Source organism: Staurois parvus, unplaced genomic scaffold (assembly GCF_062004578.1).
Source record: "Staurois parvus isolate SC_StPar_1 unplaced genomic scaffold, SC_StPar_1.0 ptg000657l, whole genome shotgun sequence".
NCBI lineage: Eukaryota > Metazoa > Chordata > Amphibia > Anura > Ranidae > Staurois > Staurois parvus.
In genome coordinates this window covers 46,119-107,066 of record NW_028318453.1, presented here as the reverse complement: position 1 = coordinate 107,066, position 60,948 = coordinate 46,119, and the positions used below count along the sequence as shown (strand labels likewise).

The 60,948-nt window shown below is 53.7% G+C and overlaps 1 long non-coding RNA gene across 7 annotated transcripts; it reads right to left on the bottom strand.

Moving 5' to 3' along the window:
- Nucleotides 1–857: 857 nt before the first annotated feature.
- On the bottom strand, nt 858–10,557 carry LOC149448760 (uncharacterized). 7 transcript variants are annotated; one of them, XR_016315505.1, is made up of 4 exons: nt 10,535–10,557; nt 8,375–8,571; nt 5,899–5,962; nt 858–4,576 (listed from the first exon to the last, which is right to left on the bottom strand). It is a non-coding gene; the product is annotated as an uncharacterized LOC149448760 (long non-coding RNA). The 7 variants fall into 7 exon arrangements; XR_016315501.1 differs by lacking the exon at nt 10,535–10,557 and adding an exon at nt 10,111–10,251; XR_016315506.1 differs by lacking the exon at nt 10,535–10,557 and adding an exon at nt 10,106–10,234 and having other exon boundaries at nt 858–4,640.
- Nucleotides 10,558–60,948: the final 50,391 nt, after the last annotated feature.

The window sequence follows — 60,948 nt, the reverse complement described above, 5'->3', positions numbered from 1 at the left end:
AATGGTGACAGTAAGATGGAAAGCAAGGCAGCCATCAGAAATTTTGGGGCCCCTTACACCAATTTAGTGTCATCCCATATATTGATAGCAGCCAGTGTGGCCCCCAGACAATGCATAGAAGAGCTGCACAGTGTTGGGCCCCAAAACACAATACAGTAGAGCAGCAAAATGTGCCCCCTGGGTGCCTCAGAATACAATGTAGGAAAGCAGCAGGGGCACAAAACACAGAATATAAGTGAAGCACAGTGTGATCCCTGGTTCCCCAGCATACTCAAGAAGTGAGGCAGCAGAATGTGGCCCCCTGCACAATATAGAATAGCAGAACGGTGTGGCTCCCAGGAGGCCCATAGGCTGCCTAAACCATAACATAATACATTCAGCCCGTCCCTGTGAGGCCTCCAGGTCCCCTCCTCACCTATTCCAGCACAGCCCCATGTCAGTCTCACCTGGATGAATTGTATGGTGAGAGCGGACTTTCCGACCCCGCCTCCTCCCATCACCACCACCCGGTACTTCTCCTGCTTGGCGCCCTCCCTCCAGTCAGACATCCCGCAGTCCACATTGTGAGATGCTCAAAGTTTGAGATATTATTTTATAACCCAACCCTGCTTTAAACTTCTCCACAATTTCATCCCTGCCCTGTCTGGTGTGGTCCTTGGCCTTCATAATGCTGTTTGTTCACTAATGTTCTCTAACAAACCTCTGAGGGCTTCACAGAACATTTGTATTTATACTGAGAATAAATCCCATACAGTTGGACTCCATTTTTTTATTAGGTGGCTTCTGAAGGCGCTTGGTTCCATTAGATTTTAGTTAGGGGTATCAGACTACAGGGGGATGAATACAAATACACACCACACTTTTCAGATATTTATTTGTAAAAAAAAATTTAAAACCATTTATAATTTTCCTTCCACTTCACAATTATGTGCCACTTTGTGTTGGTCCATCACATAAAATTCCAATAAAATACATTTACATTTTTGCTTGTAACAAGACAAAATGTGGAAAATTTCAAGGGGTATGAATACTGTTTCAAAGCACTGTACTTGTCAGAACATCCAATTGTAAATCCAAATTGCATATGCAGCTCTATTCCCGAAGGGGCTGCTGTGAATTTTGCAGGTTCGTTCTCCAACAGTGCAGAGGCAGCCAGGCACACAGCAACAGTCCCTACACACCCGACTACAGAAAAAGCCAAAAACTAAATGTACCTAGCAGCCTAACTAAGAGAGTGCTACATATAAATCAGACTGTAATGTGTGAGCTTCTGAGCTTAAAGCAGTTGTAAAGCCTTAAGGTGTCCCTTAGCCTCCCTTATACTTACCTAAGCCCCATCACGATCCAGCGCTGTGCATGAGAGCCACTGCTCTCCCAGCTCTGTCCCTCCTCACAGGGCAGATCAATAGCAGTGGGAGCTATCGACTCCAGCTGCTGTCAGTCAAACTCTGTGATGAGGGTGCGGGGCCGTCTATGGATACAGACAGCAGGGCCCGGGTGTGAACCTACACAAATGCCCCCAGAGGAAGCAGCTTCTTTTGAGGGTACTGAATGAAGAGAAGCCAGGAGTGCTGGCAGGGCATCCCAGGAGAGGAGGATCGGGGCTGCTCTGTGCAAAACCATTGCACAGAGCAGGTGAGTATGACAGGTTTATAATTTTAATTAAAAAAAAAAAATACGATGCATTACAATCACTTTAAAACTCAGAATTGAATGTAATTCCCACAAAATGATCCCACATTTATCTATTTACAGTAGGCCTGGATATGTTGTAGGGGATTGGACCTGCCTAATTTCTCATGCTTTCCAGCATTTTCTCAAAAGACTGAAGCTTTTTCTTTTTTTAAAATTTTTTTTTTAATAAATCGTTATTTTTACAAGTATGACGGCAGCTTTTCATCTCCCGTCATAAGGCGTCTCATAGTCCAGCTTCTAACCCCTTCGGAGGTCTCTAGAGGGGAATTTCCCATTGAAAATACAAACAGATTCCTCCACCCATGCTATACAGTGTGGATGGGCAAATCTTCAGTCCTGGCTTTTGAATTCTGGCAACGGAAGGCATCAACTGTCAGAATACCCAAACAGCGGATACATGTGATTGGATGCAACGTCTGTTCAGCTGACAATTCTCCGTCTGGCTCATTTGATTTTTCAGTCAAAGGATGTTGGGTGGGAGAGTGCCAACTAGGCCACCCATGAAACAAATTTCATCTGGTTCATCAGGAATTGAATGAAATTTGCTTAGTGTGTGGCCAGCCTAAAGCATAACGAAAGGCAAATTTTTTTATTTTTTTTAGGGACTAGACCCCGTCAGGTTTTTTTTTTAAATGCTGTCTGTGCCCCCATTAGGGAGATCCAACCTCTCTATTTGTCTGTTAAATTATATCACCGGGACTGAAAATGAAAGAAAATCCCAAATTTTGTGTTGACACCAAAATAGTAACAGGGGAAATCTTCCAATGGGGACATTGGTTCTAATGACAATCAGGAATTCCTTCACTTTGGAGGATCTACCCATGGGTATTACGATAACTAATAAAAAAACCCTCAACTGACAGGAGTTAAAGCCCTCGCTTACTCTACCTAAAATGGTAAAAACAAAAAGTTTGGCTGTTAAGTTTCACTTTAATCATTCTTCTGATTGCTTTCCATTGTTCATCTCTGCTCTATGTCCATGTCATTCCTGACTCAGCTGATTCAGGGAAGGATTTAGAACAGTCAGCAACAGCAATTAGATGTTCTATAGCACAGGTGTCAAACACAAGGCCCGTGGGCCGAATCTGGTCCTCCTGGCCATTTAATGTGGCCCTTGCACCTCTCCTGCAGGTACCCCTTTGTCTCCACCCCCACCATGTCTGGGCAGTCAGCAGCAGAGGGTTAATAGGACTCCTCTGCCAAATCCTGCACCTCTCAGTGCAGCTGCAGCACCCCCTCATCTCTGCCTCCCCTGGTCTAAGCATTCAGCAGACTCTGGTAACTGACTCCACTCTTCCTCTGGTCCTCCTCCAGATCCTGCACCTTCTGCTTTCCAGCTCTGCCCCCAAAGGGGGTGCACGGTGATGTTAAGGAGGGTGCGGGATTCTTGACATCTGACGTAATGGGGGGAGGGGTGCTCTGGACATAGTCTTACAGATACAACTGGCCCTTTGAGGGAAACCATAATGCTGATACGGCCCGCGATGAAATAGAGTTTGACACCCCTGATCTATATCATAACTGGGTTCCTGTATACTTTGTCTTTAACATGCAAATGTTATATAACAGACGTTACCAGGAAATACTCCATAGGAAGTGCCTAATGTGTACAAGAGGAAACTTTGTTATTATAATTGTTCTTTTAAAATTCTCAGTAAAGATCACTGGAAACAAGAACAGAAGTCCCATGCTGGAGAGGAGGAGGTCTTATGGAGGACACATTATAAAAATATCACCGCCCGCCAAAAAATAAAGCAACGGGCACAAAGGATGTATGTGTCCAAGTCAAGAAATCTCATTATCACGGGTCCACACAGTGGACAGGAAAAGCAGCAAACATTAAAGTAGATGTATACCCCAGCTAAAGGATTTAATTTAGTAAAGCACTTGTATCAAACAATTGCTACGGTTTGCTTTAGTTTTTTTTTTTATTTTTTATTATAAAATGTGTTTCTCATAATTTTTTGATTGCATATCTGCACATATTGCCTGCAGCCAGGGGTGTCCCTAGGATTGGTGTCACCCCTCCGACGATCCCCGCAGAATGGATCGGATCTGCGGATTGAGCATAACGGATCAGAGTCCGATCCATTATGCTCCCCAATCCGCAGATCCCATCCTTCCTGTGAGGCTCGTCGGCTTGCAACCTATACGGGGTTAACTGATCTCTCCACGAGCTCCACGAAAAGGAAAGTTTTAAAGCAAGCCGACGATCCCCGCAAGATGGATCGGATCTGCGGATTGGGGAGCATAATGGATCGGACTCCGATCCATTATGCTCAATCTGCAGATCCGGGTATGGCCACCAATCCGGGTATGCTGCGAGTGGCGCATGTGCACACAGGTACTTAGCGGAGGAAACACATGACGTCTGTCTGCTCGTCTGGCCAGGGCCAGGCTCACCTCCGAAGAGGGAGCTGAATAGACACCAGGGACAATGCAGTAAAAAAAAAAAAAAAAACTGAAAACAAAGGTGAAAATAAAATGGCCAAAAATTGGAAAACAGAAAAAAGAACCACAAAGGAAAACGAGCAACAACATATATTAGTACCACAACTGCTGCGCTTGGCATAAGCTCATTTTTGGCACATGGAGGTTTATACACACAGCACTGAGACTCTTTAGAATCATATTTTGGCGGGATCAGATGATGGGGATGGTGATATGTTCTTGGTTTTGATTGGTGGTTTATGTATATATATTCTGTTTAGTCACTGTTGCACCCTTATCACATGCCTGATGAAGGGGTCCTGCGCGGTTCCAAAACGTTGCACTTTCTTTTGTGACGTGATCTTTTTGCAATAAAAATCTTTGTGGAACACTGGAGATCCATGGTGTGCTGGTGAATATGTACGTTTTCGTGGGACTGAGTGTCGTCACCCTACAACAGCAAGAGCCAGATCAAAGATCGTCACTGGCAAGATGACCATGTATTTTCTAAAAAGCTGCAGATTTAAAAAAAAACAAAAAACACATTAACATGTTCAAATGTATTTGAGATTTGATGGATTGGGTTTACATACCTGTCATCAGAAGCAGAACCCATCCTCCACTGCTCTCTGCGCCTCTGGGTGATAGATTGTGTGCATGTATATATATATATATATATACACACACACACACACGAATATATACATTTATGTGTATGTATGTATATATATATACACATATACACACATACATATATATCTATATCTGTACACACACACATATCTATACACACACACACACACACACATCTATATACACACACACACACAATCTATTCATATACACACACACACACAATCTATTCATATACACACACACACACACAGGCTGTACCGAAAGCAATACGAAAGTGGGCATAACCTTTTCATCAACCCCTTCCCACCGCTCCTCAGCCCTTTAAGAGGATTTAAATGCCAGAAGGCAGAGGCAGGTATTCCAATCATGTGACCACTGTGATTGGCAGTCACAGCGGTCACATGATCAGAAAGCTCATAATCACAGGGAGCGTGCTCTCAACACAGTAAAGTGTTTAATGTGAAGAGAAAAAAAAGCAGAACCAGTGCTCAAGTCTGTGAGCATCCCAGGAACACAGTAACAGTTACTCGCTGAGGTGCAGCCCTCTAAAGATCGGGGAATCTTGATATTAGTGGAAGAAAGCAAAAAAAAAAAAAGGGGCACACTCTGCGCGTGCATTACCGAGATAAAAAGGAATTTATTAAAAATGACAAAAGAATATACTCACAAACCAAGAGTCAAGTGAACAAACAGAGCTCTGAAGAAGGGAGTGCGTCTCCTGAAACGCGTCATGCATACCCTGTCGCAAGACTACCACATTGGTTCCTTGTTTGTTCACTTGACTCTTGGTTTGTGAGTATATACTTTTGTCATTTTTTAATAAATTCCTTTTTATCACGGTAATGCACGAGGAGAGTGCACCCTCTTTTTTTGCTTTCTTACAGTAAAGTGTTTACCTAGGGCCACATATATGCAGCCACTTGGCGCTAAAGCTCAACCACACATGCGCCAGGTTGGCGGGAAGTGGTTAATCTACACGGGTTGTTCAAAGTTCACATGTTGGTAGAGTAACTCTTCCTCTGTAGTAATCCTTCTTCTTCTTCCTCTTCTTCCCTGCAGGTAAATAATGGATTCTTTCTTGACTTGATACCTACATTATTCAATCTGCCTCACCAAACCTTTGTCTGTATCACCCACCTCTGTGCTGTACTGGAAGGTGACTGGAGCTTTCCGTAGAATTTCTATTGCTTCTGTGTAAATTCTGCAAAATAAAAGAACAATAAACCTTGTTTAAGAGGAATTGACACTCTTTTTCATATATTTATTTAATGCTGAGCTTCTCCCCACACTACTAGCAAGTGATTTCCTGTATAGAAGCTGATTACTTCCAATTCCAAACACGCATCCACAATATAACCCTTTGAAACTGCAGCCCACCTTCATGCCCTGTCTGAATGACTTCGATCACCATCAATCCACTCTCCTGACTTTTATAGTCACGGTCCCTCACAGCTATTAGCTTTCTCTCCTATTATTTTGTTCCCATGCATTACATGAAGAACACATTCCCGGCATCCCTTTAGACGTGCATGCTCCCAGGGTGGTGCAGACCCTTGGTTGTGCAAGTTGCTGAAGGCCTACTTGATTATAAATCAAGCAACTGATGAGCAGATCAGTCTCTCACAGCTATTAGCTTCTCTCCTATTATTTTGTTTCCATGCATTATATGAAAGTACAAATTTCCGGCATCCCTTTAGACGTGCATGCTCCCAGGGTGGTGCAGACCCTTAGATGTGCAAGTTGCTGAAGGCCTACTGGATTACAAATCAAGCAACTGATGAGCAGATCAGTCTCTCAAGGGTATTAGCTTTCTCTCCTATTATTTTGTTTCCATGCATTACATGAAAGAACACATTCCCGGCATCCCTTTACATGCACATGCTTTCTGGTTGGTACAGACTTTAGCTGTGCAAGTTTCTGATCATCTGCTCAATTACAAATCAAGCAACTGTTCAGCAGATCATACAGCTAAAGTCTGCAGCACTCACTGGCAAGCAGGGAGCAGCATGTGCATTTAAAGTGATGCCAGGAATGTTTTCTTTCATATATGAAAAAAATCAGAGACAGGTTGCTGTGATGTTTTCAGGAGACTGCTGGCGCAGAAATTGCATCCTGGCGTCTGGGTTCACAGATATGTATACACATATACTGAAATCGCCATGTCATCCCGGTTTCTGAGAGATTTCAGCACAGGTGTGATTTTGTCCCTCTCTATCCATGACTGCCTCCCATTGACATCAATGCAAAATTGCATCCCATTGACTTCAATACAATAACACCTCCCACTGACTTCAATGCAAAATCGCCTACCATTGACTTCAATGTAAAAACACCACCCATTGACTCCAATGCAAAAACTCCTGTCAATAGCAATCTTATGTGAACACTTATCTTTGCATGTCACTTTAGGCTCCGTTCACACTTATGCGACTTGTCATGCAACTCTGGGGTACAAGTAGCCCCCCCATGTTTCCCAGTGGGTACCATTCAAACTGCGTGACTTCAAGGTAGTTCCTGCATTACTTTGGTCTGATTTTCATGCGACTTGAGGGCCATAGACTTCATGTAAACCCTCCAAAGTCGCACCTGAATGTTATACATGCAACTTGTGTGCGACTTTGTACAGCAGAAACAATTATCCTTGGCCAAAGCCAAAGTCGCACCAAAGTTGAACTCATCCAAAGTCGCACTGTAAAGTCGTAATGAAAATCGCACAAGTTTGAAGACGCACAAGTGTGAATGGAGCCTATCACTTGTGAATCTGGAACGCACCGCTAGAAACTCGCTAAGGATTGCATCTGTGTGAACCACCTCAATAGGAACACATAATATCTAGCCTGGCATACGAATCTGTTTGAAAACGCATCCAGAATGGCATATGTGTGAACCAGGGCGGCTCCATTCACACGTGGGCGATTGGGATCATGGCAGAATCAGTGTGATCACAAAACACAGGTTCAGGTGCCATTATTGTCAATGCCACCTAAAACGTGGTGCAGTTTTGCTGTGATTGTCGTGTGGCAAATCCCATCACGGGAAGCTTGTCATCCAAATGTTGCCTTGCCCCGGGAGCTGACAACTCATGCTACACTACAAAAAAAAATTGGCTCCCAACTTTTTTAGCTGGCTCCTAGATTCAAAGCAAATTTGTCAAGCCCTGCCCTAGGTAAGGCCCATGTAACATCATGAGCCTCCATGATTAAAAGGAATGAAATCCAATGAATGAAAAAGGCGGGACAGGGACAGTCAGGCTGGGGAGGAAAGTGCTGGATGACGCTGGACATCCCCAAGCTAGGAGGACTCTTTCGGACTTGCTGCAGCTTCTAATGCACAAGGTGGGAAGCTCACAGTGTGCAGTGAAATCAGAGCGATTTCAGTCAAGGAAAGGAGCCGGTACAAGTGTGCAAGCCCAAGTCAAGGTGACAGCTTCTAAGACCGGAAGCTGCTGAGCTCTATTCCACGGTGCTGGTGTGAAAGAGAGGGACGTGGTGGTCATGTGACTGCGATGAAACCTCATAGGACGGTAGAGAAATGTGAGGAAAGATCTTTGTCTTTGCCATGTTGACCTTCAGCTCTTTAGGAGTGGATCCATTAGTACAGAGTTCTCACCTACCTGGATTTTCACTTTCTTTGTGTTTCCACCATGACCGGTGAGTGCGTCGCGCACACTTAACCTGCTCCCGCTTCGGTGACAACGGTGCCAAGGACAGTGTGACACCTGCCTGGTGACAACCTTCCCTGCTGCGAACATGGTTCCTGCAGATCACCACTGATGATGATGAAGCACAGCGAGTGTAAGAGACCCAACTCCTGAAATGCAGAATGACATCGGTAAAACATCTTTGTGATCCAGGCACACGTCTGTTTCCTCTCCATAATAGTGCCAGGATAGATAACTGCTGATCTGCCTGAAATCCAGAGAATGCTTTTCTTTCTGTCTTGGCTGACAACTCTGCTTCGCTAAAATCCCAACCATCCGCCCTGCCTGCTGAGCTACAGGACGACTCCTCACCCAGCTCCCCTCTCTGTCCCTCTTCATATACACACATTCATTTCTTTCCAGGAAAAACAATTCTGCTGCTGTGAATCACAAGAGCCTGCCCATACTCTTGGGAGATGTAGATCTGTGGGTGTGCTGGGAGGGGCTATTGGGACTTGTAGTTCTGGGGTTGGGTAAGCAAAGGGTACTTGAGGGATGTAGATCAGGGGTGCGTAGGGAAAGGGCTCTTGGGAGACATAGATCTGAGGGTATGTAGGGAAAGGGCTCTTGGGAGATGGTAGATCCGAGGGTGTGTAGGGAAAGAGCTCTTGGGAGACGTAGATCCGAGGGTGAGCAGGGAAAAGGCTCTTGGGAGACGTAGATCCGAGGGTGTGTAGGCAAAGGGCTCTTGGGAGACGTAGATCCGAGGGTTTGTAGGCAAAGGGCTCTTGGGAGACGTAGATCCGAGGGTGTGTAGGGAAAGGGCTCTTGGCAGACGTAGATCCGAGGGTGTGTAGGCAAAGGGCTCTTGGGAGACGTAGATCCGAGGGGGTGTAGGCAAAGGGCTCTTGGGAGACGTAGATCTGAGGGTGTGTAGGGAAAGGGCTCTTGGGAAACGTAGGTCTGAGGGTGTGTAGGGAAAGGGCTTTTGGGAGACGAAGATCCGAGGGTGTGTAGGGAAAGGGCTCTTGGGAGATGGTAGATCTGAGGTTGTGTAGGGAAAGGGCTCTTGGGAGACGTAGATCTGAGGTTGAGTAAGGAAAGGGCTCTTGGGAGATGGTAGATCCGAGGGTGTGGAGGGAAAGGGCTCTTGGGAGACGTAGATCAGAGGGTGTGGAGGGAAAGGGCTCTTGGGAGACGTAGATCCGAGGGTGTGGAGGGAAAGGGCTCTTGGGAGACGTAGATCAGAGGGTGTGGAGGGAAAGGGCTCTTGGGAGACGTAGATCCGAGGGTGTGTAAGGAAAGGGCTCTTATAAGATGCAGTTCTGGGGGGGATGTATAGAAAGTACTCTTGGGATGTAGATCTGTGGATGCGCAGGGAAGAGCTCTTGGGAAATGTGTATCTGGGGGTGTCTGAACAATCCAGTTAATATCCAATCAGGCAGGATCTTGCACTACATACTTTTATATCTATAGAAGATCATACAACCAGACTGTATCCTGTATGGGGAGCTGTAATCTGACTGTATGATCTCCGTAGAGCTCAGTGTACAGGTGATGAGATCATACAACCAGATTGCATTGTGTATGGTCAGATCTGCAGTTTTACAGACCTGTGACTGACCTTTGTCTTGGTATGAGGCACAGTGTGTGAGCAGACACATGACTGGCCTCTGACACCAGCCCCGTGTATCCCCTTCTCACCTCACCTGCCTCTCCGGGGTCACCCCCTCCACATCTCACCGGCACTCCCTGCTGACAGCCCTCGGCAGGATTTCACATCACCTCGGTGTCCGCACTGCCTTATCCATTAAGCCCTGCAGCGGCCATATTTAAGAAGCCACGCTTCATTGCAATGCAACAATTGGACTATGACAAAATGGCCGTCGCAAGAGAGACACCGCCATAGACAGAAGGGCGGAAGTGCCGCTGAAGCATGCTGGGAAATGTAGTTCGTTAAATTAATAGCCATGCTTTCCTTACTAAAGGGGAAATGCGGCTTCAGAATTCAAAATATTTGTATTTATTTCCTGTGATAGTTTACATGTGCTGAAATAAAGCAGCCACTGTGTGATACTGAAACTATAAAGAGGCCCTGTCACTCCAGTACATCATTAAGCCCCGCCTGCTTACCTCCGTACACGCCCCTCAGAAAAGCGCTCAGGTCACACCCCCTTTCAGTATCGCATGTATTACGATCCTTCCCGTAAACAGCGATGAACATGCTCCGCCTGCACTGAACGGGAACACGTTGGGAGGAAATAGAGCGGAGAGATCACAGTTGCTGCAGGCATTGACTTAGACACCTAAAAACTGTCCCAAGCAGGCAATGCTAAAGACAACTAAGCAGCGTCTCCGTGACGGCGTCTTGCGTATGACGTCACGCAGTCCCGGAAGTTCAGTCGGCGCCAGAGAACTGAAGAGGTTGGACGTGTCGGTGGGAGCTCCGCATTCTGCGCGTGTACCGAGACATAGATTCTCCGATTGTGCGGTATCGTTATTATTATTATGTGTAACTAGAAATTCTACAATTTCTGGGGAATTTGTGTGAAGTGTTTTTGCCTCCACCATTAGTCTATAGTTGCAGTGGGCGGAGTCGTTTTTGTCACTCAGCTGCGTGCTCACGCACCTGGGTTCCTATGGCAACTCACTCTACAGCAAGGGGCGTGGCCTGGTTGTAAACAAACTGCTCAAAGTTGCTGACTTCACTGGCGGTTGCCATCTTCAAACGGTTGTAGTTTTAAAACTATACATCCTACAGTGAAGAGCTTTATATTGTGAGAATCACACGACCCAGACCTACATGTTGATGCATAGTATGTCTCTGAAATATTTACAATGAAGGCACAGTCGCAGTTTAAAAATTGCCCTTTAAATTTCAGGTGTCTAGAGTGGATTTTCAATGAAAGTCAATGGGCGGCGTGAGTTGCAAACAAATGGTCCTATTGTGAAAACTATCAGGACTATGGCTTAGCCGTGGACATTGTTAGTGGCAGCGGGGATAGCTGAACGTGTTGATATCAGATTTGTGTAGGTGGGCTTTACAATGAGGGAGTGATGGCAGTTTACAGATCATGTCCTGATTTTTCATCTCACACTCTAGTTTTGAACATTCCGCCATTCATTCCTATGGGAAAAGTTCACCACAAAAACGGCGATATTTCGTGAATTATTCGGCCAAGCGTTCCACAAAGTAATAGCATACCAATGGGGAACAATCCGCACGTTTCGGTATATTGCTGTCTATGTAGTGTAAAAACTGTGGGAGGAGTTAGGGTGGTAAATGTGGCTGTAATAATAAGAATCTATATGTGAGATAACAATAAGTGTTCTTGTAAGAAGACGTCATTATTAGGATTTATTTATTCTGATGATTGCAATGAGGTCTGTATTAAATCTATTTTTACACCGGAGACCCATGACTGCAGGTGACGGTTCACTCCCACTGATTACTGTGCCCCCACCCCCCATTTTTTTTTCTTTTTTTTGTAATAGAAATTAACCAATTAAGGTCCAGGCTCATTCTGGCCTTTTTTATTCACATATAATTTTTTTTATTAATATAAAAATGTACTGAAACCCCCCCCCCCCCCTCAACATTACATTTTGTATTCAAGCCGAAGCCCTAGACAATAAATTGGTGTGTTTTGCTAATTTTTTTTGTTATATATATATATATATATATATATATGTCACGTTATTTGCGCAGCGGTTTTTCAACCTCATTTTTTTTGTTTTGTTTTTTTTTTTGTGGAAAAATGACACTTTTTGAATTTTAATGCAATAAACCCCACACATCTCAATTTTTATTTCTGTAAAATAAAAAAGACGTTACGCCGAGCGAATAGATACCAAACGTCACGCTTTAAAATTGCGTCTGCCCTGTGCAGTGGCGAAAAATGACGTGCATTTTACTATCCATAGGCGACGGTTTAAAAGGCTTCACAGGTTACCACTTCAGATTTACAGAGGAGGTCTGGTGCTAGAATTACTGGCCATGATCTGATGTTTGCGGTTATACATCACATGTGCGGGAAGATCGCGGCTTGCTTGCATGTGTGTGCGTTCGGTGCATGCATTAGCTTTTGCGTGCAATCACGAGCGTACTTTAAATTTTATTTTAGTACTGTCTTTTTTATTAAAAAAAATACTTTGATTGCTGTAATAAAGAATATACACATCCCTTTGACTGCGAAAGGCCTGACAGTTTACTATGTCTTAGTGATGAATGGACAAAAAAGCGATCAGTACACGGTATACGCTATATACAGCCAGACACCGGGCACAATATACGCTATATACAGCCAGACACCGGGCACAATATACGCTATATGCAGCCAGACACCGGGCACAATATACGCTATATACAGCCAGGCACCGGGCACAATATACGCTATATACAGCCAGGCACCGGGCACAATATACGCTATATACAGCCAGACACCGGGCACAATATACGCTATATGCAGCCAGACACCGGGCACAATATGTGCTATATGCAGCCAGGCACCGGGCTTGGCTCGCACTAGATGCAGCCAGGCACCGGGCTTGGCTCGCACTAGATGCAGCCAGGCACCGGGCTTGGCTCGCACTAGATGCAGCCAGGCACCGGGCTTGGCTCGCACTAGATGCAGCCAGGCACCGGGCTTGGCTCGCACTAGATGCAGCCAGGCACCGGGCTTGGCTCGCACTAGATGCAGCCAGGCACCGGGCTTGGCTCGCACTAGATGCAGCCAGGCACCGGGCTTGGCTCGCACTAGATGCAGCCAGGCACCGGGCTTGGCTCGCACTAGATGCAGCCAGGCACCGGGCTTGGCTCGCACTAGATGCAGCCAGGCACCGGGCTTGGCTCGCACTAGATGCAGCCAGGCACCGGGCTTGGCTCGCACTAGATGCAGCCAGGCACCGGGCTTGGCTCGCACTAGATGCAGCCAGGCACCGGGCTTGGCTCGCACTAGATGCAGCCAGGCACCGGGCTTGGCTCGCACTAGATGCAGCCAGGCACCGGGCTTGGCTCGCACTAGATGCAGCCAGGCACCGGGCTTGGCTCGCACTAGATGCAGCCAGGCACCGGGCTTGGCTCGCACTAGATGCAGCCAGGCACCGGGCTTGGCTCGCACTAGATGCAGCCAGGCACCGGGCTTGGCTCGCACTAGATGCAGCCAGGCACCGGGCTTGGCTCGCACTAGATGCAGCCAGGCACCGGGCTTGGCTCGCACTAGATGCAGCCAGGCACCGGGCTTGGCTCGCACTAGATGCAGCCAGGCACCGGGCTTGGCTCGCACTAGATGCAGCCAGGCACCGGGCTTGGCTCGCACTTGATGCAGCCAGGCACCGGGCTTGGCTCGCACTAGATGCAGCCAGGCACCGGGCTTGGCTCGCACTTGATGCAGCCAGGCACCGGGCTTGGCTCGCACTAGATGCAGCCAGGCACCGGGCTTGGCTCGCACTAGATGCAGCCAGGCACCGGGCTTGGCTAGCACTAGATGCAGCCAGGCACCGGGCTTGGCTCGCACTAGATGCAGCCAGGCACCGGGTCCGGCTCGCACTAGATGCAGCCAGGCACCGGGTCCGGCTCGCACTAGATGCAGCCAGGCACCGGGTCCGGCTCGCACTAGATGCAGCCAGGCACCGGGTCCGGCTCGCACTAGATGCAGCCAGGCACCGGGTCCGGCTCGCACTAGATGCAGCCAGGCACCGGGTCCGGCTCGCACTAGATGCAGCCAGGCACCGGGTCCGGCTCGCACTAGATGCAGCCAGGCACCGGGTCCGGCTCGCACTAGATGCAGCCAGGCACCGGGTCCGGCTCGCACTAGATGCAGCCAGGCACCGGGTCCGGCTCGCACTAGATGCAGCCAGGCACCGGGTCCGGCTCGCACTAGATGCAACCAGGCACCGGACTTGACCCGCACTATATGCAGCCAGGCACCGGGTCCGGCTCGCACTAGATGCAGCCAGGCACCGGGTCCGGCTCGCACTAGATGCAGCCAGGCATCGGACTTGGCCTGCAATAGATGCAGCCAGGCACCGGACTTGGCCTGCGCTAGATGCAGCCAGGCACCGGGTCCGGCTCGCACTAGATGCAGCCAGGCACCGGGTCCGGCTCGCACTAGATGCAGCCAGGCACCGGGTCCGGCTCGCACTAGATGCAGCCAGGCACCGGGTCCGGCTCGCACTAGATGCAGCCAGGCACCGGGTCCGGCTCGCACTAGATGCAGCCAGGCACCGGGTCCGGCTCGCACTAGATGCAGCCAGGCACCGGGTCCGGCTCGCACTAGATGCAGCCAGGCACCGGGTCCGGCTCGCACTAGATGCAGCCAGGCACCGGGTCCGGCTCGCACTAGATGCAGCCAGGCACCGGGTCCGGCTCGCACTAGATGCAGCCAGGCACCGGGTCCGGCTCGCACTAGATGCAACCAGGCACCGGACTTGACCCGCACTATATGCAGCCAGGCACCGGGTCCGGCTCGCACTAGATGCAGCCAGGCACCGGGTCCGGCTCGCACTAGATGCAGCCAGGCATCGGACTTGGCCTGCAATAGATGCAGCCAGGCACCGGACTTGGCCTGCGCTAGATGCAGCCAGGCACCGGGTCCGGCTCGCACTAGATGCAGCCAGGCACCGGGTCCGGCTCGCACTAGATGCAGCCAGGCACCGGGTCCGGCTCGCACTAGATGCAGCCAGGCACCGGGTCCGGCTCGCACTAGATGCAGCCAGGCACCGGGTCCGGCTCGCACTAGATGCAGCCAGGCACCGGGTCCGGCTCGCACTAGATGCAGCCAGGCACCGGGTCCGGCTCGCACTAGATGCAGCCAGGCACCGGGTCCGGCTCGCACTAGATGCAGCCAGGCACCGGGTCCGGCTCGCACTAGATGCAGCCAGGCACCGGGTCCGGCTCGCACTAGATGCAGCCAGGCACCGGGTCCGGCTCGCACTAGATGCAGCCAGGCACCGGGTCCGACTCGCACTAGATGCAGCCAGGCACCGGGCCCGGCTCGCACTAGATGCAGCCAGGCACCGACCCGGCTCGCACTAGATGCAGCCATGCACCGGGTGCGGCTCGCACTAGATGCAGCCAGGCACCGGACTTGGCCTGCACTAGATGCAGCCAGGCACCGGACTTGGCCTGCACTAGATGCACCCAGGCACCGGACTTGGCCTGCACTAGATGCAGCCAGGCACCGGGTCCGGCTCGCACTAGATGCAGCCAGGCACCGGACTTGGCCCGCACTAGATGCAGCCAGGCACCGGACTTGGCCCGCACTAGATGCAGCCAGGCACCGGACTTGGCCCGCACTAGATGCAGCCAGGCACCGGACTTGGCCCGCACTAGATGCAGCCAGGCACCGGACTTGGCCCGCACTAGATGCAGCCAGGCACCGGACTTGGCCCGCACTAGATGCAGCCAGGCACCGGACTTGGCCCGCACTAGATGCAGCCAGGCACCGGGTCCGGCTCGCACTAGATGCAGCCAGGCACCGGGTCCGGCTCGCACTAGATGCAGCCAGGCACCGGGTCCGGCTCGCACTAGATGCAGCCAGGCACCGGGTCCGGCTCGCACTAGATGCAGCCAGGCACCGGGTCCGGCTCGCACTAGATGCAGCCAGGCACCGGGTCCGGCTCGCACTAGATGCAGCCAGGCACCGGGTCCGGCTCGCACTAGATGCAGCCAGGCACCGGGTCCGGCTCGCACTAGATGCAGCCAGGCACCGGGTCCGGCTCGCACTAGATGCAGCCAGGCACCGGGTCCGGCTCGCACTAGATGCAGCCAGGCACCGGGTCCGGCTCGCACTAGATGCAGCCAGGCACCGGGTCCGGCTCGCACTAGATGCAGCCAGGCACCGGACTTGGCCCGCACTAGATGCAGCCAGGCACCGGACTTGGCCCGCACTAGATGCAGCCAGGCACCGGACTTGGCCCGCACTAGATGCAGCCAGGCACCGGACTTGGCCCGCACTAGATGCAGCCAGGCACCGGACTTGGCCCGCACTAGATGCAGCCAGGCACCGGACTTGGCCCGCACTAGATGCAGCCAGGCACCGGACTTGGCCCGCACTAGATGCAGCCAGGCACCGGACTTGGCCCGCACTAGATGCAGCCAGGCACCGGACTTGGCCCGCACTAGATGCAGCCAGGCACCGGGTCCGGCTCGCACTAGATGCAGCCAGGCACCGGGTCCGGCTCGCACTAGATGCAGCCAGGCACCGGGTCCGGCTCGCACTAGATGCAGCCAGGCACCGGGTCCGGCTCGCACTAGATGCAGCCAGGCACCGGGTCCGGCTCGCACTAGATGCAGCCAGGCACCGGGTCCGGCTCGCACTAGATGCAGCCAGGCACCGGGTCCGGCTCGCACTAGATGCAGCCAGGCACCGGGTCCGGCTCGCACTAGATGCAGCCAGGCACCGGGTCCGGCTCGCACTAGATGCAGCCAGGCACCGGGTCCGGCTCGCACTAGATGCAGCCAGGCACCGGGTCCGGCTCGCACTAGATGCAGCCAGGCACCGGGTCCGGCTCGCACTAGATGCAGCCAGGCACCGGGTCCGGCTCGCACTAGATGCAGCCAGGCACCGGGTCCGGCTCGCACTAGATGCAGCCAGGCACCGGGTCCGGCTCGCACTAGATGCAGCCAGGCACCGGACTTGGCCCGCACTAGATGCAGCCAGGCACCGGACTTGGCCCGCACTAGATGCAGCCAGGCACCGGACTTGGCCCGCACTAGATGCAGCCAGGCACCGGACTTGGCCCGCACTAGATGCAGCCAGGCACCGGACTTGGCCCGCACTAGATGCAGCCAGGCACCGGGTCCGGCTCGCACTAGATGCAGCCAGGCACCGGGTCCGGCTCGCACTAGATGCAGCCAGGCACCGGGTCCGGCTCGCACTAGATGCAGCCAGGCACCGGGTCCGGCTCGCACTAGATGCAGCCAGGCACCGGGTCCGGCTCGCACTAGATGCAGCCAGGCACCGGGTCCGGCTCGCACTAGATGCAGCCAGGCACCGGGTCCGGCTCGCACTAGATGCAGCCAGGCACCGGACTTGGCCTGCACTAGATGCAGCCAGGCACCGGGTCCGGCTCGCACTAGATGCAGCCAGGCACCGGGTCCGGCTCGCACTAGATGCAGCCAGGCACCGGGTCCGGCTCGCACTAGATGCAGCCAGGCACCGGGTCCGGCTCGCACTAGATGCAGCCAGGCACCGGGTCCGGCTCGCACTAGATGCAGCCAGGCACCGGGTCCGGCTCGCACTAGATGCAGCCAGGCACCGGGTCCGGCTCGCACTAGATGCAGCCAGGCACCGGGTCCGGCTCGCACTAGATGCAGCCAGGCACCGGACTTGGCCCGCACTAGATGCAGCCAGGCACCGGACTTGGCCCGCACTAGATGCAGCCAGGCACCGGACTTGGCCCGCACTAGATGCAGCCAGGCACCGGACTTGGCCCGCACTAGATGCAGCCAGGCACCGGACTTGGCCCGCACTAGATGCAGCCAGGCACCGGACTTGGCCCGCACTAGATGCAGCCAGGCACCGGACTTGGCCCGCACTAGATGCAGCCAGGCACCGGACTTGGCCCGCACTAGATGCAGCCAGGCACCGGGTCCGGCTCGCACTAGATGCAGCCAGGCACCGGGTCCGGCTCGCACTAGATGCAGCCAGGCACCGGGTCCGGCTCGCACTAGATGCAGCCAGGCACCGGGTCCGGCTCGCACTAGATGCAGCCAGGCACCGGGTCCGGCTCGCACTAGATGCAGCCAGGCACCGGGTCCGGCTCGCACTAGATGCAGCCAGGCACCGGGTCCGGCTCGCACTAGATGCAGCCAGGCACCGGGTCCGGCTCGCACTAGATGCAGCCAGGCACCGGGTCCGGCTCGCACTAGATGCAGCCAGGCACCGGGTCCGGCTCGCACTAGATGCAGCCAGGCACCGGGTCCGGCTCGCACTAGATGCAGCCAGGCACCGAACTTGGCCTGCACTAGATGCAGCCAGGCACCGGGTCCGGCTCGCACTAGATGCAGCCAGGCACCGGGTCCGGCTCGCACTAGATGCAGCCAGGCACCGGGTCCGGCTCGCACTAGATGCAGCCAGGCACCGGGTCCGGCTCGCACTAGATGCAGCCAGGCACCGGGTCCGGCTCGCACTAGATGCAGCCAGGCACCGGGTCCGGCTCGCACTAGATGCAGCCAGGCACCGGGTCCGGCTCGCACTAGATGCAGCCAGGCACCGGACTTGGCCCGCACTAGATGCAGCCAGGCACCGGACTTGGCCCGCATTAGATGCAGCCAGGCATCGGACTTGGCCCGCAATAGATGCAGCCAGGCACCGGGTTCGGCTCGCACTAGATGCAGCCAGGCACCGGGTCCGGCTCGCACTAGATGCAGCCAGGCACCGGGTCCGGCTCGCACTAGATGCAGCCAGGCACCGGACTTGGCCTGCACTAGATGCAGCCAGGCACTGGACTTGGCCTGCACTAGATGCAGCCAGGCACCGGGTCCGGCTCGCACTAGATGCAGCCAGGCACCGGGTCCGGCTCGCACTAGATGCAGCCAGGCACCGGGTCCGGCTCGCACTAGATGCAGCCAGGCACCGGGTCCGGCTCGCACTAGATGCAGCCAGGCACCGGGTCCGGCTCGCACTAGATGCAGCCAGGCACCGGGTCCGGCTCGCACTAGATGCAGCCAGGCACCGGGTCCGGCTCGCACTAGATGCAGCCAGGCACCGGACTTGGCCCGCACTAGATGCAGCCAGGCACCGGACTTGGCCCGCACTAGATGCAGCCAGGCACCGGGTCCGGCTCGCACTAGATAAAGCCAGGCACGGGGTCCGGCTCGCACTAGATGCAGCCAGGCACCGGGTCCGGCTCGCACTAGATGCAGTCAGGCATCGGGTCCGGCTCGCACTAGATGCAGCCAGGCACCGGGTCCGGCTCGCACTAGATGCAGCCAGGCACCGTGTCCGGCTCGCACTAGATGCAGCCAGGCACCGGGTCCGGCTCGCACTAGATGCAGCCAGGCACCGGGTCCGGCTCGCACTAGATGCAGCCAGGCACCGGGTCCGGCCTGCACTACATGCAGCCAGGCACCGGACTTGGCCTGCAATAGATGCAGCCAGGCACCGGGTCCGGCTCGCACTAGATGCAGCCAGGCACCGGGTCCGGCTCGCACTAGATGCAGCCAGGCACCGGGTCCGGCTCGCACTAGATGCAGCCAGGCACCGGGTCCGGCTCGCACTAGAAGCAGCCAGGCACCGGGTCCGGCTCGCACTAGATGCAGCCAGGCACCGGGTCCGGCTCGCACTAGATGCAGCCAGGCACCGGGTCCGGCTCGCACTAGATGCAGCCAGGCACCGGGTCCGGCTCGCACTAGATGCAGCCAGGCACCGGGTCCGGCTCGCACTAGATGCAGCCAGGCACCGGACTTGGCCTGCACTAGATGCAGCCAGGCATCGGATTTGGCCTGCAATAGATGCAGCCAGGCACCGGGTTCGGCTCGCACTAGATGCAGCCAGGCACCGGGTCCGGCTCGCACTAGATGCAGCCAGGCACCGGGTCCGGCTCGCACTAGATGCAGCCAGGCACCGGACTTGGCCTGCACTAGATGCAGCCAGGCACCGGACTTGGCCTGCACTAGATGCAGCCAGGCACCGGGTCCGGCTCGCACTAGATGCAGCCAGGCACCGGGTCCGGCTCGCACTAGATGCAGCCAGGCACCGGGTCCGGCTCGCACTAGATGCAGCCAGGCACCGGGTCCGGCTCGCACTAGATGCAGCCAGGCACCGGACTTGGCCCGCACTAGATGCAGCCAGGCACCGGACTTGGCCCGCACTAGATGCAGCCAGGCACCGGACTTGGCCCGCACTAGATGCAGCCAGGCACCGGACTTGGCCCGCACTAGATGCAGCCAGGCACCGGACTTGGCCCGCACTAGATGCAGCCAGGCACCGGACTTGGCCCGCACTAGATGCAGCCAGGCACCGGACTTGGCCCGCACTAGATGCAGCCAGGCACCGTGTCCGGCTCGCACTAGATAAAGCCAGGCACCGGGTCCGGCTCGCACTAGATGCAGCCAGGCACCGGGTCCGGCTCGCACTAGATGCAGCCAGGCACCGGGTCCGGCTCGCACTAGATGCAGCCAGGCACCGGGTCCGGCTCGCACTAGATGCAGCCAGGCACCGGGTCCGGCTCGCACTAGATGCAGCCAGGCACCGGGTCCGGCTCGCACTAGATGCAGCCAGGCACCGGGTCCGGCTCGCACTAGATGCAGCCAGGCACCGGGTCCGGCTCGCACTAGATGCAGCCAGGCACCGGGTCCGGCTCGCACTAGATGCAGCCAGGCACCGGGTCCGGCTCGCACTAGATGCAGCCAGGCACCGGGTCCGGCTCGCACTAGATGCAGCCAGGCACCGGGTCCGGCTCGCACTAGATGCAGCCAGGCACCGGGTCCGGCTCGCACTAGATGCAGCCAGGCACCGGGTCCGGCTCGCACTAGATGCAGCCAGGCACCGGGTCCGGCTCGCACTAGATGCAGCCAGGCACCGGGTCCGGCTCGCACTAGATGCAGCCAGGCACCGGGTCCGGCTCGCACTAGATGCAGCCAGGCACCGGATCCGGCTCGCACTAGATGCAGCCAGGCACCGTGTCCGGCTCGCACTAGATGCAGCCAGGCACCGGGTCCGGCGCGCACTAGATGCAGCCAGGCACCGGGTCCGGCCTGCACTAGATGCAGCCAGGCACCGGACTTGGCCTGCAATAGATGCAGCCAGGCACCGGACTTGGCCTGCAATAGATGCAGCCAGGCACCGGACTTGGCCTGCAATAGATGCAGCCAGGCACCGGACTTGGCCTGCAATAGATGCAGCCAGGCATCGGGTCCGGCTCGCACTAGATGCAGCCAGGCACCGGGTCCGGCTCGCACTAGATGCAGCCAGGCACCGGGTCCGGCTCGCACTAGATGCAGCCAGGCACCGGGTCCGGCTCGCACTAGATGCAGCCAGGCACCGGGTCCGGCTCGCACTAGATGCAGCCAGGCACCGGGTCCGGCTCGCACTAGATGCAGCCAGGCACCGGGTCTGGCTCGCACTAGATGCAGCCAGGCACCGGGTCCGGCTCGCACTAGATGCAGCCAGGCACCGGACTTGGCCTGCACTAGATGCAGCCAGGCACCGGACTTGGCCTGCACTAGATGCAGCCAGGCACCGGACTTGGCCTGCACTAGATGCAGCCAGGCACCGGGTCCGGCTCGCACTAGATGCAGCCAGGCACCGGGTCCGGCTCGCACTAGATGCAGCCAGGCACCGGGTCCGGCTCGCACTAGATGCAGCCAGGCACCGGGTCCGGCTCGCACTAGATGCAGCCAGGCACCGGGTCCGGCTCGCACTAGATGCAGCCAGGCACCGGGTCCGGCTCGCACTAGATGCAGCCAGGCACCGGGTCCGGCTCGCACTAGATGCAGCCAGGCACCGGGTCCGGCTCGCACTAGATGCAGCCAGGCACCGGGTCCGGCTCGCACTAGATGCAGCCAGGCACCGGGTCCGGCTCGCACTAGATGCAGCCAGGCACCGGGCCCGGCTCGCACTAGATGCAGCCAGGCACCGGGTTCGGCTCGCACTAGATGCAGCCATGCACCGGGTGCGGCTCGCACTAGATGCAGCCAGGCACCGGACTTGGCCTGCACTAGATGCAGCCAGGCACCGGACTTGGCCTGCACTAGATGCAGCCAGGCACCGGACTTGGCCTGCACTAGATGCAGCCAGGCACCGGACTTGGCCTGCACTAGATGCAGCCAGGCACCGGACTTGGCCTGCACTAGATGCAGCCAGGCACCGGACTTGGCCTGCACTAGATGCAGCCAGGCACCGGACTTGGCCTGCACTAGATGCAGCCAGGCACCGGACTTGGCCTGCACTAGATGCAGCCAGGCACCGGACTTGGCCTGCACTAGATGCAGCCAGGCACCGGACTTGGCCTGCACTAGATGCAGCCAGGCACCGGGTCCGGCTCGCACTAGATGCAGCCAGGCACCGGGTCCGGCTCGCACTAGATGCAGCCAGGCACCGGGTCCGGCTCGCACTAGATGCAGCCAGGCACCGGGTCCGGCTCGCACTAGATGCAGCCAGGCACCGGGTCCGGCTCGCACTAGATGCAGCCAGGCACCGGGTCCGGCTCGCACTAGATGCAGCCAGGCACCGGGTCCGGCCTGCACTAGATGCAGCCAGGCATCGGACCTGGCCTGCAATAGATGCAGCCAGGCACCGGGTCCGGCTCGCACTAGATGCAGCCAGGCACCGGGTCCGGCTCGCACTAGATGCAGCCAGGCACCGGGTCCGGCTCGCACTAGATGCAGCCAGGCACCGGGTCCGGCTCGCACTAGATGCAGCCAGGCACCGGGTCCGGCTCGCACTAGATGCAGCCAGGCACCGGGTCCGGCTCGCACTAGATGCAGCCAGGCACCGGGTCCGGCTCGCACTAGATGCAGCCAGGCACCGGGTCCGGCTCGCACTAGATGCAGCCAGGCACAGGGTCCGGCTCGCACTAGATGCAGCCAGGCACCGGGTCCGGCTCGCACTAGATGCAGCCAGGCACCGGACTTGGCCCGCACTAGATGCAGCCAGGCACCGGACTTGGCCCGCACTAGATGCAGCCAGGCACCGGACTTGGCCCGCACTAGATGCAGCCAGGCACCGGACTTGGCCCGCACTAGATGCAGCCAGGCACCGGACTTGGCCCGCACTAGATGCAGCCAGGCACCGGACTTGGCCCGCACTAGATGCAGCCAGGCACCGGGTCCGGCTCGCACTAGATGCAGCCAGGCACCGGGTCCGGCTCGCACTAGATGCAGCCAGGCACCGGGTCCGGCTCGCACTAGATGCAGCCAGGCACCGGGTCCGGCTCGCACTAGATGCAGCCAGGCACCGGGTCCGGCTCGCACTAGATGCAGCCAGGCACCGGACTTGGCCCGCACTAGATGCAGCCAGGCACCGGACTTGGCCCGCACTAGATGCAGCCCGGCACCGGACTTGGCCCGCACTAGATGCAGCCAGGCACCGGACTTGGCCCGCACTAGATGCAGCCAGGCACCGGACTTGGCCCGCACTAGATGCAGCCAGGCACCGGGTCCGGCTCGCACTAGATGCAGCCAGGCACCGGGTCCGGCTCGCACTAGATGCAGCCAGGCACCGGGTCCGGCTCGCACTAGATGCAGCCAGGCACCGGGTCCGGCTCGCACTAGATGCAGCCAGGCACCGGGTCCGGCTCGCACTAGATGCAGCCAGGCACCGGGTCCGGCTCGCACTAGATGCAGCCAGGCACCGGGTCCGGCTCGCACTAGATGCAGCCAGGCACCGGGTCCGGCTCGCACTAGATGCAGCCAGGCACCGGGTCCGGCTCGCACTAGATGCAGCCAGGCACCGGGTCCGGCTCGCACTAGATGCAGCCAGGCACCGGGTCCGGCTCGCACTACATGCAGCCAGGCACCGGACTTGGCCCGCACTAGATGCAGCCAGGCACCGGACTTGGCCCGCACTATATGCAGCCAGGCACCGGGTCCGGCTCGCACTAGATGCAGCCAGGCACCGGGTCCGGCTCGCACTAGATGCAGCCAGGCACCGGACTTGGCCTGCACTAGATGCAGCCAGGCATCGGACTTGGCCTGCAATAGATGCAGCCAGGCATCGGGTCCGGCTCGCACTAGATGCAGCCAGGCACCGGGTCCGGCTCGCACTAGATGCAGCCAGGCACCGGGTCCGGCTCGCACTAGATGCAGCCAGGCACCGGGTCCGGCTCGCACTAGATGCAGCCAGGCACCGGGTCCGGCCCGCACTAGATGCAGCCAGGCACCGCGTCCGGCCCGCACTAGATGCAGCCAGGCACCGGACTTGGCCTGCAATAGATGCAGCCAGGCACCGGGTCCGGCTCGCACTAGATGCAGCCAGGCACCGGGTCCGGCTCGCACTAGATGCAGCCAGGCACCGGGTCCGGCTCGCACTAGATGCAGCCAGGCACCGGGTCCGGCTCGCACTAGATGCAGCCAGGCACCGGGTCCGGCTCGCACTAGATGCAGCCAGGCACCGGGTCCGGCTCGCACTAGATGCAGCCAGGCACCGGGTCCGGCTCGCACTAGATGCAGCCAGGCACCGGGTCCGGCTCGCACTAGATGCAGCCAGGCATCGGGTCCGGCTCGCACTAGATGCAGCCAGGCATCGGGTCCGGCTCGCACTAGATGCAGCCAGGCACCGGGTCTGGCTCGCACTAGATGCAGCCAGGCACCGGACTTGGCCTGCAATAGATGCAGCCAGGCATCGGACTTGGCCTGCAATAGATGCAGCCAGGCACCGGGTCCGGCTCGCACTAGATGCAGCCAGGCACCGGGTCCGGCTCGCACTAGATGCAGCCAGGCACCGGGTCCGGCTCGCACTAGATGCAGCCAGGCACCGGGTCCGGCTCGCACTAGATGCAGCCAGGCACCGGGTCCGGCTCGCACTAGATGCAGCCAGGCACCGGACTTGGCCCGCACTAGATGCAGCCAGGCACCGGACTTGGCCCGCACTAGATGCAGCCAGGCACCGGACTTGGCCCGCACTAGATGCAGCCAGGCACCGGACTTGGCCCGCACTAGATGCAGCCAGGCACCGGACTTGGCCCGCACTAGATGCAGCCAGGCACCGGACTTGGCCCGCACTAGATGCAGCCAGGCACCGGACTTGGCCCGCACTAGATGCAGCCAGGCACCGGGTCCGGCTCGCACTAGATGCAGCCAGACACCGGGTCCGGCTCGCACTAGATGCAGCCAGGCACCGGGTCCGGCTCGCACTAGATGCAGCCAGGCACCGGACTTGGCCTGCACTAGATGCAGCCAGGCACCGGACTTGGCCTGCACTAGATGCAGCCAGGCACCGGGTCCGGCTCGCACTAGATGCAGCCAGGCACCGGGTCCGGCTCGCACTAGATGCAGCCAGGCACCGGGTCCGGCTCGCACTAGATGCAGCCAGGCACCGGGTCCGGCTCGCACTAGATGCAGCCAGGCACCGGGTCCGGCTCGCACTAGATGCAGCCAGGCACCGGGTCCGGCTCGCACTAGATGCAGCCAGGCACCGGGTCCGGCTCGCACTAGATGCAGCCAGGCACCGGGTCCGGCTCGCACTAGATGCAGCCAGGCACCGGGTCCGGCTCGCACTAGATGCAGCCAGGCACCGGGTCCGGCTCGCACTAGATGCAGCCAGGCACCGGGTTCGGCTCGCACTAGATGCAGCCATGCACCGGGTGCGGCTCGCACTAGATGCAGCCAGGCACCGGACTTGGCCTGCACTAGATGCAGCCAGGCACCGGACTTGGCCTGCACTAGATGCAGCCAGGCACCGGACTTGGCCTGCACTAGATGCAGCCAGGCACCGGACTTGGCCTGCACTAGATGCAGCCAGGCACCGGACTTGGCCTGCACTAGATGCAGCCAGGCACCGGACTTGGCCTGCACTAGATGCAGCCAGGCACCGGACTTGGCCTGCACTAGATGCAGCCAGGCACCGGACTTGGCCTGCACTAGATGCAGCCAGGCACCGGACTTGGCCTGCACTAGATGCAGCCAGGCACCGGACTTGGCCTGCACTAGATGCAGCCAGGCACCGGACTTGGCCTGCACTAGATGCAGCCAGGCACCGGACTTGGCCTGCACTAGATGCAGCCAGGCACCGGACTTGGCCTGCACTAGATGCAGCCAGGCACCGGACTTGGCCTGCACTAGATGCAGCCAGGCACCGGGTCCGGCTCGCACTAGATGCAGCCAGGCACCGGGTCCGGCTCGCACTAGATGCAGCCAGGCACCGGGTCCGGCTCGCACTAGATGCAGCCAGGCACCGGGTCCGGCTCGCACTAGATGCAGCCAGGCACCGGGTCCGGCTCGCACTAGATGCAGCCAGGCACCGGGTCCGGCTCGCACTAGATGCAGCCAGGCACCGGGTCCGGCCTGCACTAGATGCAGCCAGGCATCGGACCTGGCCTGCAATAGATGCAGCCAGGCACCGGGTCCGGCTCGCACTAGATGCAGCCAGGCACCGGGTCCGGCTCGCACTAGATGCAGCCAGGCACCGGGTCCGGCTCGCACTAGATGCAGCCAGGCACAGGGTCCGGCTCGCACTAGATGCAGCCAGGCACCGGGTCCGGCTCGCACTAGATGCAGCCAGGCACCGGACTTGGCCCGCACTAGATGCAGCCAGGCACCGGACTTGGCCCGCACTAGATGCAGCCAGGCACCGGACTTGGCCCGCACTAGATGCAGCCAGGCACCGGACTTGGCCCGCACTAGATGCAGCCAGGCACCGGACTTGGCCCGCACTAGATGCAGCCAGGCACCGGACTTGGCCCGCACTAGATGCAGCCAGGCACCGGGTCCGGCTCGCACTAGATGCAGCCAGGCACCGGGTCCGGCTCGCACTAGATGCAGCCAGGCACCGGGTCCGGCTCGCACTAGATGCAGCCAGGCACCGGGTCCGGCTCGCACTAGATGCAGCCAGGCACCGGGTCCGGCTCGCACTAGATGCAGCCAGGCACCGGACTTGGCCCGCACTAGATGCAGCCAGGCACCGGACTTGGCCCGCACTAGATGCAGCCCGGCACCGGACTTGGCCCGCACTAGATGCAGCCAGGCACCGGACTTGGCCCGCACTAGATGCAGCCAGGCACCGGACTTGGCCCGCACTAGATGCAGCCAGGCACCGGGTCCGGCTCGCACTAGATGCAGCCAGGCACCGGGTCCGGCTCGCACTAGATGCAGCCAGGCACCGGGTCCGGCTCGCACTAGATGCAGCCAGGCACCGGGTCCGGCTCGCACTAGATGCAGCCAGGCACCGGGTCCGGCTCGCACTAGATGCAGCCAGGCACCGGGTCCGGCTCGCACTAGATGCAGCCAGGCACCGGGTCCGGCTCGCACTAGATGCAGCCAGGCACCGGGTCCGGCTCGCACTAGATGCAGCCAGGCACCGGGTCCGGCTCGCACTAGATGCAGCCAGGCACCGGGTCCGGCTCGCACTAGATGCAGCCAGGCACCGGGTCCGGCTCGCACTACATGCAGCCAGGCACCGGACTTGGCCCGCACTAGATGCAGCCAGGCACCGGACTTGGCCCGCACTATATGCAGCCAGGCACCGGGTCCGGCTCGCACTAGATGCAGCCAGGCACCGGGTCCGGCTCGCACTAGATGCAGCCAGGCACCGGACTTGGCCTGCACTAGATGCAGCCAGGCATCGGACTTGGCCTGCAATAGATGCAGCCAGGCATCGGGTCCGGCTCGCACTAGATGCAGCCAGGCACCGGGTCCGGCTCGCACTAGATGCAGCCAGGCACCGGGTCCGGCTCGCACTAGATGCAGCCAGGCACCGGGTCCGGCTCGCACTAGATGCAGCCAGGCACCGGGTCCGGCCCGCACTAGATGCAGCCAGGCACCGCGTCCGGCCCGCACTAGATGCAGCCCGGCACCGGACTTGGCCCGCACTAGATGCAGCCAGGCACCGGACTTGGCTCGCACTAGATGCAGCCAGGCACCGGACTTGGCCCGCACTAGATGCAGCCAGGCACCGGGTCCGGCTCGCACTAGATGCAGCCAGGCACCGGGTCCGGCTCGCACTAGATGCAGCCAGGCACCGGGTCCGGCTCGCACTAGATGCAGCCAGGCACCGGGTCCGGCTCGCACTAGATGCAGCCAGGCACCGGGTCCGGCTCGCACTAGATGCAGCCAGGCACCGGGTCCGGCTCGCACTAGATGCAGCCAGGCACCGGGTCCGGCTCGCACTAGATGCAGCCAGGCACCGGGTCCGGCTCGCACTAGATGCAGCCAGGCACCGGGTCCGGCTCGCACTAGATGCAGCCAGGCACCGGGTCCGGCTCGCACTAGATGCAGCCAGGCACCGGGTCCGGCTCGCACTAGATGCAGCCAGGCACCGGGTCCGGCTCGCACTACATGCAGCCAGGCACCGGACTTGGCCCGCACTAGATGCAGCCAGGCACCGGACTTGGCCCGCACTATATGCAGCCAGGCACCGGGTCCGGCTCGCACTAGATGCAGCCAGGCACCGGGTCCGGCTCGCACTAGATGCAGCCAGGCACCGGACTTGGCCTGCACTAGATGCAGCCAGGCATCGGACTTGGCCTGCAATAGATGCAGCCAGGCATCGGGTCCGGCTCGCACTAGATGCAGCCAGGCACCGGGTCCGGCTCGCACTAGATGCAGCCAGGCACCGGGTCCGGCTCGCACTAGATGCAGCCAGGCACCGGGTCCGGCTCGCACTAGATGCAGCCAGGCACCGGGTCCGGCCCGCACTAGATGCAGCCAGGCACCGCGTCCGGCCCGCACTAGATGCAGCCAGGCACCGGACTTGGCCTGCAATAGATGCAGCCAGGCACCGGGTCCGGCTCGCACTAGATGCAGCCAGGCACCGGGTCCGGCTCGCACTAGATGCAGCCAGGCACCGGGTCCGGCTCGCACTAGATGCAGCCAGGCACCGGGTCCGGCTCGCACTAGATGCAGCCAGGCACCGGGTCCGGCTCGCACTAGATGCAGCCAGGCACCGGGTCCGGCTCGCACTAGATGCAGCCAGGCACCGGGTCCGGCTCGCACTAGATGCAGCCAGGCACCGGGTCCGGCTCGCACTAGATGCAGCCAGGCATCGGGTCCGGCTCGCACTAGATGCAGCCAGGCACCGGGTCTGGCTCGCACTAGATGCAGCCAGGCACCGGACTTGGCCTGCAATAGATGCAGCCAGGCATCGGACTTGGCCTGCAATAGATGCAGCCAGGCACCGGGTCCGGCTCGCACTAGATGCAGCCAGGCACCGGGTCCGGCTCGCACTAGATGCAGCCAGGCACCGGGTCCGGCTCGCACTAGATGCAGCCAGGCACCGGGTCCGGCTCGCACTAGATGCAGCCAGGCACCGGGTCCGGCTCGCACTAGATGCAGCCAGGCACCGGACTTGGCCCGCACTAGATGCAGCCAGGCACCGGACTTGGCCCGCACTAGATGCAGCCAGGCACCGGACTTGGCCCGCACTAGATGCAGCCAGGCACCGGACTTGGCCCGCACTAGATGCAGCCAGGCACCGGACTTGGCCCGCACTAGATGCAGCCAGGCACCGGACTTGGCCCGCACTAGATGCAGCCAGGCACCGGACTTGGCCCGCACTAGATGCAGCCAGGCACCGGGTCCGGCTCGCACTAGATGCAGCCAGGCACCGGGTCCGGCTCGCACTAGATGCAGCCAGGCACCGGGTCCGGCTCGCACTAGATGCAGCCAGGCACCGGACTTGGCCTGCACTAGATGCAGCCAGGCACCGGACTTGGCCTGCACTAGATGCAGCCAGGCACCGGGTCCGGCTCGCACTAGATGCAGCCAGGCACCGGGTCCGGCTCGCACTAGATGCAGCCAGGCACCGGGTCCGGCTCGCACTAGATGCAGCCAGGCACCGGGTCCGGCTCGCACTAGATGCAGCCAGGCACCGGGTCCGGCTCGCACTAGATGCAGCCAGGCACCGGGTCCGGCTCGCACTAGATGCAGCCAGGCACCGGGTCCGGCTCGCACTAGATGCAGCCAGGCACCGGGTCCGGCTCGCACTAGATGCAGCCAGGCACCGGGTCCGGCTCGCACTAGATGCAGCCAGGCACCGGACTTGGCCCGCACTAGATGCAGCCAGGCACCGGACTTGGCCCGCACTAGATGCAGCCAGGCACCGGACTTGGCCCGCACTAGATGCAGCCAGGCACCGGACTTGGCCCGCACTAGATGCAGCCAGGCACCGGACTTGGCCCGCACTAGATGCAGCCAGGCACCGGACTTGGCCCGCACTAGATGCAGCCAGGCACCGGACTTGGCCCGCACTAGATGCAGCCAGGCACCGGACTTGGCCTGCACTAGATGCAGCCAGGCACCGGGTCCGGCTCGCACTAGATGCAGCCAGGCACCGGGTCCGGCTCGCACTAGATGCAGCCAGGCACCGGGTCCGGCTCGCACTAGATGCAGCCAGGCACCGGGTCCGGCTCGCACTAGATGCAGCCAGGCACCGGGTCCGGCTCGCACTAGATGCAGCCAGGCACCGGGTCCGGCTCGCACTAGATGCAGCCAGGCACCGGGTCCGGCTCGCACTAGATGCAGCCAGGCACCGGGTCCGGCTCGCACTAGATGCAGCCAGGCACCGGGTCCGGCTCGCACTAGATGCAGCCAGGCACCGGGTCCGGCTCGCACTAGATGCAGCCAGGAACCGGGTCCGGCTCGCACTAGATGCAGCCAGGCACCGGGTCCGGCTCGCACTAGATGCAGCCAGGCACCGGACTTGGCCCGCACTAGATGCAGCCAGGCACCGGACTTGGCCCGCACTAGATGCAGCCAGGCACCGGACTTGGCCCGCACTAGATGCAGCCAGGCACCGGACTTGGCCCGCACTAGATGCAGCCAGGCACCGGACTTGGCCCGCACTAGATGCAGCCAGGCACCGGACTTGGCCCGCACTAGATGCAGCCAGGCACCGGGTCCGGCTCGCACTAGATGCAGCCAGGCACCGGGTCCGGCTCGCACTAGATGCAGCCAGGCACCGGGTCCGGCTCGCACTAGATGCAGCCAGGCACCGGGTCCGGCTCGCACTAGATGCAGCCAGGCACCGGGTCCGGCTCGCACTAGATGCAGCCAGGCACCGGGTCCGGCTCGCACTAGATGCAGCCAGGCACCGGGTCCGGCTCGCACTAGATGCAGCCAGGCACCGGACTTGGCCCGCACTAGATGCAGCCAGGCACCGGACTTGGCCCGCACTAGATGCAGCCCGGCACCGGACTTGGCCCGCACTAGATGCAGCCAGGCACCGGACTTGGCCCGCACTAGATGCAGCCAGGCACCGGACTTGGCCCGCACTAGATGCAGCCAGGCACCGGACTTGGCCCGCACTAGATGCAGCCAGGCACCGGGTCCGGCTCGCACTAGATGCAGCCAGGCATCGGGTCCGGCTCGCACTAGATGCAGCCAGGCACCGGGTCCGGCTCGCACTAGATGCAGCCAGGCACCGGGTCCGGCTCGCACTAGATGCAGCCAGGCACCGGGTCCGGCTCGCACTAGATGCAGCCAGGCACCGGGTCCGGCTCGCACTAGATGCAGCCAGGCACCGGGTCCGGCTCGCACTAGATGCAGCCAGGCACCGGGTCCGGCTCGCACTAGATGCAGCCAGGCACCGGGTCCGGCTCGCACTAGATGCAGCCAGGCACCGGGTCCGGCTCGCACTAGATGCAGCCAGGCACCGGGTCCGGCTCGCACTAGATGCAGCCAGGCACCGGACTTGGCCCGCACTAGATGCAGCCAGGCACCGGACTTGGCCCGCACTATATGCAGCCAGGCACCGGGTCCGGCTCGCACTAGATGCAGCCAGGCACCGGGTCCGGCTCGCACTAGATGCAGCCAGGCACCGGACTTGGCCTGCACTAGATGCAGCCAGGCACCGGACTTGGCCTGCACTAGATGCAGCCAGGCATCGGACTTGGCCTGCAATAGATGCAGCCAGGCATCGGGTCCGGCTCGCACTAGATGCAGCCAGGCACCGGGTCCGGCTCGCACTAGATGCAGCCAGGCACCGGGTCCGGCTCGCACTACATGCAGCCAGGCACCGGACTTGGCCCGCACTAGATGCAGCCAGGCACCGGACTTGGCCCGCACTATATGCAGCCAGGCACCGGGTCCGGCTCGCACTAGATGCAGCCAGGCACCGGGTCCGGCTCGCACTAGATGCAGCCAGGCACCGGACTTGGCCTGCACTAGATGCAGCCAGGCATCGGACTTGGCCTGCAATAGATGCAGCCAGGCATCGGGTCCGGCTCGCACTAGATGCAGCCAGGCACCGGGTCCGGCTCGCACTAGATGCAGCCAGGCACCGGGTCCGGCTCGCACTAGATGCAGCCAGGCACCGGGTCCGGCTCGCACTAGATGCAGCCAGGCACCGGGTCCGGCCCGCACTAGATGCAGCCAGGCACCGCGTCCGGCCCGCACTAGATGCAGCCCGGCACCGGACTTGGCCCGCACTAGATGCAGCCAGGCACCGGACTTGGCTCGCACTAGATGCAGCCAGGCACCGGACTTGGCCCGCACTAGATGCAGCCAGGCACCGGGTCCGGCTCGCACTAGATGCAGCCAGGCACCGGGTCCGGCTCGCACTAGATGCAGCCAGGCACCGGGTCCGGCTCGCACTAGATGCAGCCAGGCACCGGGTCCGGCTCGCACTAGATGCAGCCAGGCACCGGGTCCGGCTCGCACTAGATGCAGCCAGGCACCGGGTCCGGCTCGCACTAGATGCAGCCAGGCACCGGGTCCGGCTCGCACTAGATGCAGCCAGGCACCGGGTCCGGCTCGCACTAGATGCAGCCAGGCACCGGGTCCGGCTCGCACTAGATGCAGCCAGGCACCGGGTCCGGCTCGCACTAGATGCAGCCAGGCACCGGGTCCGGCTCGCACTACATGCAGCCAGGCACCGGACTTGGCCCGCACTAGATGCAGCCAGGCACCGGACTTGGCCCGCACTATATGCAGCCAGGCACCGGGTCCGGCTCGCACTAGATGCAGCCAGGCACCGGGTCCGGCTCGCACTAGATGCAGCCAGGCACCGGACTTGGCCTGCACTAGATGCAGCCAGGCATCGGACTTGGCCTGCAATAGATGCAGCCAGGCATCGGGTCCGGCTCGCACTAGATGCAGCCAGGCACCGGGTCCGGCTCGCACTAGATGCAGCCAGGCACCGGGTCCGGCTCGCACTAGATGCAGCCAGGCACCGGGTCCGGCTCGCACTAGATGCAGCCAGGCACCGGGTCCGGCCCGCACTAGATGCAGCCAGGCACCGCGTCCGGCCCGCACTAGATGCAGCCAGGCACCGGACTTGGCCTGCAATAGATGCAGCCAGGCACCGGGTCCGGCTCGCACTAGATGCAGCCAGGCACCGGGTCCGGCTCGCACTAGATGCAGCCAGGCACCGGGTCCGGCTCGCACTAGATGCAGCCAGGCACCGGGTCCGGCTCGCACTAGATGCAGCCAGGCACCGGGTCCGGCTCGCACTAGATGCAGCCAGGCACCGGGTCCGGCTCGCACTAGATGCAGCCAGGCACCGGGTCCGGCTCGCACTAGATGCAGCCAGGCACCGGGTCCGGCTCGCACTAGATGCAGCCAGGCACCGGGTCCGGCTCGCACTAGATGCAGCCAGGCATCGGGTCCGGCTCGCACTAGATGCAGCCAGGCACCGGGTCTGGCTCGCACTAGATGCAGCCAGGCACCGGACTTGGCCTGCAATAGATGCAGCCAGGCATCGGACTTGGCCTGCAATAGATGCAGCCAGGCACCGGGTCCGGCTCGCACTAGATGCAGCCAGGCACCGGGTCCGGCTCGCACTAGATGCAGCCAGGCACCGGGTCCGGCTCGCACTAGATGCAGCCAGGCACCGGGTCCGGCTCGCACTAGATGCAGCCAGGCACCGGGTCCGGCTCGCACTAGATGCAGCCAGGCACCGGACTTGGCCCGCACTAGATGCAGCCAGGCACCGGACTTGGCCCGCACTAGATGCAGCCAGGCACCGGACTTGGCCCGCACTAGATGCAGCCAGGCACCGGACTTGGCCCGCACTAGATGCAGCCAGGCACCGGACTTGGCCCGCACTAGATGCAGCCAGGCACCGGACTTGGCCCGCACTAGATGCAGCCAGGCACCGGACTTGGCCCGCACTAGATGCAGCCAGGCACCGGGTCCGGCTCGCACTAGATGCAGCCAGACACCGGGTCCGGCTCGCACTAGATGCAGCCAGGCACCGGGTCCGGCTCGCACTAGATGCAGCCAGGCACCGGGTCCGGCTCGCACTAGATGCAGCCAGGCACCGGACTTGGCCTGCACTAGATGCAGCCAGGCACCGGACTTGGCCTGCACTAGATGCAGCCAGGCACCGGGTCCGGCTCGCACTAGATGCAGCCAGGCACCGGGTCCGGCTCGCACTAGATGCAGCCAGGCACCGGGTCCGGCTCGCACTAGATGCAGCCAGGCACCGGGTCCGGCTCGCACTAGATGCAGCCAGGCACCGGGTCCGGCTCGCACTAGATGCAGCCAGGCACCGGGTCCGGCTCGCACTAGATGCAGCCAGGCACCGGGTCCGGCTCGCACTAGATGCAGCCAGGCACCGGGTCCGGCTCGCACTAGATGCAGCCAGGCACCGGGTCCGGCTCGCACTAGATGCAGCCAGGCACCGGACTTGGCCCGCACTAGATGCAGCCAGGCACCGGACTTGGCCCGCACTAGATGCAGCCAGGCACCGGACTTGGCCCGCACTAGATGCAGCCAGGCACCGGACTTGGCCCGCACTAGATGCAGCCAGGCACCGGACTTGGCCCGCACTAGATGCAGCCAGGCACCGGACTTGGCCCGCACTAGATGCAGCCAGGCACCGGACTTGGCCCGCACTAGATGCAGCCAGGCACCGGACTTGGCCCGCACTAGATGCAGCCAGGCACCGGACTTGGCCTGCACTAGATGCAGCCAGGCACCGGGTCCGGCTCGCACTAGATGCAGCCAGGCACCGGGTCCGGCTCGCACTAGATGCAGCCAGGCACCGGGTCCGGCTCGCACTAGATGCAGCCAGGCACCGGGTCCGGCTCGCACTAGATGCAGCCAGGCACCGGGTCCGGCTCGCACTAGATGCAGCCAGGCACCGGGTCCGGCTCGCACTAGATGCAGCCAGGCACCGGGTCCGGCTCGCACTAGATGCAGCCAGGCACCGGGTCCGGCTCGCACTAGATGCAGCCAGGAACCGGGTCCGGCTCGCACTAGATGCAGCCAGGCACCGGGTCCGGCTCGCACTAGATGCAGCCAGGCACCGGACTTGGCCCGCACTAGATGCAGCCAGGCACCGGACTTGGCCCGCACTAGATGCAGCCAGGCACCGGACTTGGCCCGCACTAGATGCAGCCAGGCACCGGACTTGGCCCGCACTAGATGCAGCCAGGCACCGGACTTGGCCCGCACTAGATGCAGCCAGGCACCGGACTTGGCCCGCACTAGATGCAGCCAGGCACCGGGTCCGGCTCGCACTAGATGCAGCCAGGCACCGGGTCCGGCTCGCACTAGATGCAGCCAGGCACCGGGTCCGGCTCGCACTAGATGCAGCCAGGCACCGGGTCCGGCTCGCACTAGATGCAGCCAGGCACCGGGTCCGGCTCGCACTAGATGCAGCCAGGCACCGGGTCCGGCTCGCACTAGATGCAGCCAGGCACCGGGTCCGGCTCGCACTAGATGCAGCCAGGCACCGGACTTGGCCCGCACTAGATGCAGCCAGGCACCGGACTTGGCCCGCACTAGATGCAGCCCGGCACCGGACTTGGCCCGCACTAGATGCAGCCAGGCACCGGACTTGGCCCGCACTAGATGCAGCCAGGCACCGGACTTGGCCCGCACTAGATGCAGCCAGGCACCGGACTTGGCCCGCACTAGATGCAGCCAGGCACCGGGTCCGGCTCGCACTAGATGCAGCCAGGCATCGGGTCCGGCTCGCACTAGATGCAGCCAGGCACCGGGTCCGGCTCGCACTAGATGCAGCCAGGCACCGGGTCCGGCTCGCACTAGATGCAGCCAGGCACCGGGTCCGGCTCGCACTAGATGCAGCCAGGCACCGGGTCCGGCTCGCACTAGATGCAGCCAGGCACCGGGTCCGGCTCGCACTAGATGCAGCCAGGCACCGGGTCCGGCTCGCACTAGATGCAGCCAGGCACCGGGTCCGGCTCGCACTAGATGCAGCCAGGCACCGGGTCCGGCTCGCACTAGATGCAGCCAGGCACCGGGTCCGGCTCGCACTAGATGCAGCCAGGCACCGGGTCCGGCTCGCACTAGATGCAGCCAGGCACCGGACTTGGCCCGCACTAGATGCAGCCAGGCACCGGACTTGGCCCGCACTATATGCAGCCAGGCACCGGGTCCGGCTCGCACTAGATGCAGCCAGGCACCGGGTCCGGCTCGCACTAGATGCAGCCAGGCACCGGACTTGGCCTGCACTAGATGCAGCCAGGCACCGGACTTGGCCTGCACTAGATGCAGCCAGGCATCGGACTTGGCCTGCAATAGATGCAGCCAGGCATCGGGTCCGGCTCGCACTAGATGCAGCCAGGCACCGGGTCCGGCTCGCACTAGATGCAGCCAGGCACCGGGTCCGGCTCGCACTAGATGCAGCCAGGCACCGGGTCCGGCTCGCACTAGATGCAGCCAGGCACCGGGTCCGGCTCGCACTAGATGCAGCCAGGCACCGGGTCCGGCCCGCACTAGATGCAGCCAGGCACCGCGTCCGGCCCGCACTAGATGCAGCCAGGCACCGGACTTGGCCTGCAATAGATGCAGCCAGGCACCGGGTCCGGCTCGCACTAGATGCAGCCAGGCACCGGGTCCGGCTCGCACTAGATGCAGCCAGGCACCGGGTCCGGCTCGCACTAGATGCAGCCAGGCACCGGGTCCGGCTCGCACTAGATGCAGCCAGGCACCGGGTCCGGCTCGCACTAGATGCAGCCAGGCACCGGGTCCGGCTCGCACTAGATGCAGCCAGGCACCGGGTCCGGCTCGCACTAGATGCAGCCAGGCATCGGGTCCGGCTCGCACTAGATGCAGCCAGGCACCGGGTCTGGCTCGCACTAGATGCAGCCAGGCACCGGACTTGGCCTGCAATAGATGCAGCCAGGCATCGGACTTGGCCTGCAATAGATGCAGCCAGGCACCGGGTCCGGCTCGCACTAGATGCAGCCAGGCACCGGGTCCGGCTCGCACTAGATGCAGCCAGGCACCGGGTCCGGCTCGCACTAGATGCAGCCAGGCACCGGGTCCGGCTCGCACTAGATGCAGCCAGGCACCGGGTCCGGCTCGCACTAGATGCAGCCAGGCACCGGGTCCGGCTCGCACTAGATGCAGCCAGGCACCGGACTTGGCCCGCACTAGATGCAGCCAGGCACCGGACTTGGCCCGCACTAGATGCAGCCAGGCACCGGACTTGGCCCGCACTAGATGCAGCCAGGCACCGGACTTGGCCCGCACTAGATGCAGCCAGGCACCGGACTTGGCCCGCACTAGATGCAGCCAGGCACCGGGTCCGGCTCGCACTAGATGCAGCCAGACACCGGGTCCGGCTCGCACTAGATGCAGCCAGGCACCGGGTCCGGCTCGCACTAGATGCAGCCAGGCACCGGACTTGGCCTGCACTAGATGCAGCCAGGCACCGGACTTGGCCTGCACTAGATGCAGCCAGGCACCGGGTCCGGCTCGCACTAGATGCAGCCAGGCACCGGGTCCGGCTCGCACTAGATGCAGCCAGGCACCGGGTCCGGCTCGCACTAGATGCAGCCAGGCACCGGGTCCGGCTCGCACTAGATGCAGCCAGGCACCGGGTCCGGCTCGCACTAGATGCAGCCAGGCACCGGGTCCGGCTCGCACTAGATGCAGCCAGGCACCTGGTCCGGCTCGCACTAGATGCAGCCAGGCACCGGGTCCGGCTCGCACTAGATGCAGCCAGGCACCGGACTTGGCCCGCACTAGATGCAGCCAGGCACCGGACTTGGCCCGCACTAGATGCAGCCAGGCACCGGACTTGGCCCGCACTAGATGCAGCCAGGCACCGGACTTGGCCCGCACTAGATGCAGCCAGGCACCGGACTTGGCCCGCACTAGATGCAGCCAGGCACCGGACTTGGCCCGCACTAGATGCAGCCAGGCACCGGACTTGGCCCGCACTAGATGCACTGTAAAATGAAATAAAAAACAAGAAGCGCACCAGCCTTGCGCATTACCTCAGCGACCAAAATTTATTACTTGTAAAAAACATACTCACAAACAGCGAATAAAATCAGGCATGTAAGTCCTCTCAGGGACTTGAAGATAACATGAGTCCCATCAGGGGAATAGGTGTTCAGTACAGCTGACGCGTTTCGAAGGGAGTCCCTTCTTCCTCAGAGCTAACTGAACCATACGTGCACCCTCCTATATATACCCATATCTCTGGACTAAAAATAAGCCCTCCCTACCCGGGTTGGGCAGTCTCAGGATAGTAGGAGGGGCCAAAATCTCATAAACTAACCATCAATATTTACAATGCCATTAGAGAGAGATATAACATATAAATTATAAAATGAATAAAATACATAAAATACATAGAGAACATAAAAAACCTATATAAAATATATATCTTAAAAATATATATATATAAAAAAAAAAAAAAAAAAAAAAAAAACAAAAAAACATATATTGCATACGCCACTTGGTGTGCATCTAATCCCTCAATTTGACTATGACACCAGAGGAGATAATGGTCTTCCACAGTTATGAAACATTGTCATGTTCCGTGTTGCATTAGTGCACAATGTGTCCCATGGATACTTCATCCAGAGGACTTGTCATAACGCTGGATGGAAATATAGCGATCAATGTGACAATAATCATAAGTTCTTAATACAGATTGTTAATCACCGGATATTTTGATGGTTAAGTGTCCATAGTGTCACAACCCCATGTATATATATATGTCCAACCATATAGTCAAATCCACCCACACTCAGACCTTCAACCCAGAGCTGTGTGTTTTTTGTATTTTCTACTACCAGGCAACTGCATGCGTTTCATGATCAGATAATGAAGAGGATTAGATCAGAGCTCTTAGATCCACATGTATATACATTTACACACTCGCAGACGTATACATCCACACTCCCACCTTCAATCCTGATGCTGTGTATATTTTATATATATAACTAAATATCACCAGGCAGCTGCATGCGTTTCCCGATCCATTGATGAAGGGGATTTGTAGTCAGCTGCATAGGGAGGACATGAACTTCCCTCATTGCTTGCTGGTTTACCCTGTGGAACGCACGCTACTGCTCCATGCTCCTAACTGCGCATGCGTGAACCTAACCTGCGCATGTGCAGAAGGAAAAAAAAAAAAAAAAAAAAAAAAAACCAGGGGGGCAGATGTATCCTTATAGTATGAAGCAGTGAGTGGAACAATTATTATTACTATCAGGGCTAATACTAAATAACCATATTCCTTACACTCAGAACATTTCTGTTGATAACAGTATATGTAATGCTGAATATAGAGAATATATATATATAAATTATGTATACATATATATATATATATATATATATACATACTTCAAACACATTCAATACACTAGATACATCAAATGTATTTGAATCGCAACCTAAAATTGGGGTGGAACAGTAGAGGTCACTAATTGTATTCGTACTTTCTGGTGACTAAATAAGAGTATGAATCTCCAGGTCATCATTTAAACCTCTAGGGGACAAGGTACCCAATGTGAAGATCCAAAAACTTTCTCTTCTACAGAGTTCTTGGTATCTCCTCCCACTATCTAAGTCCTTTGTGATTGCTTCTATTCCAAAGACTTTCAGTCCATCGTAGTTGCTCTGATGTGTTTCTTTGAAATGACGAGGGACTGAATATTTATCTTTTGCCAATTTTATATTACTTTTGTGCTCGCTAATACGTGTCCTAAGACACCGTGAGGTGCGGCCTACATACAGTAGGCCACAGGGGCAGATTAAGCCATAAATGACAAAAGAAGTCCCACAGTTAATAAACTGTTTAATGGAAAATCTCCTGCCGTCTGTGCTCAAAAAATCTTTTTTCCGATGCCATATGACTCCACATGTGCCACAATTGGGAACGCTACATCTGTAGCTGCCCTTTTGGTCAAATAGCACTGACCATGGACCTGGGTTAGAAGTCTGCTGGTAGTTCCTTTTACGTACTCTGCTAGGCGCTATTATGCTCCTGAGATCCCTAGGTTTCCTGAAAATTAATGTGGGTTTATCAGGAAGTACCTTCCCTAGGGTAGGGTCGTTTTTTAAAATGTTCCAGTTTTTCGACAGAGTGTGTTTGATATCCCAGGCTTTGTTACTATATCTAGTACAGAAACGTACTGCGTTTGTATTGCAAATGTCTGTCGTGGTCTCAGAATGGACACCAGCTTCCACGACAGTACAATCTATGGAATTACTATCATAAAGGGCTAAATATTTATTACATGCTGTTTGAATAAGCTGTGCATCATACCCTTTCTCCTCAAATTTATTTTGAAGGATCAGACTTTGTTCCAAGTAGTCTTTTTTCATAGTGCACGTACGTTGTAGCCTGCAGAACTGTCCGAAGGGAACATTACGAATCCATTGCGGATGATGATTGCTCTTGGCGTGTAGATATGAATTCCCCGCTGTGGGTTTGAAATATGTTTTTGAGCATATCTGACCGTTTATATCATGTCTTAATTCAAGGTCTAGGAAGACCAGATTATCATCATCAATAACATGAGTGAACGTGATGTCATACGGATTGTTACTGCAATGTTTAAGGAACCCCTCCAGCTGGGAATCTGTACCGTTCCAGATGATGATAATATCATCAATATACCTTCCATATAGGATAAGGTTTGCACTATAGGGGTTATTCGTCCAGATATAGTTCTTTTCCCAGTACCCCATAAATATATTGGCATAGCTAGGAGCAAATTTTGCGCCCATGGCAGTGCCCTGTGTCTGGCGATAGTGATTATCCAGAAAGGAAAAGTTATTATGCTCTAGGGCAAATTCAATGCAATTATATAGAAATTGCATTTGTGTATAGTGAAGTGATGAATTTGTGGCTAGAAAATGCTGAATGGCTCGAAGACCATGCTCGTGTTTAATGGACGTATATAGAGATACCACATCCAAAGAAGGCCATCTATAACCCTCCTCCCACTTGTACCCTGCCAGTATATCCAGTATGTGACTGGAGTCTCTGACATAGGATGAAAGATTTACCACTAAATCTTTTAGGAAGTAATCGATATAGCTGCCTAGATTGCTTGTCAGGCTACCTATCCCAGAGACAATGGGTCTCCCAGGGGGATTGTCCTTGTTCTTGTGTACTTTTGGAATGTGATAGAAGAATGGAGTAGTAGGGTGTTTAACAAAAAGAAAGAGAAATTCTTCTTTGGTAAGGATTTCTTCTTTTAGTGCTGTTTCTAAGAATAATTTAATTTTAGATTGGTATTGGACTGTGGGATCATTGGGTAGAATTTCATAGGTTTGGCAGTCATTGAGGAGTCTCAGGGCCTCCGAAATATAGGTGTCACGATCTTGAATGACTAGACCTCCTCCCTTGTCTGCTTGCCTAATCACTATATCCTTATTCTCTTTGAGGATCTTAAGTGAGGTTCTTAGTGGATCTTGTTGTAGATAGTGTCTCTGTGGGGATGCATTTCTATTACAGATTTTCCTAAAATCCGCAAGTACTGTCTCATAGAAAGTAGGTACAAAATGACCTTTGACCCAATGCGGATAGAACAAGGACTTGGGTTTAAACCCCGTATGTATAATTTCTCCCTGAGAGACAGTCGCCAATTCTGTGAGAGAAAGATGTTCTAAATCACTATCCATAAAACCATCTTCCGTGTAGAGGTCTTCAAGAATGTTTAAAATAGGCTTTTCAAGTGAAACGTCTAAGACAGGAGAGTTCAATGGAAGACTTGCACCGTTGGTGCTGTCAGTAGTATTGTCATTTTTGAGGAGAAAAAATCTCTTTACTGTCAAATTCCGAATGAACTTGTTTAAATCCACAAACAGTTCAAACAGGTTAGGTGGATTTGAAGGTGCAAAATTAAGACCCTTTTTCAGGAGTTCAAGTTCTGAGTCGGAAAAAGTCGATTTTGATAGATTATAGATTTTAATAGTAGAGAGGGGAACTTTGCTATTCATCTCCTTCCTCTTTTGGTGTCTCTTTCCCCCTCTCTTCCCTCGTCTCGTCCGCTTTCTCTCTTTTTCCTTGGGGGGATTGATGGTAATGTTTGATCTGCTGGGGCTGCGAACAATGAATGGTTCGCAGCCGCTTCCCTTAAAAAATGGAATTGATTTTGATCTGAGTGTGCATTGCCATGCCCATCCGCATCCAATGGTCCCTTAGGGCCCATATAATTAGGATGACCAGATACATGGTTATAATCTTGGTGAAAACTAGGACAGTTCTGAGCTGTTCTATAATTGTAAGGAGATAGTGGTTCTCTTGTTGTATTTTCATGGGTTAGTGTCCCTTTATACTGAGTGCCCGTATGGTTCCTAGTAGATGTTGTTGCTAGGCCATTGGAATGATTGACATGTGATGAATGGGCTTTATAATGTGTGGTCTTATACGGCTGCCTGGTGGAATAATTCCCTTTATTACTGGCATTCTGATTATTGTTCTGTGTGTAGGAATTATACTGATGAGTCTTAGACTGATTATAGGTAGGTTTTGAACTTTTATACCCATTTTTTGATTTATGGGGCCCTTGTGAATTATGCCCTGTTGGGTTATTTATGGTTTCAGGTCTAGATGGATGTGTATTGTTCCACTGGCTATTAGACTGTGAAGCAGGTGCACTGGAAACCTTCTGTTTCCAATTGAACTCACGCCCATGTGAGTAGTCCAATCTATCCCTTTCAAATTTATCTGATTTACTGCTGATGGTATTGGTTTCAAAATACATAATCTGATCATTAACCTTGATATCCCATTCATTAAATGTAGGAATGTCGATGTACGCAGCCAGTTCTTCTTGTAAACCGGCAATTTCTGATTTAATATTTAATAAATTCCTTTCTCTTTGTTGGATTATGAGATTCATCCAAATTCTATTGCATTTGCGGAGTTCATCCTTCCAACTACTATCTAGATCTTCATCTAGGAAGCTACATAGTTTAGTGATTCTAAGACCTCTAGGGGTCCTATAGGTTTCTAGATATTTTTGCAACAATAGTATGTCCCACCATTGGACAATTTCTCTCTCTAAGGCATGTTTCAAATTATAGAAAAGTGATACCATTTTATCTTCCCTCATAGCTATGTCCGACTTAGTATTTACACCAATTGCTTCATTATTACAACCTTTTGGCTGATGTTCAAATGCATTAATGCTACATGCAAAACCTTTCGCTAGGGAAGTTCTCCTGACTTCCCTTTCTTCAATCGATAAAACCATGATAGAGCAAAATATGACAAAGAGGAGTCTTTACAGTCTTTGCAGTCTAGTGTGTCCTGTAACAGTTGAAAATGCTGAACCAGGAGAAAAACAGGTCAAAGGTATTCAGAGGCTGAGTCCAGGCTGCAGGAGCCCCAACAAACACACCATGGAAAAACGAAAAAGAATTCTCCTGCGCTCCAAGACTCAGACAGGTGGCACAAGATGGAACCAGGCCTGGGGAGAACGAACACCACTGCATAAAGGGCTGTGCAGCTCCAAACCAAGGCTGGGGAAGCCCAATCAGCACTGTAAAATGAAATAAAAAACAAGAAGCGCACCAGCCTTGCGCATTACCTCAGCGACCAAAATTTATTACTTGTAAAAAACATACTCACAAACAGCGAATAAAATCAGGCATGTAAGTCCTCTCAGGGACTTGAAGATAACATGAGTCCCATCAGGGGAATAGGTGTTCAGTACAGCTGACGCGTTTCGAAGGGAGTCCCTTCTTCCTCAGAGCTAACTGAACCATACGTGCACCCTCCTATATATACCCATATCTCTGGACTAAAAATAAGCCCTCCCTACCCGGGTTGGGCAGTCTCAGGATAGTAGGAGGGGCCAAAATCTCATAAACTAACCATCAATATTTACAATGCCATTAGAGAGAGATATAACATATAAATTATAAAATGAATAAAATACATAGAGAACATAAAAAACCTATATAAAATATATATCTTAAAAATATATATATATAAAAAAAAAAAAAAAAAAAAAAAAAAAAAAAAAAACATATATTGCATACGCCACTTGGTGTGCATCTAATCCCTCAATTTGACTATGACACCAGAGGAGATAATGGTCTTCCACAGTTATGAAACATTGTCATGTTCCGTGTTGCATTAGTGCACAATGTGTCCCATGGATACTTCATCCAGAGGACTTGTCATAACGCTGGATGGAAATATAGCGATCAATGTGACAATAATCATAAGTTCTTAATACAGATTGTTAATCACCGGATATTTTGATGGTTAAGTGTCCATAGTGTCACAACCCCATGTATATATATATGTCCAACCATATAGTCAAATCCACCCACACTCAGACCTTCAACCCAGAGCTGTGTGTTTTTTGTATTTTCTACTACCAGGCAACTGCATGCGTTTCATGATCAGATAATGAAGAGGATTAGATCAGAGCTCTTAGATCCACATGTATATACATTTACACACTCGCAGACGTATACATCCACACTCCCACCTTCAATCCTGATGCTGTGTATATTTTATATATATAACTAAATATCACCAGGCAGCTGCATGCGTTTCCCGATCCATTGATGAAGGGGATTTGTAGTCAGCTGCATAGGGAGGACATGAACTTCCCTCATTGCTTGCTGGTTTACCCTGTGGAACGCACGCTACTGCTCCATGCTCCTAACTGCGCATGCGTGAACCTAACCTGCGCATGTGCAGAAGGAAAAAAAAAAAAAAAAAAAAAAAAACCAGGGGGGCAGATGTATCCTTATAGTATGAAGCAGTGAGTGGAACAATTATTATTACTATCAGGGCTAATACTAAATAACCATATTCCTTACACTCAGAACATTTCTGTTGATAACAGTATATGTAATGCTGAATATAGAGAATATATATATATAAATTATGTATACATATATATATATATATATATATATACATACTTCAAACACATTCAATACACTAGATACATCAAATGTATTTGAATCGCAACCTAAAATTGGGGTGGAACAGTAGAGGTCACTAATTGTATTCGTACTTTCTGGTGACTAAATAAGAGTATGAATCTCCAGGTCATCATTTAAACCTCTAGGGGACAAGGTACCCAATGTGAAGATCCAAAAACTTTCTCTTCTACAGAGTTCTTGGTATCTCCTCCCACTATCTAAGTCCTTTGTGATTGCTTCTATTCCAAAGACTTTCAGTCCATCGTAGTTGCTCTGATGTGTTTCTTTGAAATGACGAGGGACTGAATATTTATCTTTTGCCAATTTTATATTACTTTTGTGCTCGCTAATACGTGTCCTAAGACACCGTGAGGTGCGGCCTACATACAGTAGGCCACAGGGGCAGATTAAGCCATAAATGACAAAAGAAGTCCCACAGTTAATAAACTGTTTAATGGAAAATCTCCTGCCGTCTGTGCTCAAAAAATCTTTTTTCCGATGCCATATGACTCCACATGTGCCACAATTGGGAACGCTACATCTGTAGCTGCCCTTTTGGTCAAATAGCACTGACCATGGACCTGGGTTAGAAGTCTGCTGGTAGTTCCTTTTACGTACTCTGCTAGGCGCTATTATGCTCCTGAGATCCCTAGGTTTCCTGAAAATTAATGTGGGTTTATCAGGAAGTACCTTCCCTAGGGTAGGGTCGTTTTTTAAAATGTTCCAGTTTTTCGACAGAGTGTGTTTGATATCCCAGGCTTTGTTACTATATCTAGTACAGAAACGTACTGCGTTTGTATTGCAAATGTCTGTCGTGGTCTCAGAATGGACACCAGCTTCCACGACAGTACAATCTATGGAATTACTATCATAAAGGGCTAAATATTTATTACATGCTGTTTGAATAAGCTGTGCATCATACCCTTTCTCCTCAAATTTATTTTGAAGGATCAGACTTTGTTCCAAGTAGTCTTTTTTCATAGTGCACGTACGTTGTAGCCTGCAGAACTGTCCGAAGGGAACATTACGAATCCAAATCTATAATCTATCAAAATCGACTTTTTCCGACTCAGAACTTGAACTCCTGAAAAAGGGTCTTAATTTTGCACCTTCAAATCCACCTAACCTGTTTGAACTGTTTGTGGATTTAAACAAGTTCATTCGGAATTTGACAGTAAAGAGATTTTTTCTCCTCAAGAATGACAATACTACTGACAGCACCAACGGTGCAAGTCTTCCATTGAACTCTCCTGTCTTAGACGTTTCACTTGAAAAGCCTATTTTAAACATTCTTGAAGACCTCTACACGGAAGATGGTTTTATGGATAGTGATTTAGAACATCTTTCTCTCACAGAATTGGCGACTGTCTCTCAGGGAGAAATTATACATACGGGGTTTAAACCCAAGTCCTTGTTCTATCCGCATTGGGTCAAAGGTCATTTTGTACCTACTTTCTATGAGACAGTACTTGCGGATTTTAGGAAAATCTGTAATAGAAATGCATCCCCACAGAGACACTATCTACAACAAGATCCACTAAGAACCTCACTTAAGATCCTCAAAGAGAATAAGGATATAGTGATTAGGCAAGCAGACAAGGGAGGAGGTCTAGTCATTCAAGATCGTGACACCTATATTTCGGAGGCCCTGAGACTCCTCAATGACTGCCAAACCTATGAAATTCTACCCAATGATCCCACAGTCCAATACCAATCTAAAATTAAATTATTCTTAGAAACAGCACTAAAAGAAGAAATCCTTACCAAAGAAGAATTTCTCTTTCTTTTTGTTAAACACCCTACTACTCCATTCTTCTATCACATTCCAAAAGTACACAAGAACAAGGACAATCCCCCTGGGAGACCCATTGTCTCTGGGATAGGTAGCCTGACAAGCAATCTAGGCAGCTATATCGATTACTTCCTAAAAGATTTAGTGGTAAATCTTTCATCCTATGTCAGAGACTCCAGTCACATACTGGATATACTGGCAGGGTACAAGTGGGAGGAGGGTTATAGATGGCTTTCTTTGGATGTGGTATCTCTATATACGTCCATTAAACACGAGCATGGTCTTCGAGCCATTCAGCATTTTCTAGCCACAAATTCATCACTTCACTATACACAAATGCAATTTCTATATAATTGCATTGAATTTGCCCTAGAGCATAATAACTTTTCCTTTCTGGATAATCACTATCGCCAGACACAGGGCACTGCCATGGGCGCAAAATTTGCTCCTAGCTATGCCAATATATTTATGGGGTACTGGGAAAAGAACTATATCTGGACGAATAACCCCTATAGTGCAAACCTTATCCTATATGGAAGGTATATTGATGATATTATCATCATCTGGAACGGTACAGATTCCCAGCTGGAGGGGTTCCTTAAACATTGCAGTAACAATCCGTATGACATCACGTTCACTCATGTTATTGATGATGATAATCTGGTCTTCCTAGACCTTGAATTAAGACATGATATAAACGGTCAGATATGCTCAAAAACATATTTCAAACCCACAGCGGGGAATTCATATCTACACGCCAAGAGCAATCATCATCCGCAATGGATTCGTAATGTTCCCTTCGGACAGTTCTGCAGGCTACAACGTACGTGCACTATGAAAAAAGACTACTTGGAACAAAGTCTGATCCTTCAAAATAAATTTGAGGAGAAAGGGTATGATGCACAGCTTATTCAAACAGCATGTAATAAATATTTAGCCCTTTATGATAGTAATTCCATAGATTGTACTGTCGTGGAAGCTGGTGTCCATTCTGAGACCACGACAGACATTTGCAATACAAACGCAGTACGTTTCTGTACTAGATATAGTAACAAAGCCTGGGATATCAAACACACTCTGTCGAAAAACTGGAACATTTTAAAAAACGACCCTACCCTAGGGAAGGTACTTCCTGATAAACCCACATTAATTTTCAGGAAACCTAGGGATCTCAGGAGCATAATAGCGCCTAGCAGAGTACGTAAAAGGAACTACCAGCAGACTTCTAACCCAGGTCCATGGTCAGTGCTATTTGACCAAAAGGGCAGCTACAGATGTAGCGTTCCCAATTGTGGCACATGTGGAGTCATATGGCATCGGAAAAAAGATTTTTTGAGCACAGACGGCAGGAGATTTTCCATTAAACAGTTTATTAACTGTGGGACTTCTTTTGTCATTTATGGCTTAATCTGCCCCTGTGGCCTACTGTATGTAGGCCGCACCTCACGGTGTCTTAGGACACGTATTAGCGAGCACAAAAGTAATATAAAATTGGCAAAAGATAAATATTCAGTCCCTCGTCATTTCAAAGAAACACATCAGAGCAACTACGATGGACTGAAAGTCTTTGGAATAGAAGCAATCACAAAGGACTTAGATAGTGGGAGGAGATACCAAGAACTCTGTAGAAGAGAAAGTTTTTGGATCTTCACATTGGGTACCTTGTCCCCTAGAGGTTTAAATGATGACCTGGAGATTCATACTCTTATTTAGTCACCAGAAAGTACGAATACAATTAGTGACCTCTACTGTTCCACCCCAATTTTAGGTTGCGATTCAAATACATTTGATGTATCTAGTGTATTGAATGTGTTTGAAGTATGTATATATATATATATATATATATATGTATACATAATTTATATATATATATTCTCTATATTCAGCATTACATATACTGTTATCAACAGAAATGTTCTGAGTGTAAGGAATATGGTTATTTAGTATTAGCCCTGATAGTAATAATAATTGTTCCACTCACTGCTTCATACTATAAGGATACATCTGCCCCCCTGGTTTTTTTTTTTTTTTTTTTTTTTTTTTTCCTTCTGCACATGCGCAGGTTAGGTTCACGCATGCGCAGTTAGGAGCATGGAGCAGTAGCGTGCGTTCCACAGGGTAAACCAGCAAGCAATGAGGGAAGTTCATGTCCTCCCTATGCAGCTGACTACAAATCCCCTTCATCAATGGATCGGGAAACGCATGCAGCTGCCTGGTGATATTTAGTTATATATATAAAATATACACAGCATCAGGATTGAAGGTGGGAGTGTGGATGTATACGTCTGCGAGTGTGTAAATGTATATACATGTGGATCTAAGAGCTCTGATCTAATCCTCTTCATTATCTGATCATGAAACGCATGCAGTTGCCTGGTAGTAGAAAATACAAAAAACACACAGCTCTGGGTTGAAGGTCTGAGTGTGGGTGGATTTGACTATATGGTTGGACATATATATATACATGGGGTTGTGACACTATGGACACTTAACCATCAAAATATCCGGTGATTAACAATCTGTATTAAGAACTTATGATTATTGTCACATTGATCGCTATATTTCCATCCAGCGTTATGACAAGTCCTCTGGATGAAGTATCCATGGGACACATTGTGCACTAATGCAACACGGAACATGACAATGTTTCATAACTGTGGAAGACCATTATCTCCTCTGGTGTCATAGTCAAATTGAGGGATTAGATGCACACCAAGTGGCGTATGCAATATATGTTTTTTTTTTTTTTTTTTTTTTTTTTTTTTTTTTTTTATATATATATATTTTTAAGATATATATTTTATATAGGTTTTTTATGTTCTCTATGTATTTTATGTATTTTATTCATTTTATAATTTATATGTTATATCTCTCTCTAATGGCATTGTAAATATTGATGGTTAGTTTATGAGATTTTGGCCCCTCCTACTATCCTGAGACTGCCCAACCCGGGTAGGGAGGGCTTATTTTTAGTCCAGAGATATGGGTATATATAGGAGGGTGCACGTATGGTTCAGTTAGCTCTGAGGAAGAAGGGACTCCCTTCGAAACGCGTCAGCTGTACTGAACACCTATTCCCCTGATGGGACTCATGTTATCTTCAAGTCCCTGAGAGGACTTACATGCCTGATTTTATTCGCTGTTTGTGAGTATGTTTTTTACAAGTAATAAATTTTGGTCGCTGAGGTAATGCGCAAGGCTGGTGCGCTTCTTGTTTTTTATTTCATTTTACAGTGCTGATTGGGCTTCCCCAGCCTTGGTTTGGAGCTGCACAGCCCTTTATGCAGTGGTGTTCGTTCTCCCCAGGCCTGGTTCCATCTTGTGCCACCTGTCTGAGTCTTGGAGCGCAGGAGAATTCTTTTTCGTTTTTCCATGGTGTGTTTGTTGGGGCTCCTGCAGCCTGGACTCAGCCTCTGAATACCTTTGACCTGTTTTTCTCCTGGTTCAGCATTTTCAACTGTTACAGGACACACTAGACTGCAAAGACTGTAAAGACTCCTCTTTGTCATATTTTGCTCTATCATGGTTTTATCGATTGAAGAAAGGGAAGTCAGGAGAACTTCCCTAGCGAAAGGTTTTGCATGTAGCATTAATGCATTTGAACATCAGCCAAAAGGTTGTAATAATGAAGCAATTGGTGTAAATACTAAGTCGGACATAGCTATGAGGGAAGATAAAATGGTATCACTTTTCTATAATTTGAAACATGCCTTAGAGAGAGAAATTGTCCAATGGTGGGACATACTATTGTTGCAAAAATATCTAGAAACCTATAGGACCCCTAGAGGTCTTAGAATCACTAAACTATGTAGCTTCCTAGATGAAGATCTAGATAGTAGTTGGAAGGATGAACTCCGCAAATGCAATAGAATTTGGATGAATCTCATAATCCAACAAAGAGAAAGGAATTTATTAAATATTAAATCAGAAATTGCCGGTTTACAAGAAGAACTGGCTGCGTACATCGACATTCCTACATTTAATGAATGGGATATCAAGGTTAATGATCAGATTATGTATTTTGAAACCAATACCATCAGCAGTAAATCAGATAAATTTGAAAGGGATAGATTGGACTACTCACATGGGCGTGAGTTCAATTGGAAACAGAAGGTTTCCAGTGCACCTGCTTCACAGTCTAATAGCCAGTGGAACAATACACATCCATCTAGACCTGAAACCATAAATAACCCAACAGGGCATAATTCACAAGGGCCCCATAAATCAAAAAATGGGTATAAAAGTTCAAAACCTACCTATAATCAGTCTAAGACTCATCAGTATAATTCCTACACACAGAACAATAATCAGAATGCCAGTAATAAAGGGAATTATTCCACCAGGCAGCCGTATAAGACCACACATTATAAAGCCCATTCATCACATGTCAATCATTCCAATGGCCTAGCAACAACATCTACTAGGAACCATACGGGCACTCAGTATAAAGGGACACTAACCCATGAAAATACAACAAGAGAACCACTATCTCCTTACAATTATAGAACAGCTCAGAACTGTCCTAGTTTTCACCAAGATTATAACCATGTATCTGGTCATCCTAATTATATGGGCCCTAAGGGACCATTGGATGCGGATGGGCATGGCAATGCACACTCAGATCAAAATCAATTCCATTTTTTAAGGGAAGCGGCTGCGAACCATTCATTGTTCGCAGCCCCAGCAGATCAAACATTACCATCAATCCCCCCAAGGAAAAAGAGAGAAAGCGGACGAGACGAGGGAAGAGAGGGGGAAAGAGACACCAAAAGAGGAAGGAGATGAATAGCAAAGTTCCCCTCTCTACTATTAAAATCTATAATCTATCAAAATCGACTTTTTCCGACTCAGAACTTGAACTCCTGAAAAAGGGTCTTAATTTTGCACCTTCAAATCCACCTAACCTGTTTGAACTGTTTGTGGATTTAAACAAGTTCATTCGGAATTTGACAGTAAAGAGATTTTTTCTCCTCAAAAATGACAATACTACTGACAGCACCAACGGTGCAAGTCTTCCATTGAACTCTCCTGTCTTAGACGTTTCACTTGAAAAGCCTATTTTAAACATTCTTGAAGACCTCTACACGGAAGATGGTTTTATGGATAGTGATTTAGAACATCTTTCTCTCACAGAATTGGCGACTGTCTCTCAGGGAGAAATTATACATACGGGGTTTAAACCCAAGTCCTTGTTCTATCCGCATTGGGTCAAAGGTCATTTTGTACCTACTTTCTATGAGACAGTACTTGCGGATTTTAGGAAAATCTGTAATAGAAATGCATCCCCACAGAGACACTATCTACAACAAGATCCACTAAGAACCTCACTTAAGATCCTCAAAGAGAATAAGGATATAGTGATTAGGCAAGCAGACAAGGGAGGAGGTCTAGTCATTCAAGATCGTGACACCTATATTTCGGAGGCCCTGAGACTCCTCAATGACTGCCAAACCTATGAAATTCTACCCAATGATCCCACAGTCCAATACCAATCTAAAATTAAATTATTCTTAGAAACAGCACTAAAAGAAGAAATCCTTACCAAAGAAGAATTTCTCTTTCTTTTTGTTAAACACCCTACTACTCCATTCTTCTATCACATTCCAAAAGTACACAAGAACAAGGACAATCCCCCTGGGAGACCCATTGTCTCTGGGATAGGTAGCCTGACAAGCAATCTAGGCAGCTATATCGATTACTTCCTAAAAGATTTAGTGGTAAATCTTTCATCCTATGTCAGAGACTCCAGTCACATACTGGATATACTGGCAGGGTACAAGTGGGAGGAGGGTTATAGATGGCCTTCTTTGGATGTGGTATCTCTATATACGTCCATTAAACACGAGCATGGTCTTCGAGCCATTCAGCATTTTCTAGCCACAAATTCATCACTTCACTATACACAAATGCAATTTCTATATAATTGCATTGAATTTGCCCTAGAGCATAATAACTTTTCCTTTCTGGATAATCACTATCGCCAGACACAGGGCACTGCCATGGGCGCAAAATTTGCTCCTAGCTATGCCAATATATTTATGGGGTACTGGGAAAAGAACTATATCTGGACGAATAACCCCTATAGTGCAAACCTTATCCTATATGGAAGGTATATTGATGATATTATCATCATCTGGAACGGTACAGATTCCCAGCTGGAGGGGTTCCTTAAACATTGCAGTAACAATCCGTATGACATCACGTTCACTCATGTTATTGATGATGATAATCTGGTCTTCCTAGACCTTGAATTAAGACATGATATAAACGGTCAGATATGCTCAAAAACATATTTCAAACCCACAGCGGGGAATTCATATCTACACGCCAAGAGCAATCATCATCCGCAATGGATTCGTAATGTTCCCTTCGGACAGTTTTGCAGGCTACAACGTACGTGCACTATGAAAAAAGACTACTTGGAACAAAGTCTGATCCTTCAAAATAAATTTGAGGAGAAAGGGTATGATGCACAGCTTATTCAAACAGCATGTAATAAATATTTAGCCCTTTATGATAGTAATTCCATAGATTGTACTGTCGTGGAAGCTGGTGTCCATTCTGAGACCACGACAGACATTTGCAATACAAACGCAGTACGTTTCTGTACTAGATATAGTAACAAAGCCTGGGATATCAAACACACTCTGTCGAAAAACTGGAACATTTTAAAAAACGACCCTACCCTAGGGAAGGTACTTCCTGATAAACCCACATTAATTTTCAGGAAACCTAGGGATCTCAGGAGCATAATAGCGCCTAGCAGAGTACGTAAAAGGAACTACCAGCAGACTTCTAACCCAGGTCCATGGTCAGTGCTATTTGACCAAAAGGGCAGCTACAGATGTAGCGTTCCCAATTGTGGCACATGTGGAGTCATATGGCATCGGAAAAAAGATTTTTTGAGCACAGACGGCAGGAGATTTTCCATTAAACAGTTTATTAACTGTGGGACTTCTTTTGTCATTTATGGCTTAATCTGCCCCTGTGGCCTACTGTATGTAGGCCGCACCTCACGGTGTCTTAGGACACGTATTAGCGAGCACAAAAGTAATATAAAATTGGCAAAAGATAAATATTCAGTCCCTCGTCATTTCAAAGAAACACATCAGAGCAACTACGATGGACTGAAAGTCTTTGGAATAGAAGCAATCACAAAGGACTTAGATAGTGGGAGGAGATACCAAGAACTCTGTAGAAGAGAAAGTTTTTGGATCTTCACATTGGGTACCTTGTCCCCTAGAGGTTTAAATGATGACCTGGAGATTCATACTCTTATTTAGTCACCAGAAAGTACGAATACAATTAGTGACCTCTACTGTTCCACCCCAATTTTAGGTTGCGATTCAAATACATTTGATGTATCTAGTGTATTGAATGTGTTTGAAGTATGTATATATATATATATATATATATATGTATACATAATTTATATATATATATTCTCTATATTCAGCATTACATATACTGTTATCAACAGAAATGTTCTGAGTGTAAGGAATATGGTTATTTAGTATTAGCCCTGATAGTAATAATAATTGTTCCACTCACTGCTTCATACTATAAGGATACATCTGCCCCCCTGGTTTTTTTTTTTTTTTTTTTTTTTTTTTCCTTCTGCACATGCGCAGGTTAGGTTCACGCATGCGCAGTTAGGAGCATGGAGCAGTAGCGTGCGTTCCACAGGGTAAACCAGCAAGCAATGAGGGAAGTTCATGTCCTCCCTATGCAGCTGACTACAAATCCCCTTCATCAATGGATCGGGAAACGCATGCAGCTGCCTGGTGATATTTAGTTATATATATAAAATATACACAGCATCAGGATTGAAGGTGGGAGTGTGGATGTATACGTCTGCGAGTGTGTAAATGTATATACATGTGGATCTAAGAGCTCTGATCTAATCCTCTTCATTATCTGATCATGAAACGCATGCAGTTGCCTGGTAGTAGAAAATACAAAAAACACACAGCTCTGGGTTGAAGGTCTGAGTGTGGGTGGATTTGACTATATGGTTGGACATATATATATACATGGGGTTGTGACACTATGGACACTTAACCATCAAAATATCCGGTGATTAACAATCTGTATTAAGAACTTATGATTATTGTCACATTGATCGCTATATTTCCATCCAGCGTTATGACAAGTCCTCTGGATGAAGTATCCATGGGACACATTGTGCACTAATGCAACACGGAACATGACAATGTTTCATAACTGTGGAAGACCATTATCTCCTCTGGTGTCATAGTCAAATTGAGGGATTAGATGCACACCAAGTGGCGTATGCAATATATGTTTTTTTTTTTTTTTTTTTTTTTTTATATATATATATTTTTAAGATATATATTTTATATAGGTTTTTTATGTTCTCTATGTATTTTATGTATTTTATTCATTTTATAATTTATATGTTATATCTCTCTCTAATGGCATTGTAAATATTGATGGTTAGTTTATGAGATTTTGGCCCCTCCTACTATCCTGAGACTGCCCAACCCGGGTAGGGAGGGCTTATTTTTAGTCCAGAGATATGGGTATATATAGGAGGGTGCACGTATGGTTCAGTTAGCTCTGAGGAAGAAGGGACTCCCTTCGAAACGCGTCAGCTGTACTGAACACCTATTCCCCTGATGGGACTCATGTTATCTTCAAGTCCCTGAGAGGACTTACATGCCTGATTTTATTCGCTGTTTGTGAGTATGTTTTTTACAAGTAATAAATTTTGGTCGCTGAGGTAATGCGCAAGGCTGGTGCGCTTCTTGTTTTTTATTTCATTTTACAGTGCTGATTGGGCTTCCCCAGCCTTGGTTTGGAGCTGCACAGCCCTTTATGCAGTGGTGTTCGTTCTCCCCAGGCCTGGTTCCATCTTGTGCCACCTGTCTGAGTCTTGGAGCGCAGGAGAATTCTTTTCCGCACTAGATGCAGCCAGGCACCGGACTTGGCCCGCACTAGATGCAGCCAGGCACCGGACTTGGCCCGCACTAGATGCAGCCAGGCACCGGACTTGGCCCGCACTAGATGCAGCCAGGCACCGGACTTGGCCCGCACTAGATGCAGCCAGGCACCGGACTTGGCCCGCACTAGATGCAGCCAGGCACCGGGTCCGGCTCGCACTAGATAAAACCAGGCACCGGGTCCGGCTCGCACTAGATGCAGCCAGGCACCGGGTCCGGCTCGCACTAGATGCAGCCAGGCACCGGGTCCGGCTCGCACTAGATGCAGCCAGGCACCGGGTCCGGCTCGCACTAGATGCAGCCAGGCACCGGGTCCGGCTCGCACTAGATGCAGCCAGGCACCGGGTCCGGCTCGCACTAGATGCAGCCAGGCACCGGGTCCGGCTCGCACTAGATGCAGCCAGGCACCGGGTCCGGCTCGCACTAGATGCAGCCAGGCATCGGGTCCGGCTCGCACTAGATGCAGCCATGCACTGGGTCCGGCTCGCACTAGATGCAGCCAGGCACCGGACTTGGCCCGCACTAGATGCAGCCAGGCACCGGACTTGGCCCGCACTAGATGCAGCCAGGCACCGGACTTGGCCCGCACTAGATGCAGCCAGGCACCGGACTTGACCCGCACTATATGCAGCCAGGCACCGGGTCCGGCCTGCACTAGATGCAGCCAGGCATCGGACTTGGCCTGCAATAGATGCAGCCAGGCATCGGGTCCGGCTCGCACTAGATGCAGCCAGGCATCGGGTCCGGCTCGCACTAGATGCAGCCAGGCACCGGGTCCGGCTCGCACTAGATGCAGCCAGGCACCGGGTCCGGCTCGCACTAGATGCAGCCAGGCACCGGGTCCGGCTCGCACTAGATGCAGCCAGGCACCGGGTCCGGCTCGCACTAGATGCAGCCAGGCACCGGGTCCGGCTCGCACTAGATGCAGCCAGGCACCGGGTCCGGCTCGCACTAGATGCAGCCAGGCACCGGGTCCGGCTCGCACTAGATGCAGCCAGGCACCGGGTCCGGCTCGCACTAGATGCAGCCAGGCACCGGACTTGGCCTGCACTAGATGCAGCCAGGCATCGGACTTGGCCTGCAATAGATGCAGCCAGGCATCGGGACGGCTCGCACTAGATGCAGCCAGGCACCGGGTCCGGCTCGCACTAGATGCAGCCCGGCACCGGACTTGGCCTGCACTAGATGCAGCCAGGCACCGGACTTGGCCTGCACTAGATGCAGCCAGGCACCGGGTCCGGCTCGCACTAGATGCAGCCAGGCACCGGGTCCGGCTCGCACTAGATGCAGCCAGGCATCGGGTCCGGCTCGCACTAGATGCAGCCAGGCACCGGGTCCGGCTCGCACTAGATGCAGCCAGGCACCGGGTCCGGCTCGCACTAGATGCAGCCAGGCACCGGGTCCGGCTCGCACTAGATGCAGCCAGGCACCGGGTCCGGCTCGCACTAGATGCAGCCAGGCACCGGGTCCGGCTCGCACTAGATGCAGCCAGGCACCGGGTCCGGCTCGCACTAGATGCAGCCAGGCACCGGGTCCGGCTCGCACTAGATGCAGCCAGGCACCGGGTCCGGCTCGCACTAGATGCAGCCAGGCACCGGGTCCGGCTCGCACTAGATGCAGCCAGGCACCGGGTCCGGCTCGCACTAGATGCAGCCAGGCACCGGGTCCGGCTCGCACTAGATGCAGCCAGGCACCGGGTCCGGCTCGCACTAGATGCAGCCAGGCACCGGGTCCGGCTCGCACTAGATGCAGCCAGGCACCGGACTTGGCCTGCACTAGATGCAGCCAGGCACCGGACTTGGCCTGCACTAGATGCAGCCAGGCACCGGACTTGGCCTGCACTAGATGCAGCCAGGCACCGGACTTGGCCTGCACTAGATGCAGCCAGGCACCGGACTTGGCCTGCACTAGATGCAGCCAGGCACCGGGTCCGGCCTGCACTAGATGCAGCCAGGCACCGGGTCCGGCTCGCACTAGATGCAGCTAGGCACCGGACTTAGCCTGCACTAGATGCAGCCAGGCACCGGGTCCGGCTCGCACTAGATGCAGCCATGCACCGGACTTGGCCTGCACTAGATGCAGCCAGGCACCGGACTTGGCCTGCACTAGATGCAGCCAGGCACCGGGTCTTGCTCGCACTAGATGCAGCCAGGCACCGGGTCCGGGTCGCACTAGATGCAGCCCGGCTTCGGGTCCGGCTCGCACTAGATGCAGCCAGGCACCGGGTCCGGCTCGCACTAGATGCAGCCAGGCACCGGACTTGGCCCGCACTAGATGCAGCCAGGCACCGGGTCCGGCTCGCACTAGATGCAGCCAGGCACCGGGTCCGGCTCGCACTAGAAGCAGCCAGGCACCGGGTCCGGCTCGCACTAGAAGCAGCCAGGCACCGGGTCCGGCTCGCACTAGAAGCAGCCAGGCACCGGGTCCGGCTCGCACTAGATGCAGCCACGCACCGGGTCCGGCTTGCGCTGGATGCTACCCAACACTGGCCACAGCAGCTAATCCTGCTTCTACCTAGCACATTTATTTCCTCTGTCAGCTCATCCCCCCCACTGCTATTACCGTTTGTATCACTGAACCCTTCCTCCTAGATTGTCAGCTCTCATGAGTAGGACCTCTTGTACCAAATTGTATTGTAACTGTAATGTCTCCCTTTATTTTGTAAAGCGCTGCGCAGATTGTTGGTGCAATATAATTCCTGTATAATAATTATCATTTTGCATTTGGTTAGGGTCAGTGTCACTACTGGTAGCATGAGGTGATAACTGGACCCCACAGAGGTTGCACAGGCAGTCCCACTCCTCCAGGATGGCACATCAATACCTGTCATTGCCAGAAGGTTTGCTGTCTCCCAGCACAGTCTCAAGAGCATAGAGGAGATTCCAGGAGAAAGGCAGTTACTCTAGGAGAGCTGAACAGGGCCGTAGAAGGTTCTTAACCCATCAACAGGACCGGTATATAAATATATAAAAATAAAATGTCTGTTCTATTTTCCTTCCCTCACACTACCGAGTACCATTTTGAGTTGCTGCAATAAAATTTTAGCAAAATGGACTACCTTGCTGCATCATTTTTTCACTTTGATTTTCGGGGTGTCTTTGAATTCAGTCCTCTGCAGGTCGATAAAGGATGTCCCATCGTTTGATGGAAATGAAAATTAAAAAAATCAGAAAGGGTTTATTGAAAATAGTCTCCGACAGGTACAGTAAGCAAATTGTACAGCAGTTGAACAAGGAAGAAAAAGATGAATACAATTACAGACACAGCTCTTACATTTCTATGGTGTTGCGGTGTTAAAGGCGTTAGCAATGCCTGTTCATAAGTCCCCGCGGGCAGAGTAGCAAACAGACCATTCATTATATGAGAGTAGCTTAGGGGGGGTTATATATTAACTCATAGGGCTGCGCAACATATGCATCTGGACCAACTCCAGCGGGCCGAGGCCAGGGGTATCCAGCCACGGAGCCCATAGCTTGTCAAATTTGTGTGGGCATCCTCTATGTTCCAATGGGTTAAAATGAATTTATTTGTGGCCCAAAAGGCCCTTGAAATAGCTTCTCGAGTGAAATCAGAGGAAATGGCTTCACTAAAAACATTAAGCAGGTAGCACTTGGGATCTAGAGGGACAGAGGATTGAAAACTGAATAATGTCAAGCACGCCTTTCCAATATAGGTGAAGCTTGGGGCATCTCCAGAGTACATGACGGTGGAGACCTTCTCCACCTAAACACTTAATACAGCAGGGGTCGGCCGGATACCAATTTTATGCAGTGTATAATGAACCCGATGCAAAATATACAATTGGGAAAGCCTCTGCGCCATATTGAGTGAGCAAGTTGTAATAGCTGCAAATGCTTCTTCCCATTGGTCACCTGAGGTCTGGCCTAAATCCTCCCCATATGAAAGGACTCGCATGGGGTATTGCCTAAAGAATCTAGTCAGTAGCATAGAGTATCCCTGCGATATAAACCCTTTAGAGGTTTTGACAGAAGTGATTAAAGAACGGGGAAGGGGATAGATGCCAGTCACAAGAGGGGCCATGGTCTTTCACCTCTTCTCGCCGGCCGCACACAAATGTACCGCCTCCCGGCGTCTGGGCCTAGAACCGAGCGGCAGCACATTTGCGTTCTATTAAAAAAGGACATGTGTGCAGAGACCGCGCGCCCTGCACACGCCCAGCACACATGTCCGGTACTCATGGAAAGGTCCCGATCTCCTCTTTCGATCGGGATCTTTCCCAATCATGTGACCGCCGTTCACTAAACCCCGCCTCCCGGCATTTGGAACCCTTAAAGGGCTGGGAGGCGACGGCATGAAGGAGTTAATGGCATGTTGGAGTTGTAGATAGTAGAAGTGCATCGATGAAGGCAGGGAAAATTGTCTTTGTAAATCTGGGAAGGGTACCAAAGCACCATCCTTGTAAATCTGGGAAGGGTACCAAAGCACCATCCTTCAAAATTTGGAAGAGGTGAGTAATTCCATAGCTCTTCCATCTCGGGCCCTGTTGCAGTGTAGCCAGCTCAACATAGGAGACATTGCACCAAATCACACTGTATGTGGTGAAACCCTGTATTCCTTGCAGGTACCTAGTTTTATTTCAAACTTTCAGCATTAGGTTATATGTAGGGAAGCATCTCTTGGCTTTGCTAAATGCTTGCGATTCAAGTGCCTCAGAGATAGAGGTATTTCATGTGTATGTAAGAGTGATTTGTGCAGAGGGGGTCATAGCTAATGGAGTTGGGGGTCGTGATAGAAAACATGCAGCCTATGAGGTGTTGAGATATTTAAAGTGGGTAGTTAATGGAATAGGGCAGGACGGAGTCATGGGCTGGCTCCTGTTCCCATCCAGCAGCAGCAATTCAGATTTCACACAATTGGTCATTAACCCCAAGAAGGTCCCAATTTGGGTTATGGTATCCATTGCCACTTCCAAGGATATGGACGTGCCACCTAACAATAGAAGCATGTCGTCGGAATACAGCATAATCTTTTCATGAAGATGTCCGTAACAAAAACCTGCAATACCAGGGTTAGAGCGTATAATAGCGGCCAGAGCTCTTCACAATTGTAATTGAGG